This window comes from Glycine soja, chromosome 17, assembly GCF_004193775.1.
Source record: "Glycine soja cultivar W05 chromosome 17, ASM419377v2, whole genome shotgun sequence".
NCBI lineage: Eukaryota > Viridiplantae > Streptophyta > Magnoliopsida > Fabales > Fabaceae > Glycine > Glycine soja.
In genome coordinates, this window is record NC_041018.1 from 21,152,198 (window position 1) to 21,224,286 (window position 72,089).

Below are 72,089 nucleotides of genomic sequence, written 5' to 3' on the forward strand. Positions count from 1 at the left end.
TTCTATGGACACCTCTGCTATGGTCAATTCTAAGATTTTTCCGTAAGTCTTACGGAAGGATTGCATTTGGAGGGGTTCCATCAACCGCCCTAATTCCTTGATGCTGGTGGTATCTGGGCTTTTGACCTTGACTTGGTAGAACCTCTTGCCGGTTTGATTTGTTCCCATGCTTACTAAAGTGAGATAAAAGCTGGTGCAAATCAAAACTCCGATATCTCATGGGTGGAATGGATGAATGCATGATGGAATGCATATGACACAGATGCAATCTAGGAATGCGGGGGTCCGGGGAATTTGTCCCCTTCTTAGATACGACGTCTAGGGGTAGCGAAATGCCCCAACGCACGTTTTTAAGAAGGCGACACGGACCCTCCGTTGGTTTGTTTACAGTAGGGATCAAGACAGAACCCATATGCAATGCCTATGCAAAAGACACAATGCGGGAATGTGCACAGTATGACAATATTTACCGAACATAAGCAAAAGGGTATATGATACTCATGCATGGCAGTGTGAAAAATGGCACGCAGCGTGTTTGCTTCGTGCCCCTATTTAAGGGACCTATAAGGGAGAGAACTAACTAGGCTTTTAGTAATAATCCCCAAGGTAGTTATATCTCTCTTGATGGTTTCTAGAGGTATCATCCCCTTTGAAGAACATATTGTAGCAGTAGGGACTACTAGCAACAATAGGTTTTCAAAGAGAAAAGCTCTAGATGAGGGTTCACTGTAATCAAGCAAGTCGGAGACCTAGCATGATCACAGATTCACCTCCACTCCTTATGCTCCCATGAACCCGGGTATAGGGCCCTTTTTCACTCACAGTGTGTGCAAATAGTGTTGGTGTTTGTGTGCATCAAATGAATAAATATTTACTTCATGCATACATTTAAAACGCACTAAAAGCAACAAAGAGTTTATATACACAAGAACATAATGAAAGGAAACCGACAAAGGGGTAAGTCACGGCAAAACATTGCACAAGATTAAATGGCCTAACTCTCTAAAAACAGTCCCCAGTGGAGTCGCCAACTGTCGCAACCTACCCTTCGGCGGGAGGGCGACGCGTGACTCGCGGGATGCGTGTTCCACGAAAGGAATACGCGCGGAGTCGCCACCAACGTTTATTTGAGGAAAACGTCGGAAAAACCGGAAAAGACGCGATCTACGAACTTTTTAGTGAAAGGTTCGGGAGTTGTATTTACGCACGGGGAAGGTATTAGCACCCCACACGTCCGTCCCAAGGGACGGCAGCCTTTAATCGAATGTGCAAACATGACTTTGATTTTTATGTTCCCTTTTATGTTCTTTATATCCTTTATACCCTTTTTATATTTTTTTCTTTTTTGTGGTCGACAAGGGTGTTTCCCTTTGCTCCTACGTATTCCTCAATTTGTGATGAGGAAATCAGACCTACGTAGTTCTTTCGGAACAAAGTGTTTGGTTAAGTTGTTTTTGTCTTTTTTGCAAAATATGTTTTTATTGAACAAAAGGTCATTTAAGGTGTTGAACCATTAAACGGTCTTTTGATTTTGAAAGGGGAGAAACGTTAAGGCGTTGGACCATTAACGATCTCTTGTTTTTGAAAGGAGAGAAACGTTAAGGCATTTGGACCATTAACGATCTCTTGGGGTGGTCGACAAAAGCGGAGCTTTTGCTCCTACGTATCCTCAATGAGGAACTCAGACCTACGTAGTTCTTTCTTATCAAGTGATTCTTTTTTACTTTAAGAGGTGATCATTTTAAGGCGTTGGACCTTAAAAATGATCCATTTTACTTAGTGAGAAATGAAATGACGAACTTCAAAAGCCTATTTTTGTGGACGAGCTTGACTAGGCGAGTTGATTTTAGCCTTAATTTCACTTTAGTTATTAATCAATTCGATTAAGAATGAGAATTCCCAAAGAGAAAATGTCCGATTGATGTTCCGCTTTATTTTACTAAAAGATGTCTTTTTGATTATTATATTATTTTTTACCTCTTTTTGATTTCCAACGTGGTTATGGCACGACCGAACGGTCGGAATTGATTTTAACCGAAATTAACGGATAATGCAATTCAAATGTTCGGTGGAAATTTATTTTATTTTTAAGTTAAGCGAGAAATGACTTAAGTAAAATGGCTTAAGCACGTCAACAGGGGGTATAAAAAGTAAACAAAACGAGAATCAAAATGCACGAAACACAATGTGGACCACTACGGGTACATAGAATGAATCGAAAAGCTTGGTTCGAGGTACTTACCCGTTGAAGATCGAAGAACGATGAAGAACGAATGAAGAACGTCGAAGAACGGTTCAAACCTTTGCGAGATTCCTCACGGAAAACGTTACGGAAACGTTTCGGAAGCGCCTCGGCTTAGACTTTCTTCACGGAAACAATTTTTCCAAGCAAATTCCAAAGAGAGAGAAGTGCCTAAAGGGCTGGGATCCTTTTCTTCTTCATTTTCTCCCCTATTTATAGCAAAATAGGGGAGATGCTTGCCGCCCAGCTCGCCCAGGCGAGCAGGGTTGCTTCCTCCAGAAGCAACCGCCTTCTGGAGGAACCTTCTGGAGGGCCCAAATGGGCCTGGGTGCTATTTGCACCCCCATTTTTACTAAGTTCACCCCCTCTGCTGTTTTTTTGGTAATTCTTTTTTCGTAAAGTTACGGAAACTTACGAATTTCGTAACGATACTTGTTTTCTTTCCGTAATTGTTACGGAACCTTGCGGATTACATAATCATCCCCTTTTTAACTTACGGAATGTTACGGAACCTCACTTAATTATGCAACGACGCTTCCTTTTGATTTCCGGTGTGTCACGGAAACTTACGGATTGTGCATCAATATTTTTTTGGTTTTTTTTGGGCATGTCCTGGAATTTCACAAATTGCCTAATGATGGGTGCCAAGCACCTCACGAGGACCAAAGAATGGTCGCACGTTATCAAGCAAAGGTCCCCGGACGAAATTAGGGTATGACAGATTTGATTTGGATAACATATTAGACTTGATTTGGATAGCAGATTGGATTTGATTTGGATAACAGATTAGACTTGATTTGGATAGCAGATTTGATTTGATTTGGATAACAGATTAGATTTGATTTAGATAGCAGATTTGATTTGGATAACAGATCTGATTTGGATAACAAATTTGATTTGATTTGATTTGATTTGATTTGGATAACAAATAGAATAAACAAGGAAGATAACAAATAAGATAATAGATAAGATAACAGATAGAGTAAAAAAGATTAAAATAATTGACTTGCCAAAAAAAATGCCTCTAACTGCCTCAAGTTCGTGTTCAAAGATCAAACACCCATTTTCTTTCTTTTTTTTCTTTCTTCTTTTCTTCTCTTTTTTATTTTTTTTCAAAATTTCTGCAACTTTTTTTTTAAACTTGAAACAGAGTTCAAACAATTTTTTTTTTTTGACACAAAGTCTAAAAGAAACAAGAAACAAGAACAAGAACAAAAACGTGACAAGAACAAGAACAATAAGAAAACAAAGACACAAACAAGAATGCAACAAGACGCAAACAAGAAAACAAATAACTGAACAAGGACAAAACACGAACCTAGAAAAATTACAAAGAAAAAAAAAGAATTGGATAGGATAGAACCTGTATCAAGAGTCGAAACTCTGATACCAGATGATGTGATCCTGACTAGGAGCGGATCGCTTGATACTGTTGGATCGAGTGGCCTTAGAATAATTAAGAAGGGGGGGTTGAATTAATTATTCCTAAACCTTTACTAATTAAAAATTTACTCTTCTAAGGCTTTTAATAAGTTGTTAAGAGAATAAGGAGTAGAAGAGAAACTTAACAGAAAGTAAAAGCGAAAATTAAAATGCACAGCGGAAAGTAAAAGAGTAGGGAAGAAGGAGACAAACACACAAGAGTTTTTATACTGGTTCGACAACAACCCGTGCCTACATCTAGTCCCCAAGCAACCTGCGGTCCTTGAGATTTCTTTCAACCTTTTAAAAATCCATTTACAAGCAAAGATCCACAAGGGATGTACCCTCCCTTGTTCTCTTTGAAACCCTAGTGGATGTACCCTCCACTAGAACTGATCCACAAGAGATGTACCCTCTCTTGTTCTCAGTCAAACCCAAGTAGATGTACCCTCTACTTATACCACAAAGGATGTACCCTCCAGTGTGTTAAGACAAAGATCTCACGCGATTAAACCTTTGATACTTTGTGAATGGGGATACAAAAGAATTCTCTGGCGGTTAGTCCTTTGAACACTTTTGTATAAGGGAATGGGAAGAATCAAAAGAATTCTCAGACTGTGTCGTTTTGAATTCTTTGACAAGGGAGAAGGGAGACACAAAAGAATTCAGGCGGTTAGTCCTTCATTCTTTTGGAAAAGGAAGAAGAGAGACATAAAAAGAATTCAGGCGGTTAGTCCTTGGCGAATTCTTTTTGGCAAAGGGAGAAAAGATGAAAAGAATGAATAGCACAAGTTTTCAAGATTTAGAAAACCAAAAAACCTTGGAAAGCTTTTGGCACAAAGAAGGAGAAGAAGTTCAAAGAGATTCAAGGCTTGTAAAGGATTGTATATGATTGATTGGAAAAGTGTATTGAAAAGCAAATCAAAGCCTTGCTTTTATAGACTCTTCATGTCTGGCCAAGAGGACCATTTAGAAGAGTTATAACTTTTAGAAAAACTTAAAACCAATTTGTAAAAGTCAAAAAACCATTTGAAGAGTTACATCTTTTGATTTATTCAGAAACAATCACTGGTAATCGATTACCAAATCAGTGTAATCGATTACACAAGGCTTTTATGTGAAAGGATGTGACTCTTCACATTTGAATTTGAATTTCAACGTTCAAAGGCACTGGTAATCGATTACCAAAACATTGTAATCGATTACAGCTTTTTGAAATTAATTGGAACGTTGTAAATTCAATTTGAAAACTTTTTCAAAAACATTTTGCTACTGGTAATCGATTACAGCAATCTGGTAATCGATTACCAGAGAGTAAAAAATCTTTGGTAAACATGTTTTGTGAAAAATCCATGTGCTACTCAGTTTTTTGAAAAATCCTTTTCATACTTATCTTGATTAAGTCTTCTCTTGATTCTTGAATCTTGAATCTTGATCTTGATTCTTGAAGCTTGATCCTTGAATCTTGATTCTTGAATTCAACTTTACTCTTGAATCTTGAATTGTTCTTCAACTTTTCCTCTTGAGTCTTGAATTGTTCTTGATTCCATCTTGAAAATTTTGAACTCATTCTTTGATTGACCTTTGAGCTTTTTGTCATCACCTTTGTCATCATCTTTTGTTATCATCTTTGTTATCATCAAAACATCTTTGAATCACTCTTAATTCATCATGAAGCTTTGCTTCTACAGATACAGGCTACAGAGATTTGGATGACGCCGCTTCCAGTGAAGGAAGATAAGTCAGGGTAGACGCCACAAGGATTACCTTGATAAGTCTGAGATTGGTTCAACAAGGAACCCAGAGAGAAGCTCTCACCAAATTTTATGAAAATACCAAAAGTTCTTTTATTGAAAACAAAAACCAATACTTATAGTGTATGTGAACAAAAAGATAAAAATAGACATGGACCTTCAAAATAGTTTGGGCCAAACAAATTATAAATAAAAAATAGAACATATTTATTATGGGCCTTCAAATTAATCTGGGCCTTCAGCAACAATTAATAGTCTTGATAGTGTCTCTGCCTCTGGGCCTTCATCCTTCTCCACTTGTGCCTTCATCCTTCTCCACTCGGGGGCTTTGTCCTTCTCCACTTGGGCATTCGTCCTTCTCCACTTGGGCCTTTAGCCTGTATTTGGCCAGTTTCAGGATTCTCATCAAGACACCTATTCACTGAATATAACTTTACCAAGTAACACAAGTTCCCCGATAGTTTAATACTCGGTTCTTACCATTTTATACTACTTGCACGATTCGGTGCACTTGTCGGGTTCGACCAAGTTTTTGTCTCCATTGCCGGGGAACTTCTTTCTATTTGGGAAGTTAGTTCAGTCCTAGGTCTCGATTCTTTATTCTTTGCTTAACTGTGAATATTTGCTTTCAATTCATATTTGTTTTCTTCTTGAACTGGATAACCGTTGTTTCTGTTAGTGTTTTATATGCATAGATCTCCCACAGGCAATTTAGTTCGTTTAGACTTGGAGATTGAGGCTATGTTAAGAAGGAACAGAGCTGAGAGGAGAAGAAAATTACTGCAAGACAGGACAATAGCTTCCATTCTAGAGGAAGAAGCTCATTTTTCTGATTCTACATCATCTGACTCACCATCATCAAAGGAATCCGTGACATATTTACCAGAAGCCACTATCATGGCTGATAAACACCAGCAAAGGGTTACCCTTGAGGACTACTCAAGCAGTTTAGTACCATAATTCTTTACCAGCATCGCACATCCGGAAGTCCAAGCTCACAACATAAACTACCCTCATTCTTTAATTCATTTAATACAGGGGAACTTATTCCAAGGATTACCAAATGAGAACCCATATGCACATTTGGCAACATTCATTGAAATCTGTAACACTGTAAAGATTGCAGGCGTGCCAGATGAAGCCATCAGACTCAGCCTATTTTCTTTTTCCTTGGCAGGAGAAGCCAAGAGGTGGCTCCATTCATTTAAGGGTAACAGTCTAAAGACCTGGGAAGAAGTTGTTGAGAAATTTCTGAAGAAATACTTCCCTGAGTCAAAGACTGCAGAAGGGAAAGCCGTAATTTCATCATTTCATCAGTTCCCTGATGAATCCCTAAGTGAAGCATTGGAGAGGTTTAGAGGTTTGTTAAGAAAGATCCCCACCCATGGACTCTCTGAGCCAACTCAGCTTAACATATTCATAGATGGGCTGAGGCCGCAATCTAAGCAGCTGTTAGATGCTTTTGCAGGGGGGAAAATAAAACTGAAAACCCCTGAAGAAGCAACGAAGTTGATTGAAAACATGTATGCTAGTGATCACGCCATTCTACATGATAGAGTGCATCAACCCACTAAGAAGAGTTTACTGGAGTTATCATCACAAGATGTTGTGTTGGCACAAAATAAGTTGCTCTCTAGGCAACTTGAGATCTTGACAGAAACCCTGAGTAAGTTTCCAACTAACTTGTCTAATGGTCAACCTTTACAGCCTTATGTTTTGCAGGTTACAGGTTGTACCATATGTGGTGGTACTCATGAATCCGGTCTTTGCATTCCTTTTGAAGAGCAAACGTAAGAGGTTAGCAACATGGGAAATCAACAAAGGCAAGGATACAATCAAGGTGGATTCTCAGGTTTCCAGTATGGTCCTTACAACCAATAAGGACATTGGAGATCACACCCTGGTAATCAATTCAACAAAGACCAGGGTAGACATTCCAACAGGCCGCCTCAACAAGGGCCTAACATTTTTCAGAGGACAACCAAGCTGGAGGAGACTCTGACTCAATTCATGCAGGTAACCATGTCAAATCACAAAAGCACTGAGTCAACATTGAAGAACCTTGAGATCTAGGTGGGCCAACTAGCCCAACAATTAGCTTAAAAGTCATCCAATAGCTTTGGGGCAAACACAGAAAAGAATCCCAAAGAGGAATGTAATGCTGTGATGACAGGAAACAAGAAGAGTTTGGTAGTTGAGGATGAGGATAGGGTGGCTTTGGAGAAACAAATTGTTGTAAAGGATGGCACTGAGAAAAAGAAAGAGGAGGTAACAGATGTGACAAGTCAGGAGAGTGAAAAACTAATAATGGTCGAGGAGAAAGAAATAAACGACCAAGAAAAAGAAATAGAGGTAGAAAAAGAAAAAGAAAAAGAAGGGAAAGAAAAGAGTAGAAGTGAGAAAGAAAGAGAGAAGAAGAATGAAAAAGCTTCAAATGAGGATACGGAAGTACCATATCCTGTGGTACCTTCCAAGAAGGATAAGGACCGCCATCTGGCGAGATTCCTCGATATTTTCAGGAAACTGGAAATAATTGTGCCTTTTGGGGAAGCTTTGCAAAAAATGCCACTCTACTCGAAATTTTTGAAAGATATGTTGACAAGGAAAAACAGATACATCCACCAGGAGAATATTGTTGCGGAAGGCAACTGCAGTGCTGTAATACAGAGAATTCTTCCACCAAAACATAAAGACCCTGGAAGTGTTACTATTCCTTGTTCAATCGGTGAAGTCACTGTGGGAAAGGCTCTCATTGATTTGGGAGCAAGTATCAACCTAATGCCGCTCTCCATGTGCAGAAGGTTGGGAGAGTTGGAAATCATGCCCACACGAATGACTTTACTACTTGCTGACCGATCCATCACAAGACCTCACGGGGTAATTAAGGATGTTCTGATAAGAGTGAAACTACGGTCTTTCCAGCTGATTTTGTGGTCATGGATGTGGAGGAAGACCATGAGGTTCTAGTCATTTTGGGACATCCCTTTATGTCAACGGCAAGCTGCATAATCAATATGGGAAGAAATACACTGGAGATGGGTTTTGAAGATCAGAAGATCAATTTTGATCTTTTTGAAGAAAACAAGTCGATGCCAGAGCATAATGTTTGCTTGCAGGTGATGGAGGTTGAAGAAGAAGTCTTGAAGGTGAGGACCAATATTTGATCACCCATTGAGGTAAAAGCATCAAGCTAATGACGTTGAAGAAGCGCTTCCTTGGAGGTAACCCAGTTCTAATTTCTACTATTTTGTTTTGTTTATGCATTGTATAATGTGGAACTTGCTTCATAATCATTACATTGGGGTATATCAGCTTGTTTTTGAATGATAGATATAAGGGTTTCAAATTCTTGAGAAAAGGACTAAAATAAAACTTAGAAAATTTTTTTCTAAAAATTAGTCCTTTCGCTAAGCGCAAGCCTCGCACTAAGCGCATCTTTTGTCATGCCCTAAGCGGAGAGTCTCTAGCGCTTAATGCTCAACCCTTGCATCTCAAGCTGATTTGGTCCGCTAAGCCGGTCAAGGCTGAGCTAAGCCCATTTCAATTCGATCTGAATTCGGCTAAGCGATGGCCTACTCGCTAAGTGCATTGTACTCACTGGTTAAGCGTGAGATGTCGCCGCTAAGCCCATTTCAATGCGACCTAAATTGGCGTTCATTGAGCTAAGCGCTACTCATGCCAGCTAACCCCAATTCCTTGCGGCCATAGCAGCGCTGAGCGGTGTACCATTCGCTAAGCGCCTACCCCCTGGTATTCAAGATGCATTATAGTAGCTAAGCCGGCCCAAAGTTAGGCTTAGCGAGAGTTGCAAGTTTTATGACCTGCAGAATTCGCTAAGCGCCCCTTTTGTGCGCTAAGCCCAGCTTTATGAAAAAAAAAATTCAGATTTTGAATTTCAAACTTGGGCTAAGTGCCCAGTTCCGCTAAGCGAACCTATTTGAGAAACCAAAAGTCTCTCTGGCTTACTTAGCTCTGTGGCTCGCTAAGCGAGAGGCTCGAAATTTGCTTAAGTGAGTGTAACATCAGTTACACTCAACTTTGCCAAAATTCTCAGAGCATTTCCTACATTTTCTCTCTCTCTCAAATCTGTGCAACCTGCATTCTTTCTTTCTTTTTGCATCTTCTATGTATCTTCAGAATCAACAATTCAAGTAAGTTCCTCATTCCCTTTACTCTTTTACTTTGGTGAACCTTAGGGTAGAAAACCATAGAATTTAGCTTTTAATTTTTAGGGTTTTAATGATATTAGATTAGTTAAAAATTAGGACATTGTGAATGATTGTACTATGTAGATAGCTTTGACTGGTTTGCATGTTTGTTATGCCTTTGAGAGGCTCAAAAAAGAGAAGAAAACAAACTTCGTTTTCTGAGTTTTTCTGGAAAATGCGATGCATTCGCTTAGCGCGCATGCTGTGCTAAGCAAGTTCAGCAATATTGCTTGAACATATGCTTTTACTTTTAGGGAAGAACATTCATCTTCCTGATGAGGTACCTGTGGCTAAGCAGGGCTGATTCGCTAAGCACAGGTAACTTAGTCATTTTTTTTGTTGAAAGCCGCACGCTAAGTCGAGCCTATCTGGTGTTGGATCAAGTGGCCTCGGAATAATTAAGAAGGGGGGTTGAATTAATTATTAATTTGCCTTGACTAATTAAAAAAACTTATCCTTCTTAATGTGACTAGATTTAATTAGGCTTTTACTACTAAGTTAAGAAAGTAAGGAACAGAAACAGAAACTTAACCAAAAGTAAAAGCAAGAATTAAAAGTACACAACGGAAATTAAAGAGTGCAGGGAAGAAGAAGAGAAACACAAGATTTATATTGGTTCATCCACAACCTGTGCCTAAGTCCAGTTCCTAAGGAACCAACCGGTTCTTGAGATTTCTTTAAACCTTGTAAAATCCTTTACAAGCCAAAGATCCACAAGGGATGTACCCTCCCTCCCTTGTTCTCTTTGAAAAACCAAGTGGATATACCTTCCACTTGAACTAATCCACAAGAGATGTACCCTCTCTTATTCTCAGTATAACAACCCCCAAGTAGATGTACCCTCTACTTGTACCACAAAGGATGTACCCTCCAATGTGTTGGGACAAAGAATTCTCAGGCGGTTAGTCCTTTGAATCTTTGTAAGGGGAAACAAAAGATATCTTAGGCGGTTAGTCCTTTGAAATCTTTTGCTTAAGGGAAAGGGAAGAATCAAAAGAATTCTCAGGTGGTTAGTCCTTTGAATTCTCTTGGAAGAGAGAAGGTAGACACAAAAGAATTCAGGCGGTTAGTACTTCTATTCTTTTGGAAATCACAAGTTTTTTATCAAAGAACTTTTCTTGAAAGAGAAAGGATTGAATAAAAACTTTTAGAAAGATGAAGAGAAATGGATCAAAAAGTTCTGTAAAAAACTTGTTATGAAACTTGTTGAAAGATTGTTAGATTGTTTTCAAATTCATGCCATGGTCACATATTTATAATCTCTTGATGACTCAAGTTATAGTTTGTGACACTTGGCAATTTCTTTAAAACTAGTCACTTTTTAAAAATTGTGACTCTTTTGAAAACTAGTCACTTAGAAAGTTGTGACTTTTGAAAAATTCTTCAAAAACAAGTCACTTTAAGAATTGTGACTTTTGGAAATTTATTTTTCGAAATTAGTCACTGGTAATCGATTACCATTAAGGTGTAATCGATTACACATCAACAGATGTGACTTTTCATGTTTAAATTTGAAAATCAAAATGTTTAGAAACACTGGTAATCGATTACAAGTATTGTGTAATCGATTACACAAGTTAAAAATGATTTGAAAATTTTTTATCACTGGTTGTGACTGTTGAAGTTTGAATTCTAACGTTTTAAAACATTGGTAATCGATTACATGCTCATGGTAATCGATTACAGCTTTGTAAATCAGTTTTGAAAACAATGCTAGCTACTGGTAATCGATTACCAGAGAGTAAAACTCTTTGGTAATGATTTTGTGAAAACTTCTTGTGCTACTCAATGTTTTGAAAAACATTTTTAGTACTTATCTTGATTGAGTCTTCTCTTGAGTTTTGAATATTGATCTTGATTGTTCTTGATTCTTGATTCTTGAAACTTGATTCTTGAATCTTTGGAATTTGCTTAACTCTTGATTCTTTGGCATCATCAAAATAATCTTGGAAGGCATTGCTTCCACATCTGGGTACTGCAGGTTACGCACAGACCACAGAGAGATTGAGGCTGCTCTTTGCATACCAGGGAGGGGGTTCATTTTGAATGTTGAGGGCCATCCAGGGAGGATTCTCAGGAAGGATTTGACTACCTTGGCCCAGGTGTCGAGTGTTCTTTCTTACTCCAACCTGGCCCCTACATCTCATACATCAGATCTTACTGTGGACAGAGCCAGCTTGATCTTTGGTCTAGTCTCTCATATGGACATGAACTTCGATGCTCTCATATCAAGACAAATGACTTCCATTGCCCAGTCTAACTCTTGCAAACTTGGGTTTCCTGCTTTGATCATCGCTTTATGCCGAGCCCGAGTAGTTGTCTCTTACAGCCTCACATTTGAGTGCCTGAGCCCGGCCATTAACTTGGCCTACATCAGGAAGAACTTTTGGAACATTGATGATCTAACAGTTGCTTTCCGGGGGGCTAGGAGGGCGAGGGCGAGGCCAGCTGATATTCCATCTTCTTTTTCAGCTTCAGCACCTACTCCAACATCTACTTCTACAGCTCCTTCAGTTCCAGCTCATGTTGACTCATAGCGCTTTGAAGCCATGCTTCAAAGTATCCATCAGGGTCAGATTCTATTGTTGCAGAGTCTACAGGTGGTAGCTCCTCCAGGATCCATCTTATCAGTGGAGCAGTTCTTAGAGAGGGTAGCCTGGCTTGGGGCCCAACCTTCTCTTGATAGGGAAGGTGAAGGTCCCACAACCCAGGTACCCCAACAGGTACAGGATGCTTCCTCCGAGACCACCATCCCAGAGCCATTCACTCTTCATCCTGAGGCAGGGGAAGAACAAGCAAGACCAGAGACTGTTGCAACTCCTGAGAGATCCCTTGAGGGCACATCAGAGCCTCCTACTCCAGTGGCAGACCTCTCCTCATCACAGCTTGCAGTTGACCCTTCCACTCCTTTACTTGACATACCAGAGGACCAGACCACACCAGTCCTGGCACTGAGCACCTCTCCTCCAGTTACTCTAGTACTTCATGTTGGATCAAGTGGCCTCGGAATAATTAAGAAGGGGGGGTTATTAACGAACCTTTACTAATTAAAAATCTATCCTTCTTAATGTTACCAAAAGTAAAAGCAATAATTAAAGTGCATAGTGGAAAATAAAGAGTGTAGGGAAGAAGAAGACAAACACAAGAGTTTTATACTGGTTCGGCAACAACCCGTGCCTACATCCAGTCCCCAAGCGACCTGCGGTCCTTGAGATTTCTTTTCAACCTTTTAAAAACCTTTACAAGCAAAGATCCACAAGGGATATACCCTCCCTTGTTCTCTTTGAACAACCTAGTAGATGTACCCTCCACTAGAACTGATCCACAAGAGATGTACCCTCTCTTGTTCTCAGTCACAACAACCCAAGTAGATGTACCCTCTACTTGTACCACAAAGGATGTACCCTCCAATGTGTTAAGACAAAGTTCTCAAGCGGTTAGTCCTTCGAAACTTTGTGAAGGGGGAAACAAAAGAATTCTCAGGCGGTTAGTCCTTTGAAATCTTTTGTTTATGGGAAAGGGAAGAATCAAAAGAATTATCAGACTGTGTCATTTTGAATTCTTTGACTAGGGAGAAGGGAGACACAAAAGAATTCAGGCGGTTAGTCCTTCCTTCTTTTGGAAAAGGGAGAAGAGAGACACAAAAAGAATCCAGGCGGTTAGTCCTTATCGAATTCTTTTTAGCAAAGGGAGAAGAGAGACACAAAAGAATTCAGGCGGTTAGTCCTTCGTTCTTTTGGAAAAGGGAGAAGAGAAACAAAAGAAGAATTCAGGCGGTTAGTCCTTGGCAAATTCTATTTGGCAAAGGGAGAAGAGAATGAAAAAGATGAATAGCATAAGTTTTTGAACAAAGAACTTTTCTTGGAAGAGAAAGTTTTGAACAAAAACTTTTAGAAAGATGAAGAGAAAAAGAATCAGAAAAATTTTGTAGAAAGAAATGAAAGAAGATGTTGAAATATAGATTGAAAGATAGAATGATTGAAAGAGATGATGGATCAATGAATAATGTTTCATGCGAAGGTCACATATTTATAATTTCTTGATGACTCAAGTCAAAACTTGTAACTCTTGGCAATTCCTTTAAAACTAATTACTTAAAAAGTTATGACTTTTGAAAGAATCATCATAAACAAGTCACTTGAAGAATTGTAACCTTTGGAAATGAATTTTTCGAAAACAGTCACTGGTAATCAATTACCATTAAGGTGTAATCGATTACACATCAACATATGTGACTCTTCAATTTGAATTTTGAAAATCTTAACATTTTAAAAATACTGGTAATCGATTACTGCATTCTGGTAATCGATTACCAGAGAGTAAAACTCTTTGGTAATGATTTTGTGAAAACTTCTTGTGCTACTTAATGTTTGAGAAACTTTTTAATACTTATCTTGATTAAGTCTTCTCTTGATTCTTGAATCTTTGAGTCTTGAATCTTGAATCTTGAATTTAATCTTGAAATCATTCTTTGGGCTTTTTGTCATCATCTTTGTCATCATCAAAACTACTTGAATCAATTTGATTCATCATCATGAAGCTTGCTTCTACACTTCACTTAAATTATAAGGAGGATGCTCAGACTCAGGACACCCAGGATCTATCTCAGGACTTTTGAATTCCTGATGATTTTGCTTTTTGGATAATTATCGTAACTATTATATTTCAGTACATTGTTTTTAGTGATTTTGATTTACGTTTCTTTATATACTTGTGTTTTTTGTGAATAGATAGTATGCATGTTTTGAAGCATACATAACAGTTTTACTTGATCATGATGATTATGCAGTGACATACGTTTATCTTTTTGTGGAATGGGTGTGATAATCTGATTTTGGATTGAATGCATGATTATGATGAAGATTGTGTTTCTTTTCATACGTTTAAGCAAGTGTGTATGTCAGACAAAGAAAGAACAAGAATGTGAACTTGCAATTAGAATTGTTAGTTAGTAGACAGGTTGATTGAGAAAGAAAAGCTTGAACCATAACCGATGAGAGTGTGATCTTAAACTATGAGTGAACGACTAGCTTTGAATAATAGTCTTTGCATCAATCTTTGAATTTTAGAATGAAATGTATGAATGAGGACATGATGAAGGCCATGATTGTATATACAAGCCAATTGACCAAAAAGCTTACCTTGAATTATAATTGTATCTTTTACACCCTTTGTGAGCTAAATTACATTTTCAAAATTGAACCCTGAACTTGAATTAATATCTCCTGATTCCTTGCTTAGATTCTAGGAGAGGAGATGGTTCAAGGCAATTTGCCCCAAATTTGGGGGAGTTAACCAGGATGTAAAGTGAAGGGTAAAGCACATCAGCACACACAACAAATAAGTTGTGTTAAAAAAAAGAGAGAGAAAAAGCAATCAAAGAAAGTGTGTGCTATTGTAATAAGGTCAAATACAAGTTAAAGTGAAAGGCTAGTGAATAAGCTAATTGTATTAAAAAGGCTACTCGGATAAGTCTAGGATTTATGCTTTCTTAGAATCTAAGCCTTTGAATCCTAGAAAAACCAATTATTTTTGCAGCCAAGCCTCACTACAAGCCTGTGAAAGTCCTTCTAATTCTGTTTATGCATTTCTGACTTTATGGCTTGAGATGAAGTTCAAAGATTGGACCTCTTGCTAGTTGTTGTTGATAAATAACTTAAACACTTGTGCATGAGTGAAATAGTAGCCATGAGACTGTGGTTTAAGCTACCTTCCATGATATCTGTCTTATGCCTAACTTCAATTAATTGTGGACATACATCATGTTCTTCTCTTTGAATAACTACATGCTTTGTAAAAGACAAGTGATGAGGGCATTTTGCTTCATTCTGTTATCATGCAATCAATAGTTTTTTTTGTAGCATACACCTTTGTAAATAGTCATTGCATATTCTTGTCACTTGGGGACCAGTGAGTCGTTCTTTATTTGCTTGAGGACAAGCAAAACTGTAAATTTGGGGGGGGTTGTTAGTCGATGAATATGACTAACTTTTGTGTAAGAAATCTGTGAAATTTGTATCTGACTCCTCCCATTTATGGTTATTTTGTAGTGTTGTAATTAATTTCTGTTAAATATAGGTAATAAGTACTTCGGACTCCCATTTTGTGTATTTAATAATCATTTCCTTTCAATTTCAGGTTAATTAGGCAAGTTTATGAAGTGTTGATTTTTAGCTTCTCGCTAAACCAATATGTCGGCTTAGTGAGCCATCCGCTAAGCACACCACTCTTGCGGCTGAGCGCGAGGAAGAATCTAGAAGAAGGATGAGCTGGACACACGCGTTAAGCGAGAGCTCATCCTGCTAAGCGCACCGCTTGCATGCATCCGCTAAGCGAGAAGTCGGGCGCTAAGCCGAAATTCACTTATGCACGCTAAGCGAGCCAGAGTTTGGAAGAGGAGTTTGGGCAATTCTCAAAGATTTTGCATGTTTAGAGATTTCTAGAGAGAGAAAGGTCCAAGTTCCAGAGAGTTTTGAGAGCTTTTGCTGTGCGAAGACTAGCAGAGGACTGAGCTTGAAGAGGAAGCTATCTGGAGAGCATGAGATGAGTCTGTGAGTGATTGTGAGGTTCTAGAGGTGGAGGAGACATCCCCACTACTTGTATTTCTTCAATCCTTCATTTTTCTCTTCTCTTTGTTATAAAGGAAGCTTCCCAGATATGGAGAGCTATCCTTTGTTGGTTCTTCCTTGTAGGTACTTGATGTAAATACCTGTATATCTATTTAATGATATTTTATGTGTTCTCTGTGTTATCAGTACATCATTTCAGTGTGCTTTTGCCTTGATCATGCAGATGCATGCTTTGTTAGGATCATTCAATAGTGGAAACTAGTCTGATTCTTAGAACTTGATAGGACAGGGCTAGTTTATCGTATTATCACAAGGGATCGGGGTACGGTAACCTAGTTGTTTGTATGTTTGTCTTAATGCAGTTCTGGTCGAGTTTAGTCCAACAAGAGGAATCTGAGGATGATGCTTGATCAGGATTAGGCTAGACTATCATGAGGGATCAGGGTTTAGCATTTCAGGAGACACCATAGAACACACGAGCATTGTTAAGTAGAGAATATCCTTATAACACCAGGAACCTAATAGGAAGACCAACACGTTGTCGACTTATCTTTACACATCATCTCTCACGTGATTTTCCTTTTTAATAGTTAGTTTACATACTTGTTCATAGTCAACACATATCTTTTCATACTAGACACCTATTCACTGAATATAGTTTTACCAAGTAACACAAGTTTCCCAAGAGTTCGATACTCGGTTCTTACCGTTTTATACTACTTGTGCGATCTGGTGCACTTGCCAAGTTCGACCAGATTGTTGTTAAAGTAAGTCATTTAAACAATATGCTTCTACTTATATTTTAGTACTGTGTAGACTAATTTGTACTTAACATTGAATATCTAAATTTCATAATGTATTTAGTGTAATAGACAAAAAGGAAGCACTGAGTGTGGGTATTACGTCATGCACTGGATGCCAACTATAATCTTAGGAAATTTCAAGAATAATTGGGAAATGGTAATTTTTAATTCACCAAATTTCATTTTTTTATGATTGCTATTATGTTATTAACTTATGTTTTATTTTATCATGCAATATTTCACTGATGCTAGACCATTGGAACCAGAGAGATTGAAGGAACTTTTCATCCAGTGGCCAAAGTATTATTTGAAAGTTAAAAATGAAACTTAGGATGTTTAGGCAATTTTGTAATTGTAGTTTACTTACTTTACATTTTTTACAATTCATGTCTCCTTAACATTAAATATTCTTTTAATTCATAGTAATTAATAAATTTCTCATGGAATTTATGGTAAAAGTTGTTTCAAAACAGAATGAAAATTATATGTTGTGTGGTCTGGTTTTAAATTTTGCAGGTTAATTTTGGGTTCATTGAAAAAACAAATAGCATATTAAAAAAAGTTCTAAAACAACATCGGTTTTTTAAAAAACCGATGTTGATATATAGATTTATAACTTTCTTTTTTCATAATTCTTATTATATAACATCGGCTATTTAAATAACCAATGGTGTACTTATTAGTTAACATTGATTTTGAAAAACCGATGTTAACGATATTACTTTCAACATCGGTTAATAAACGATGTTGAAAGTCTTAAATAACTGATGTAAAAATCTTATTTTCTAGTGGTGCATGGTAGAAAACTCTTATTATTCACCAAAAATAAATAGAAAACTAACTTTTTCCTACAATGTTTCATTTGTTATTTTTTTCTCTTGGTTGAGCATGTATTTTTGCATTTATTTTTGTATTTGATTCTTATGTTATTTGCGTTCTAGGCTGCTAATTTTTATTGTTTCCTGGATCAAATTGTTATCTTAATTAAACATTTGAAACTGACGCAATTCTCAAGTTAGTTGTATACTATGGTGATGTGAAAATTGTTGCAATTTCTACTTGTTCTGATTTGCAATTTCTACTTGTTCTGATTTGCAAATCCAATCATTCTCAAAATGACATTTGAAGATGTAAATGATGTTGATGATAAGCCCTCAAAACTTCTTAAATATCGTGCTTTTTATGTGAAGATGATGAAAATGTGTTATCTTTAACCTTTCAAGAGTCACAAAGGAAACCTACACCTTAATCGAAAAACATTGATGCATGGGTTCCTTATGAAGGGAAAATATTTAAGAGTGATGAAAATGCTTATAACTTCTACTCTTTATTTGCAAAGAAAAATTGTTTTTCAGTCAAACGTGATCTCGCGTCTACGAATGTAGTAAAAGTAAGGGTGAGGAGAATCGTTAGAAGTCTATAGAAGAGGGAGTTTGTTTGCCCTCGTGCTGGTAATGTTAAACCTTAGAAAGTCATTGAATTGGAAAGAAAAAGGAACAAAAAAAGCTCAAGATGTAATTGTAGTGCAAAATTGGGGATTGCTAAAAGAGAAATTGGCTTTAAAGAACAATGGGTAGTTACATGTTTTGATAATACCCATAACCATAAGTTGTTGGATGATAAAGAGGTCCATCACATATTATTGTTGTCAAAAGTTGGTTGCCCTATAAGTCTCATAATAAGAGTTATTGAGTTAGAGAAAGGAATGGATACAAGTCATCTACCCTTTTTGAAAAAGGATATTAGGAATTTTATTCAATCTCAAAGTGGTATTGGTAGAGAGAAAGATGCTTCTAAGGTTCTCAAATTATGCAAAAGTTTGAAAGACATAGATGACGCCTTCCATTATTATTTCACAATAGATGAAAGTGGCAAATTGGAGCATACTATCTGGGTATTTGGAGATTCAATTCGTGCATATAAAGTTTTTGGAGATGTGGTTGCCTTTGATACCACATATAGAATAAGTCGTTAAGATATGCCCCTTGGACTATGGGTTGGAGTTGATAATCATGGAAATTCAATTTTCTTTGGTTGTGTTCTTCTGCGAGATGAGAAAATTCACTACTTCACATGGGCTTAAAAGGTAAATTCCAATTCTTCTTCTTCTTCTTCTTCTTCTTTTTCTTCTTCTTCTTCTTCTTCTTCTTATTATTATTATTATTATTATTACTACTATTATAATTCTAACTTTGGGATTTTAATAAATTTATAATTTGTTTTATTTTAGAGTTTTGTGTCTTTTGTAAAGGGAAAGTATTCGCAAACAATTCTTATTGATTAAGATCTTGCACTTAAAGAAGCTATTTCTATGGAATTGCCAAATACAAAATGCATTTTGCATATGACATATTGTGGCAAAGTTATCAACTTGGTTTTTTTCCCTTAGGTTCACGATACAATGATTTCAAATCTGAGTTTTATTGGTTATACCATTTAGAATGTGCAGATGATTTTGAGCAACAATGGATGTAGAAGCAAAGCTTCATGATGAATCAAGATTGATTCAGAGATGTTTTGATGATAACAAAGATGATGACAAAGGTGATGACAAAAAGCTCAAAGGTCAATCAAAGAATGAGTTCAAGATGTTCAAGATAGAATCAAGAACAACACTTCAAGATTCAAGAGGAAAGGTGAAGAACACTTCAAGATTCAAGAGGAAAGTTGATTTCAAGAATCAAGAATCAAGATTCAAGGTTCAAGCTTCCAAGAATCAAGATCAAGATTCAAGACTCAAGATTCAAGAATCAAGAGAAGACTTAATCAAGATAAGTATGAAAAGGATTTTTCAAAAACTGAGTAGCACATGGATTTTTCACAAAACATGTTTACCAAAGAGTTTTTACTCTCTGGTAATCGATTACCAGATTGTTGTAATCGATTACCAGTAGCAAAATGTTTTTGAAAAAGTTTTCAAATGAATTTACAACGTTCCAATTGATTTCAAAAAGCTGTAATCGATTACAATGTTTTGGTAATCGATTACCAGTGCCTTTGAACGTTGAAATTCAAATTCAAATGTGACGAGTCACATCCTTTCACATAAAAGCTTTGTGTAATCGATTACACTGATTTGGTAATCGATTACCAGGGATTGTTTCTAAATAAATCAAAAGATGTAACTCTTCAAATGGTTTTTGACTTTTTCAAATTAGTTTTTAAGTTTTTCTAAAAGTCATTACTCTTCTAATGGTTGTCTTGACCAGACATGAAGAGTCTATAAAAGCAAGGCTTTATTTTGCATTTCAAGTATCTTGAAAAACCTTTACAATACAATCCTTTTAAATCTTTGAATCTCTTTGAACTTCTTCTTCTTCTTTGTGGCAAAAGCTTTCCAAAGTTTTCTGGTTTTCTAAACCTTGAAAACTTGTGTTATTCATTCTTTTCATCTCATCTCCCTTTGCCAAAAAGAATTTGCCAAGGACTAATCGCCTGAATTCTTTTTGTGTCTCTCTTCTCCCTTTTCCAAAAGAACAAAAGACTAACCACCTGAATTCTTTTGTGTCTCCCTTCTCCCTTGTCAAAGAATTCAAAATGACACAGTCTGAGAATTCTTTTGATTCTTCCCTTTCCCTTATACAAAAGTTTTCAAAGGACTAACTGCCTAAGAATTCTTTTGTATCCCCATTCACAAAGTATCAAAGGTTTAACCGCCTGAGATCTTTGTCTTAACACATTGGAGGATACATCCTTTGTGGTACAAGTAGAGGGTACATCTACTTGGGTTGTTGACTGAGAACAAGAGAGGGTACGTCTCTTGTGGATCAGTTCTAGTGGAGGGTACAACCACTAGGTTCAAAGAGAACAAGGGAGGGTACATCCCTTGTGGATCTTTACTTGTAAAAGGATTTTTACAAGGTTGAAAGAAATCTCAAGGACCGCAGGTCACTTGGGGACTGGATGTAGGCACGGGTTGTTGCCGAGCCAATATAAAAACTCTTGTGTGTTTGTCTCCTTCTTCCCTACTCTTTTACTTTCCGCTGTGCATTTTAATTTTCGCTTTTACTTTTGGTTAAGTTTCTCTTCTACTCCTTATTCTCTTAACAACATAGTAAAAGCCTTAGAAGAGTAATTTTTTAATTAGCAAAGGTTTAGGAATAATTAATTCAACCCCCCCTTCTTAATTATTTGAGTCCACTTGATCCAACAATGGAAGTTGATGGTTGCACAATTTGATCTAAGTATGGATAGACATGTTGACTTACTTTATTTTCATCGTTAATCTTGGGCTTTAGCCTATTTGAGAGACTTTTTTCTCGCTGAGATGACGACATCTAGAGGCTCAGAATCTATAAATTCATATATAAAAAGATTCTTAGATGTTAAAACAAGTTTGGTAGATTTTGAAAATCAAGTATGAACTACCTCATATGTGTTGTTTTGGACATTTTATTCCTTGAATTATTGGACCAGCGGCCTCAATAACTTAAGAGGGATAGGCTCAAAATGCAGAAGAAGCAGCACTCAATTTAATAATGTTCTTTAAACATGAAAGACAAAATTGATTGCAACAAAATAAATGAGATAAGGGAAGAGAGAATGCAAACACAGATTTTATATTGGTTCAGCAAAGTCCGTGCCTACATCCAGTACTCAAGCAACCTACTTGAGATTTTCCACTCCCTTTGTAAAAATCCGTTTACAAAGTCTGAACCACACAGGGACAACCCATCCCTTGTGTTTAGGAATCCTTACAACTTAAGAGACCCTCAGTCCCTTAAATAATCTCTTTGAATGAGAAGAAAGAAAGAAGAATTCTCTCTTAAAGAGAAGGATATTACAATTGAAGTCCATGGAGAAACTCTTAATGGATTTGCAAGTGTTTGCCCAAGAGTTTCTTTTGAGAGAGCATTTGGCAATGAATTTCTCTTGGAATATCTCTCATTTCCTTTTGAGAGGATAAGACATTTTGAACAAGCAAAACTCTCTCTTCAAAATTCGTGCCCAAGTCACCTATTTATAGGACTTTGATGGCTATTCACAAATCCAATCAAAAGATGTGATTGTTGGCAGATTTTCTGAAAACTCTCCACTGGTAATTGATTACAATGTTTGTGTAATCGATTACACAGTTATAATTTGAAGGGTCATGAATTTTGAATTTGAATTTTAGGAGTTTCGTTGCTGGTAATCGATTATAGACATATGGTAATCAATTACATGTTCAAAATTCAAATTCAAAACCTTTTTCGACAACTCTTTTTCATTCTTCCCTTCTGGTAATCGATTACACTTCCTGGTAATCGATTACCAGAGCCTTGCATGACTTTGAAACCCTTTTGTTTTGAGGCAAGGCTTGATCTTTAGTGAATCTTGAAACAAGGCTTTGTTTGTTGAAGCATTCTTGAATTAAACTTGAAGCAAATGCTTATCCTTTGAAGCGGCCTTGTTTGATTCTTCTTTGACATCATCAAAATTCATGTATTCATACATTCACATGAATCAGTTAGCTTATAAGTTTAGTATAATTAATTTGCTTTTGTGTAGGTTGGTGTTGTCGTCAATATTAGAAATCAAGCTGGAGAAGAGCCAATAATGCAACAAAAATACCATAATCCTTCAATTAGAATAGGTTTTCCCATTGAGGAACATGCTGTAACTATACTTACATCTTATGCCTTTGAGTTGCTCCAAGATGAGATTGAACTATCTACATAATATGCAGCAGCTAAAATTGGTAATGACTCTTACCTAGTGCAACATCATACCAAACTTGATGGAGGTCGCTTCATATGTTTGATAGAAAAAGAATCAATAAAATGTTCTTGTAAAGGATTAGAATTCTCTAAGAATATTATGTAGACATGCTATTAGAGTGTTATTGAAGAATGATTATTTTCATCTCCCAACAAAATATTTTCCTTTTTGATGGAGACGAGAAAGTTCATTAATCCCAAAATCCGGTCACTTGATTAATTGGAATGATAATTCCTATGTTGAGATTTGATCTTTAGTTCAATGTCTTGATGTTGAGTGTTTAAAGATAGAACATCAAGTTAAAGTTGATACTAAGGAATTAGAGAGAGTTATTGAGTTGGTAAAAGGCACGGCTGAAGTTCAAGAACATTCAATTGTGTTGGAACACAATGTTTCAAATAACAATGAGTATGATGTTGAAAATCCAATGGTATCTAAAGTGAAAGGTTGACCAAGAGGATCAATGCCAAAAGGAGGAGTTGAAGTTGCAAAAAAGCCTTGTCGTTGTCATTTTCCTAATTACGATGGGACCAATCATATTTCGTGAAATTGTCCAAATAAAAAGAAAAATGTTGAAGTTTTGGATTATCAATCTCCTAATAAGTAAGTTATAAGCATTATTTAACTTGTTTAGTTGATGCTTGGACGTATGGGTGCTAATCTTTATATGTAGCATATTTTTTATTTTTATATTTTTGTGTAATTTAATTGGATGGCAAAGGGTTGGTGAAATTTGTCTTAAGAGTCAAAATAATTGTTATTGAATGTTCCATTTTAATTATATTAGCAAAGTACATAGTGTTTGACTTGCTTATGGTTGGTGGTAGGCATTACTACCTTTGTTGGAGTGTTTATTTTTATCTTTAAATTGTAAGCATGGTCGTTTTAACTCGTTGATTCATATCCTTAAGTAGGATTATTCAAAATGGAGGTGTGAAGAGTTTTGCTTTGAGATAATGGTGTTTTGAATACATGACTCTCCTATCACAGGAAGACTTCAGTAGTAATTTTTTATTTTTTTAACCTATTATTAGAATTTTGTTGCTATTGAAATGTCATCATGACTATACAAATGTACTTCAATTTAGGAAGAAAACGAATTTGAAGCAGTGCCCATCATGTTTATTTTTCATTTTTCTCGTATTAGTTTTAATTAACCTTGATAAAAATTAATTGCTAAATATGATAAAATGTAAGTAATAATTAGTAGCTATGAGTAAATAGGAGGATATTATGCAGTTTACGAATTAAAATGTTTAACTTTGTTTTCGGAACTAAACATTATTCAAGACATGTCTTAAATGACCGAACTTGAATGAATCCAAAGTAGATAACGAAAATGACTCATAATTCTACAATTTTTTTCATTATATGTGCTAAAGAAAGAAGTTAATTCATCTTGGCTCGTACCATCCCAATTCAGCTACAAGGAATAGGAATGATAACAAAACAAAGCACAATTCCACTCATCAGAATAGCCTAAGGCACCACATTCCAAAGGATATAAATATGCTTAACGTAACGGGTGCAGTACCACTGAACAAAGCACAACACCTATCCACAAGAAATATGTTGATATGGAAATATAAAGGTTAATGTAGGCATAACATAGACATAGAATTCCAATCATAGAATGAGCAAGAAAAATTGTTGCTTTTTCCCTTTAAGCCAATTCTAAGATCTTAAAGTAACAAAGACAACAAATATAACCAACAGCTCAAAACTCATGTATAGGATAACAATCAATTTTATTTATCAACAAAATATAAAAATTCACTAAGAGCTTTAATTGAGCATAAGGATTTCTCTAATTCAAGATAGGAAATTGTTCAACCTATACATACCTATAAGGCTACAATAAATGGATTTACCCCCATTTCCTCTTTCAGTACTCCATAATCTAGGTCAACACATCGAAACATCTCTATATTCCCCTAAGCTCCTCCCACCATCTCTCCAACCACTATTTGCAATAATGATTTCTGATAGCGGCGTATAAGTTTTTCTCCATTCTTTCTTCACCACTTCAAACCTCTCATCCCTCCTCTCCAATGCCACCCAAACTTATTCCAACGCATTCTCCACCAAAGAAGTTGCGATGGGGAGTGCCGACTGTTGGATCAAGTGGCCTCAAAATAATTAAGAAAGGAGGGTTGAATTAATTATGAATGTGTCTTGACTAATTAAAAATTTATCCTTCTTAATGTTACTAGATTTCATTAGGCTTTACTACTAAGTTATGACAAAGTAAAGAATAGAGTGTAGGGAAGAAAAAGACAAACACAAGATTTATACTGGTTCGGCAACAACCCGTGCCTACATCCAGTCCCCAAGCAACTTGAGATTTCCAAAAACCTTGTAAAATCCTTTACAAGCAAAGATCCACAAGGGATGTACCCTCCCTTGTTCTCTTTGAACAACCAAGTGGATGTATGCTCCACTTGAACTGATCCACAAGAGATGTACCCTCTCTTGTTCTCAGTATCACAATCCAAGTAGATGTACGCTCTACTTGTACCATAAAGGATGTACACTCCAATGTGTTAAGACAAATAATTCTTAGGCGGTTAGTCCCTTGAATCTTTGTAAGGGGAAACAAAAGAATTCTCATGCGGTTAGTCCTTTGAATCTTTTGTCAAGAGGGGGAAGGGAGAATCAAAAGAATTCTCAGGCGGTTAGTCCATTGAATCTTTTGGCAAGAGGGAGAAGGGATGAAAAGATAGCACACTTTTGTTTTCTACAGAATTTCCACTTGCAGAAAAACAAAATTTTGAAAATAAAGTTTAGAAAGTTTTTTGGCAAAGAGAAAGCAATGGACAATGGTTAGAGAAAGATTGTAAAAAAGAATTGTTTGGAAGAATATCATATATATGTTTTTTTTAATGTGTGCCAAAGTCATGTTTTTATAGACTCTTCATGTCTGGTCAAAGAAACCATTGGAAAAGTTGTGACTTTAGAGAAAACCATGTTAAGAGTTATAACTCTTAACTTTTTCTTCAAAACTGTTCATTGGTAATCGATTACCACAAAGGTGTAATCGATTGAACAATTCATTTTATGAAAAGTTGTGACTCTTCACAATTGGATTTGAATTCCAACGTTCAGATTCACTTGTAATCGATTACTAATATAGTGTAATCGATTACACTATTTGAAAATCATTTTGGAACATTGTAAATCATTTGAAAACATTTTGAAAACCAAACTGGTCACTGGTAATCAATTACTGTCAACTGGTAATCGATTACCAAAGAGTAATCACTCTGGTAACTTAGAAAATTTGAGAAAATTCTTTTGTAAAACAAAACTGTGCTATTCGGTTTTTGAAAAAATATTTTAATACTTATCCTATATGAAGTCTTGACTTGTTGCTTCTTAATTTCTTCTCTTGAATCTTGAATCTTGGATTGGATTCTTGATGCTTGATCTTGAAGTCTTGAATCAATTACTTGAGCTTTTGGCATCATCAAAATTGCTTGGTTCATCATCATGAAGCTTGCTTCTACACCGACAATAGAAGTAGTGTTTGCGCCAGAAGCCTCCCCAAAACGCGGTTCGTCCTCTGTTGTAGTAGGGTCTTCTGCACAACTCCATCATACCTTGCCTCTTGAAAATCTCCTCCAATGGCAGCGAAACACATTGCTGGAGGGTAGGTGTGTGTGGGGTTGATGGTGTAAAAATATTGTCCCTGATGTGGTGATAAGATTGTGTCCATGATGTAGCATGAAAAGGGGTTGGGGAGGAAGCAAAAGGACTTTCAAATACAAACTCAAAGATGGAGAAGAGAAAATGTATTTTTTTAATTAAATATCTGACATGACTATAATGTCCAAAAAATTTGACTAAAATAAAAGAGATTATGAACATATTTATCCTAAAATATTGGTGTATGGTGCTAAGATACTCTAAGATGTATGTTAGTAAACCCATACATATGTATAAAGTATGTTCGACCAAGTGTTAATATTTTAAATGTCACATGTTAGCATTTCATTTTTTCTGTTTCATGTCGTGTCATCATTTCATATGCTTTTAATTTTTTTTAACTTTCTTTTATCTTTCTCTTACTTCTTTTTTAGTTTTATTGGCTTTTTTTTTCCTTTTCTCTTTCTTTTGTCTTCTTACATTTTATTTTATTTTCTTGTTTTTACGTCATTTTTAAAGTTTTTTTCTTTTATGCTTTTTAAGACCAAATTAATTTTATTAAAATGTAAAGATCATTTTGAGGAAAATAAATAAGATAAAAAGACTAAAATGATCATTTATCCATAAATATATTTAAAAAATGGAGATTTAAATTTCTACTAAATATTTTATATAGTGTCTATATGTTCACACTTTAAAGACTAATTCTTAAGTTATTCACAATGGTCATCTAAGAGATATTTTTAGCATTTAAAGTCACATTTCACTTTCATTGTAATTGGGGTAGATAATATAAATAAAATAATAAAGATATAATATTTTATTAAAAATTTGCATTTTAAGAAATATTTTAAATTTAAACACATTTTATGAAAAACATTACTTTTTTCTTTTTCCTCTCCCATTTTTTAATTTATTTTTATTTACATACAAATTTTTATTATAATTAATATTTTCTTTTATTTGTATTATATCATTGATTTACGGTTTTTTTTATCTATTATCTATTACATCTTTTATTAATAGGGATGATAAAAGAATTCATACCCACAAATAAAGTTTACAATGAATAGTAAACAAGTATCTGGAATATGTATGTAAAAATAAAGAATACATATATTTTCACTAAACAAGAGCCAATATTATAATATTGACACGTGTCCGATTTCATTATCATTCCTAATTACATATTAAAGTTCTTTCCCTACCCACGAGTAATGGAATCAAAATAACATGATTAATATTTAATCAAATACAAATTGTTCTGATCATATATAATTATTTAAAATTATTATATTAAATTATGATTGTGCATTGTATTGATAAATTTAATATGTAGAAATTATATATATATATATATATATATATATATATATATATATATATATATATATATATTATCAACTTATTAATATGTATATACGTGAAAATCAATGCAACGGGTACCATGATTGTTTTGTAATAAATTTAAGTTGTTTAGAAAAAATCAAACTTTGGAATTTTGTGTTTCTAAGCTAAAACTAGTTGTATCTAAACTAAGACTCTCGTGGTGTTAATAGTGTGCAGGAACCAATTACCCAAATTGGTCGGATCAATTACAAGTCAGTTGCAATTTTGTTATTACCATTATTACTTAATTTTTATTATTTTATAAATTTTATCATTTAAAGTTTTATTTTTTAAATTTTATCATTAAACTTAATAAAAAATTAACTTTTCAGTTAAGTTTCAACAATAACAATTTCAATTATAAAAAATCACTTTTGCATGTCGACTAAAACTATCATCAATGTAAAAAAATTAAAAAAAAATTATATTTTTACATTATTTTATTATTAAGAAAATGATAAATGTATAAAAATTGAAATTTAAATGATAAAAAATTTATAAAATGTTATAAGTTAAATGATAAAATTCCTAAAATAGAGACCTGAGTGGTATAATTTCAATTTGTGAAATTATGAAAATCAAAAGATAAAATACACAAAAATAAAATTTAAATGAAAAAAAATCGTAAAACAATAAAGTTCGGTGATAAAATTAAAACAAAATTGAAAAAGTGTCGAGAGGATGTTCCCACTTCACATTCCTAACGAACGGCAATGGCAGCCTCATCCTCCTTCTCCACCCTCTTCTCCTTCCTCCTCCCTCCAAAGCCACACCCTCCTCCCATCACTCGCTTCCCACTCCAGAAGCTACGCGCCCAGCAGCAGGACGGCCAGGGCCACCACCACCACTCGTTGGCGGAGGTGTCCGCCGTGGCAAACCCGTCCCACGCGCACGCGAAGACGCTGTTCTTCCGGTCGGCGTACAACGTGCAGGTGGTGGTGGAAGAGAACGAGCCGGAGGAGAGGCTGCTCAACCGCTTCCGGAGAGAGGTCATGAGAGCCGGAGTCATTCAGGAGTGCAAGAGGAGACGGTTCTTCGAGAACAAGCAGGAGGAGAAGAAGCGCAAGACCCGCGAAGCTGCCAAGCGTAAAAGCAGAAGCAGGTTCGTTCCGCACACTCTCTTTGCTCTTTTTATTTTTTTTTCTTCTTTTTTTAATGGCATCTAAATTTTCGAGTAAATTGTCATTTTAATACTGAGAAGTATGAAACTGTATAATAGTGTTGGTAATTGTTATAATATTAATCTTTCAAATTAAGGAAATTCCAAATAAGTCTGCAATCCGTCAGTCAATTCGACGTATTGGGCTTGAATTTGATAAGTAAGGTTTGGAGTTTGAGACGAAGTAAATAAACTCAGGAGGAGAAACCATAATAGTCAATCAGATTTTTCAGCAGAAATTAGTTATTACTCATTAGCAAAGCCCATGAATAACTATGAAATAAGCTCTCTAACACAAACACTAGACACTACACGAACACTTTGACACGACTAATTTCTAAAATATAAGACACGTGACATGAGGACATCACATACAAACACAATCATAAAGATTCTAATGAAATATAAGTAACATGAAACAAAATATCTAAATTGATGGTATATTCATCTTTTTAAACCAATCTTTTATTTTTTTTCCTAGTGTATTAGTTGTGTAAAGGTGATGACATAAGTTCAAGCCAACAAAACAAGTTTTAAATTGGACTCCAAATAAGAAGTGTCAAACAAATGTCAAGTGTGCCGATGTAGGAAACATGTCTGACATAGCGGCATTTCGAACATGAGAGGTGCCCGTGCTCCTTACATGAATTAAGTAGGATTTAGCTCAGTAAGTTAAATGGTTTCAGGGAAACATCACTAATCATTCTTATTATGTTTCCTAGAGTTGAAAAACAAGATTATTTAAGTAAGGCTGGGGCATAGTTTTGGTCTAGAATCCGATTCAGTGCAGTCATTTTTGCATGCAATCATGCATTCAACACATTTGTAATTGTTGGATGAAGATCAGGCTCAGATTTTGAATTGTTTTTAAAGTTGATTGACCAAGATGAAATATTAGCTTTCTGATCTTCATTTGATGGTTCTAAATTGATAAATATGTAAGGAGACGATAAGCTCAAAAAGAAAGCTGGGTCAAATGGTACTGAGTGTGAAAATCACCTCCTGTTTTGAGTTGTGACTTGTGAGGGTAGTTGTACTACTTTATTTTCACAAGGGCAGTGTAGATAAGATAGTAGTAATGGACCCATGGTTGCTATTACAATCTTAGGATGTTGTCATAAAAGTTTCCCATTTCCCCCACCACATCTTACAACTTTTAACTTATAATGACAATGATTTTGTATGTGTATGTGTTTTATTGGGGGAGCGAAATTATTATAAGGTCTAGGACTACCATGTGCCCATGGTCCCGGTCATTCTCCACGTGACACATGTAATTGATTTTTATTAATTCTTTATCGTTAATTGCAAAATTTGACTGCTTGTGACAGAGATTGGTCAAAACCATAGACATGTGGTGATCCTTTGAGAAAGTTCCCTTGAGAAAGATTATTTATATTTGTCAAATTTGGCTCTGTCCTTTCTGGTTTGATAGTTCCCTTGAGAAAGATTATTAATATTTGTCTTTCTTGCATCATTTTCAGGCGCTTTCAATCGAAATTTCAACCACAAAACAAGCCGGATGTTGCAGCAACCAAGAAGGAAGAGGATGATGATAACTGGGATCTTCCAGAAGTAGATGCTCCATATATTTCAACCGCATGACCACTCAGATTCTGTATGATTCTTCACATTTTATCGTGAGAGGCTTTTTTATGCATGTTAGTTCTGTTATGTAAAATTAATTCCTTGGACGCAGTTAGTGTAATGTTCAATTCACATTTCATTATGCTATTTATTCAATATGCATCTAAATTTTGTTCTGCCCTTGATTTTCTGAAATCTGGACGCAGTCTGTTTTTTTTCTTTCTTCCCTCTTGCATCAATTTAGAATCCCTTTATGATGTTGAATTTACCAGTCACGTAAAAGTTACTTGTCTTGTTATGTAAGAAAAATATGTGCATGATGTGTTAAGAGAAAATGTCTATTCACTGGACACTGAAATATTTTTGGTATTGAATTCCCTAGCTTAATATCTTCAAAATGAGAGAGATTGAGCTAGTTAGAAAAGCCAATTATACTATAGTCTGCTATTGTTTGGACTATCCATCCCATACCTGTAACTGCCAATGCTCTTTGTTGCAGTAGTGTTTAACTTCTCAGCCTTTTCTGTTTTCCCCCCTTAATGTCTATGGTCTTTGTCATGCTTGGTTTTTCATCAATTTGAGCTGGAGATGTATTTAAGTTATCGAGGAACAGGCTTAACTGATCATACTACCATTGAACACTGACCCATTGGGAAGTTAGGTTTCTTCTCCAATGAGGTTACTGAAATCCTTGGTCTCATTGGAACAAGATTGAATAAAGGTTAGATACAGGGTATTCAAGCTTAGACTGAAAAACTTAGTCATGAAGAAGCAATGCAGGTGGTGTTAAAATATGGTTGTGTTTTTAGAGAAAATAATGTGCTCTTTGCTTGGAAAGTAAGCAACTTGTCTTATTCGTGGTTTGGGTCAATTATTAGAAGTTTAACTGATTTGTAAAGAAAAATTGGAAAGAAATAGGTTCACTAGTTCTGAAATAACCTCAAATCAAGACTTCCTGAGAGTAGATCAATTAAGCATTTAAGTGGGACTGCGGGTGATTTTATCACTTCTATCACTAAAATGCAAAAGAAAATGGTCTAAAAGAAAATATTACTGATAAATGTTTTAACAAGTGTAATATTTTCCTTTCCCCAACTCATCCACTACAAAGTACCAAAGCAGATGTTCCCTAAAGTAGTATCTAACTCATATTTTTGGAGTTCTCCTTAAAGGTAGAAGTTCATCTACTTAACTTTTCTTTTGGACTATATTTTTTTGTCTAAACCACAGGTGTCTTACATTTGTAGACTTTTGTTCATTAAAAGAACTTATTTTTATTTGAAGAGTTTTTTCTAAAATAGAAGCCAAAAAAAAGAAAAACTGATTCAACGCTCCCTAAGACATTGACATTTAAAGTTGACTGAAAGAGTAACATATCAATTCAGCTATGAGGGGGAGGGAGAGATCTGAAAGTTGCTTTTTACAACATTAACTCTTTCTAAACACTTTAGAACTGTGTATAGTTCTAAGTATAATTTCTTGTGGAGCACTTCAGTGGCCACCTCAAATCCATTTTGTCCAAAGCATTGACCCCTGATGCATGATTTCTGAATCGGATCCAATCACCAAGAACAATCCTCAGGTCATGAACTTTGCTTTCTAGATCATCACAACAGTTAGCTTGAATGGTATAAGCCTCCCTTAACATGTTCTTACTTGGCTGACAAAACCCACCAAAATAGCTTGTATTTACAAGCTGAGCACGAAAGCCATACAAGTCAGCTGCATCTTGCCTTGCTTTTATTGTGTTACACAAGGACTCTTCTGCGGGATCGTTTGGAAACATAAACTTAGTCAATTTCCAATACTTGAAGAACTCAAGGGAAATGGCATTTGCTTTCAAGAAGAATATTCCCCCACCGTGTAGGTAACTTCCACTTTGTCCATCACTTAAGACATTACATGAAATTGTGAGTTCATTACTTGGATTTAACTTTATAAGTGGACTTCTAAGCCACAGTACATCTGCTTCCTGTAAAATTAAAGTCACGTGCAATTCAAGTTAATTAATAAACCATTCATCCACCATTTTATATGTCAATCTTGAAAAATGTTAACATACTCTTCTTATGGCTGGAATTTATTGAGACTCATGAAATGTGAATCTTGCTCCTACTCATAATTCGTGGGTCTCAATAAATTTCACTTAATAATAACTTGTTAGAAAATAGTGTGTCTCAACAAGCTTATACGGAACCATACCGTGAAAATTATGCTGTAACCCAATTGAATCACTTCAAACAAAACATCATTTCTTGTCCAAGTGAATAAATTTTGATCAGGGGTTGTTATTATGGATCCTCTTTTGGTGACAAAATGATGTGGAAATATGGAGGGGTGGATGCAATAGGGGTGCAAGGACCTACAGTACTCAAAAGCATGAGGGTCCATGGTTATGATCACCATGTGATTCAGCAATCTTTGTGTCCCATCACCTGATTTGAAGCTTTGGAGTAAAATGTCAAGGATAGATCCAGGACTTGCCATTGATTTATTTACCATGGTTAGGATAACTGATCTGTCTGGCATGATAGCTCTCCTCAGCACATCATCCAATTCTTGATTTTTTGAGTAATACTGATAGGGAAGTAATTGTAAATAAACTGAGTAGAACTCAATCATTTAGAAAAATTAGTAAATACTCTCTCTCTGGTCTCATATAAGAAAAAAAAATATATATTTTACTTAGTCTCAACTATAACAAAATTCCAACTAACTTTACTTTATTTAATGCTATTATCTCTAAAATATTCTTCAGTTAGTTTCAATGACTCTTATTGTTGATATCAAGTTTCAACAAAAGATAAGAAAAAAAAATACTTTTTAATTAAAATTGATGTAATTTAATATGGTCAACTAATTTTCTTGATTAGGGTACATATTTTTTTCCTCTTATATTTGACACCAGAGAAAATATATGCTCTCGTTCAACATGCCAGCAGTCAATTTTGACCAGCCATAAAGTCCATTTAATTTCATGTCCTTACATTATTAAAAAAAGATTGACTTCAATACAAACTCTTTAATAATGTAATAATAAAATACACGATAATTTTAAAAAAGAAAAAACAATACACACACCTATAAAAGATTTGAATCCCAATAAAATGATAATGAAAAAATAGAATTGCATACATACACTCTATATAAAATTTTTGAATCCTCTTGACTGAAAGCAAAATAACTTTATATATTTTTTTCCATATTATAAGTTTTACTTATTTTATAAAATGTATATAAGTTTTTGAATTCAATTAAGTCAATATTTCATTTAATTATCTATTAATTGCAAACAATATTTTAATGTATTTAAATGTATATCAGTTTTTGAATTCAATTAAGTCAATGTATTTCAGTTAATTATTTATTAATTGCAAACAATATTTAAATTTATTTAATTAACATTTAAATTTATTCAATTAATAAACAAATGTAAGGTAGTTTTCTATCAGTAAAATTATTTTTAATTTGTATGTTTACACACACTGACACATTTTTAACAAGAGTCTTATTTGAGTTTGTAATACATAAAGACTAGCAAGTCAAACAAATCATATCGCAGGACATACAATCAGATTCTCTAACAACAAAAGGATAGCCTTATTGTTTCTTTTGGTAATTCTGCGGGTTCATACAACAACAATAAATTGACATTTTCCCTCAAACATGTTGTACCACTGTTAATAACACCCCAACACTTGACTTAAACAGAAGACAAAATATATTTTTTGTTCTTATTCAGTTTTTTTAAAACTGCTCTCAAATATATGCATTTTTTATATATAAATTAATAATTTATATACGTTTAAAAAGATAGATGGTAAAGACCGTAAAAGTTACATATACCTGAATATAACTCCTACTGTTTCACCTTAAAATATCATTTCTCAATATTTGTGTCCTAATCAAATAAAGGTTCAACTTTTCAGTCTAAATAACAAGTATAACATGGTAAAATTAGCACTCCCAGGAAACAAATTTTCATACACAATTCAAATCCGAATCTTATTTTTAAAAAAGTAGACATCAATCACCTAAACCAATCACCAATTGGTACCAAATAAAACTCTAATGCCTCAAATAATTGAGGGAGAAGCTGTGGAATTCATATATATGCAATGATGCTAATTAACAGAAACCGGATTAAGAGAATATAAAGAATGCTTACAGTTGATTTATGCCTGAGCAGAACCCCCTTAGTGACACCCCTTTCAAGCGATCTAGGGTAGTGATATAGAAGGAAGCATACCAGCACGATCAAGAAAGCTAAGAGAGGAAGATACACATAATTCCTCAATCTCAATGCTCTCATCCTTCCAAATGAAAATGATGGTTTAATGGCCTTTAGGCCTAACATAATCTCCGCCTGAAAGTTAGGTCTTATATGTTTATTTAAGTGATACTAAAAAAGAAGCCAATGTATTGAGAGAAAACCCCTTTTGCATTAAAGCCAGAATCAGAGAGATTTGAGAAAAAATCATAAATATAGAATTCATATATATTCAAATGGATTGATATATAAAGCAGGTTGAATGAATTCAATAGGGAACAATAAAGGAAAAAGGTTTAATGCTCATATATATACCATCCAATTAAACACTCTCACTATTGCAAGCCTACATGCGAAATCTGATATGCTTTTGAAGATTGGCTTTATTGTGGTAACTTTTGTTGACTAGGTGACCCCACGGGAATGTAATGGATGTGATTCCTATGGTTTTTTCCCCATATACACCACCTCCCTCTAATTATTTCTCGATCTACACTACGTAAAATTTTATTTTCCAACATATACCTGTTTTTTATTTATTATTTATTATTTTTTTATTTTTTTAAGGTAAGAAGTTGTGTTTGACCAACCCGACTTCCCAATTAGTGTTTTTTTAATTTTCTTTTAAAAATTATTTTTAATTTTTTTAAATATAAATTTTTTAAAATAATGAGAATATTTTTGGTTTAATAATTTATTAATAGTCTTAAAATAAAAAAAGCAAAGTGATTAAAAAAATAGATTGATTAAAAACACATTAATATATAGTTACAACATCTCATCTATGTTATATGAAGAAATTAGAACACTCAAATAACGAAAAATATTAACAATTAGAGAGACAAAAATAATAAATGGAACATAATAAAATGAAAATAATGGGATGTACTAACAATAATAATTGAAACACGAAAATGAAGAAACTTATAATAGTTTGAAAGATGTGCAACAGACATGTCTTCTTCCATTTAAATCATTTAGCGAGTTGTTCATCATGCGCAACATTTACATTAGTTATTGTAACATGTTGATAGGTTATTGGGCATGGTTGGGTTACTAGTTTGTTAAAAAAAATTAAAATTTCTATTAGACAAAAATGTTTGCAGTAGTTGAATTCTGCTAACACCTTTAACATGTCTTCATCGTTTTTGAACTATGTTTTTTTATACTCGATTAATTTTTTTGAATATTTTGTATGGCTTGGTTCTCGAAAGAACAATTGTCTGACCACTTATGATTCATGAATTCCATAAGGGGAAACCCCTAGAGGCGCAACTTGCTTGATGACATCCTTGAGTGTTTGGATGTTTCATCTTGAAAGAATTTCAAATCTTATTGGATTTTTTCCAGTGAAGGAGTAACTAAAAAAAACCATCCTGTCACTTGCCATTTTAATACAACATTGCATCATGAGTAAGAGTGATGGTTGATCGAATTAGGTTGAGTATACCATTGAGTGTTCTATTGATGGTACATAATAATTCTAAAGGATCACCACATGGGTATTGCTCATTGCACATTAACATTGCGCAAACATCATCATCATTTTTCAATTACAGAGAGTGAAAAAAAGATTGTTGACTTGCATCTATGGAAGGTTTCTGGTAGTAGATTTCATGCACAAATTGGTCATTGGTTAGCCGAAGGGTGTTGTGCATTCTACTCTTTAGTGTCTTGAAACAAAACTCATTAGGAACCCAGTTTGGTTGTGTTTGATTGACCCATTCAAAAAAAATGAATGCTAATTTCGAGTTAGCAATGGTTTGAGTGCTTGTTTCTCCCAAGAATGCCATAATATTGAGATTGAATTTTGTTTGTGAAGGTATATTGTGTGGAAGTGTGTGACTGTATTGAGGGTGTTTGGTGTTATTTATAGTTGTTTGAATATTTGCCCCATTGATGTGTATTGGATTCTCATAAGGTTAGAATTGTCTTTTTGGTAGAGGCTTGTTTGGAATCCAATGTTGATTGAGACATGTCATTATTCCAATTTCACTTTTATCGATATAGTGCATAGTATTATCAATTTCGACTGTGATTTTACCCTGTTACTTGGTGTAGTAGTCCATTATTGTTTCCAAACTTTAAATTTAAATTGTGAGTTGTCAATTCAATATCAATTTTGTTGGTGAAACACCTATTGGTTTTTTAGAGACTTGGGTAAATTGTAAATTGTTGTCAATTTTGAATGTCATTTTACTCTGATACATGGTGCACAAAATATCCATTATTAGTTTCACACTTAAATTTAAATTGAGTTGATAATTCAATGCCAGCTTTCTATAAATAATAGAGACTTGATTAATTTGCACAAATTTATAAATTTCAAGTGTCTGTGTTTTAGGGAGTTGTCATTTTTTGTTATTTTCGTTGTTAACATAAACTGAAACAAATTATTTATTTCATTACGTAAAGTAAATACTACAAACAACAACAATGGAACGAAGTAGGCAATGAAAACTCACAATGACATAAAGCAATGAACACCGACATAGCACACCACAGGAAAACCTCAAAGCAGAAACAACTAACACATGGATCATCCCTAGATCACCTACTTCATTTGAATATTGGTTCGTGGGAAGGAGACATGTTACTATCACTATCAATATCACTACCATGGTCTTTGACCCAGCATCTGCATTGCTCTCGTATTCATCTAATAGGTTCTCAAGATTGGAGGTTGAGTCATGTTGTTAGAAAATAAAATAAAATAAATAAATGAGAAGAAGATGCAAAATCTTAAACTAAATAAAAGAACAAAAGTTGCAATACAACTTCATATTATGACAAAAAAATGGGTTAGCAATGCAATATAACATACAATAAGAATAAAGAAAATAATTTTAAAGGAGAAATTTTAAATAGCATGGGTTGAAGCACGCAAATGCTATCCATAGAGAGAAAATGCCCTCACTGCATTGGTAGAAGAATCTAATTGTGCTCCTCTCCCAAGATACGACAACCCGTTGTTTCCGATCGTGTGCAGCAAAAGGATCCCCGAACCTTCTGAATACCAATGCTCTTTCTCTCAAAAAAGTATTTTTTTATAAGAACAAGTAGAGAAGAACTTTAGAGGAAAATGCAAAAATATTTTTCTACTTGTGTTTTTGGCTAAAGAAGGAGAAAGATATATATAGGCATAGATCCCCTTATGCAGCAACACAAAAAACTCAAAGTAAAACTATCACACCTAGTGAATGTTGGAAACCAATGTGTAGACAAAAAAAAAAAAAACAAACAAACGTAACAAATCAAAATGACCCACTAAAAGCAAAATCCTAAAAGATAGGAATTCTAGTTTTAGGTAACAAATTATAAAACAAATATTTTATTTTATAAAAAAAATTAATATAAGTAATATATTTTTATAAATTTGAAATTATAAAACAAATATTTACTAACATTCCCCCACATAATTTAAAATTTTAAAATGTTTTAAGAAAACACAATTTGTTTAGAAACATAAAACAAAGAGCATGTGATATTGTATTTCAGTATAAGGAACCTTTCGGGTTTGAGCCTTATACCTAGTGTTTATGAACTTCCATCCGTGAAAAATGTAGAGACTTAATTGTCTTGAATTACACCTTCTTTAACCAAGCTTTAGTACATATCCCCTACAATATTGGTGTTCATTAGTTTCTAATTAGTGGTTGCGTGTTACACAGCCTTGCGCATATATCTTGTTTTATGAGTGTTACTTAGAGATTAACCCATATCTCACAGTGGCGGCCCCACCACCTCACTTACTAGGTGAATTCTCAAAGAGTGGTTTGTGACCCCCACCCCTACAATAATTGTCATCGGATCCACTAAGAGGTATTTTTTTAGACAAAAAAAATACACATATGTAAATACCTTGACTTTAATATTGCCACAATTTATAATACACCTTGTCATAGGAATGAGAAACAAAATAAATCTGCAAAATTTTATTTTAGTGCACTTTAGTTAACAAACAATTTCGTTGTTATCTGTTGAATTTCATTCTTGGGATCACCAATCACATAGAGACAGGGTGCCCATTGTTATGGATAAATAATTAACTTTAGTCTCATTCCCCTTGATGACTCAAGTACTTGTTGGGGCATTAATCCTTTTGTAAGCGGATTCACAATATTTTTTTATGACCATAAGTTTTAGTGCCATCTTTAAGTAGAAAATAATATAATTTAGAACCAAAATCCTTAGTTTTTTTTTTTGGAACTTCTCCTTTGCAGGACACCCCCACACTTTAAGATATTTCAGATACACTTCAATTCATGAACGCAAGACTAAGATGAACTCATATTTCCCAAACTGTAAATTCATACATAGTAAGATGGAGTTAAGGGACATTGAAGCAATATATGAACCATTGCAAGACAAAAATCCAATGATAGATATGATAAATGATGCATTTGGGAACAATGTGTGGAAGCAATTCCTTCCAAGGTTATTTTGATGATGCCAAAGAATCAAGAGTCAAGCAAATTTCAAAGATTCAAGAATGAAGTTTTCAGGAATCAAGTTTCAAGAATAATCAAGATCAAGATTCAAAACTCAAGATTCAAGAATCAAGAGAAGAATCAATCAAGATAAGTATTAAAAAAGTTTTTCAAAACATTGAGTAGCACAAGAAGTTTTCACAAAATCATTACCAAAGAGTTTTACTCTCTGGTAATCGATTACCAGATTGTAGTAATCGATTACCAGTGTTTTAAAACGTTAAGATTTTCAAAATTCAAAATAAAGGGTCACATCGGTTAATGTGTAATCGATTACACCTTTATGGTAATCGATTACTAGTGACTGTTTTCAAAAAACTCATTTCCAAAAGTCACAATTCTTCAAGTGGCTTGTTTATGAAGATTCTTTCAAAAGTCATAACTTTTTAAGTAATTAGTTTTAAAGGAATTACCAAGAGTTACAAGTTTTGATTTGAGTCATCAAGAAATTATAAATATGTGACCTTGGCATGAAACATTAATTCAATGATCCATCATTTCTTTCAATCATTCTATCTTTCAACATCTTCTTTCATTTCTTTCAACAGAACTTTCTGGTTTCATTTCTCTTCATCCTTCTAAAAGTTTTTTTTTCAAAACTTTCTCTTCCAAGAAAAGTTCTTTGTTCAAAAACTTGTTCTATTCATTTTTTTCATTCCCTTCTCCCTTTGCCAAAAAGAATTCGCCAAGGACTAACCGCCTGAATTCTTTTTGTGTCTCTCTTCTCCCTTTTCCAAAAGAACAAAGGACTAACCGCTTGAATTCTTTTGTGTCTCCCTTCTCCCTTGTCAAAGAATTCAAAACGACACAGTCTGAGAATTCTTTTGATTCTTCCCTTTCCCATAAACAAAAGATTTCAAAGGACTAACCGCCTGAGAATTCTTTTATTTCCCCATTCACAAAGTTTCGAAGGACTAACCGCCTGAGAACTTTGTCTTAACACATTGGAGGGTACTTCCTTTGTTGTGACTGAGAACAAGAGAGGGTACATCTGGTTGGGGAGATTCGAGGGGTACACTTGTGGACTACGAGCCACCACATAAGGAGACTTGACACCACACTCTAACCCAAAACCTTAAGGCTCGGGTTTATGGGTCTTTTCCTCACTTATATGGTGCTCAACCTTTCCACTTCTACTCGATGTGGGACTTCACCTCACACTTGTAACCCAACACATCTCCCCCCCAAGTGTGAGTCTCTTCCATATGGTAGCCTCTCCCTCTAGCGGAAGTCTTTATCATCCACAAGTATAGCCATGGCCACCTGCGGTACTTGCCCTGCCCGCTAGCCATTCTGGCCACCCCGCTCCACCTGCGGGGCACGCTGTGCCGCTAGCCATTTTGGCCACCTGCAGTACTTGCATACTCGTCTGAGCCGGTCACCAACTTGAACCATCAGCTCAGATACCAATTGTTGGGGAGATTCGAGGGGTACACCTGTGGACCACGAGCCACCACATAAGGAGATCTGACATCACACTCTAACCCAAAACCTTAAGGCTCAGATTTATGGGTCTTCTCCTCACTTATATGGTGCTCAACCTTTCCACTTCTACTCGATGTGGGACTCAACAGATTTCAGGAGAATCTGTTACTGCAGTTAGTAGTTCTACAAGGGAAAACACATTAAAGCTTAGTGACATCCGTGACTTGATCTTAAGTGAAGATGTTTGCAAGAGAGATTCAGGAGAATCTTCCAGTCATGTTTCCAATTCAGCATTGAATACTGAAGGCAGGGGAAAGACTACCCAGAAGGGTCAGAATGGTCGAGGCAAATCAAAGTCAAGAGGGAAAGGTCAGAGAAAATTTCAAAGTGACGTTACTTGCTGGAATTGTGACAAGAGAGGTCACTTTAGCAATTAGTGCAAGGCACCAAAGAAGAACAAGTTGCACAAAAACAAAAAGCGCGATGATGATGAATCCGCAAATGCAGCAACTGATGAACTTGATGATGCATTAATTTGCAGTTTGGATAGTCCTGTTGATTCATGGATCATGGACTCAGGTGCGTCGTTCCACACTACTCCCTCTAAATATTTATTGTCTAACTATATTTCTGGAAGATTTGGAAAAGTTTACCTTGCAGATGGAAAATCTCTTGACATTGTCGAAAGAGGTGATATCAACATCAAGACCTCTAGTGGATCCCTATGGACATTGCACAATGTCAGACATATTCCTGCCTTAAAGAGAAATTTAATATCTATAGGGCAGTTGGATGATGAGAGACATCACACCACTTTTGGAGATGGAGCTTGGAAGGTAACAAAAGGAAATCTCATTGTGGCTCGTGGAAAGAAGTGAGGATCTCTTTACATGATTGCAGATGAGGATATGGTAGCAGTTACTGAGGCTGTCAATAATTCAACCATGTGGCATCAAAGACTTGGACACATGAGTGAAAAAGGAATGAAGCTTATGGCGGCAAAGCGTAAGCTATCAAGCCTCAAGCATGTTGATGTTGGTGCTTGTGAACATTGTATCCTTGGAAAGCAGAAAAAGGTCAGCTTCTCAAGGGCATGGAAGACTCTTAAAGTTGAAAAGCTAGAATTGGTGCACACAGATGTTTGGGGGCCAGCCCCAGTGAAATCTGTTGGAAACTCACGCTATTATGTCACCTTTATCGATGACTCTACCAGAAAGGTATGGGTTTATTTTCTTAAAAATAAATCTGATGTGTTTTCTGTGTTTAAAAGGTGGAAAACAGAAGTTGAAAATCAGACAGGTCTAAAGGTTAAAAGTCTGAAATCTAACAATGGCGGGGAGTATGATAGTCAGGAGTTTAATGACTTCTATTCAGAACATGAGATCAGAATGATCAAGACAATGCCAGGAACACCTGAGCAAAACGGTGTTGCAGAAAGGATGAATAGAACCTTGAACGAGAGAGCAAGGTGTATGCGGATCCAATCTGGCTTGCCTAAAGCATTTTGGGCAGAAGCAATAAACACAGTAGCATATCTCATCAATAGAGGACCATCAGTTCCTTTGAATTATCAATTGCCCGAAGATGTATGGTCTGGAAAGGAGGTAAAACTTTCACATTTGAGAAATTTTTGGTTGTATTTCATATATACTGACAGACTCTAATAGTAGAGATAAATTGGATCCGAAGGCGAGGAAGTGTTATTTTATTAGTTATGGATCTGACATGTATGGCTACAGGTTTTGGGATGACCAAACCAAGAAAGTTATCAGAAGCAGAAATGTTACTTTTAATGAGAACTTATTTTATAAGGACAAATTTTCTGTAGAATCTACATGTGCAGGTAAACTGTCAGAAATTTCTGAGAAAACAACACTTGAAGAAATTTCAGAAAGTGATGTAGCCAACAGAAACCAGAGTACAAGCATAAAGGTTGAGTAAGAACCAGAACCATCAACTCCTCCAAGAAAATCTAGCAGAATTTCAGTACCACCAGATAGGTATTCCCCTTCATTGCATTATTTGTTGTTAACTGATGCTGGTGAGCCAGAATGTTTCAGTGAGGCTACACAGGGGAATGACACTATTGAGTGGGAGCTAGCGATGAAAGATGAGATGACATCCCTTCAGAAGAATAAGACGTGGTCTTTAACTAAATTACCAGAAGGAAAGAAAGCGTTACAGAATAGGTGGGTCTATAGGCTAAAGGAAGAATCTGACGGTAGAAGAAGATACAAGGTGAGACTTGTGGTGAAAGGGTTTCAGCAGAAACAAGGAAATGATTTTGTCGCAACGTGCCCTTTTGCGGGCAAGCGAGGCGAGGCTCACGGGTGCGCTTTCCAAAGAAGGAAAGATGCGCGGAGTCGCCACCAACGTTTATTTGTGGAAAACGTCGGAAAAACCGATGGAAACCGGTCGAAATGAAAATTCTAAGTTTGGGAGTTGTATTTACGTTTGAGGAAAGTATTAGCACCTCTCACGTTTGTCTCAAAGGACAACAACCTATTTTTTAGAATTGTGAAATTGTGTTATCTTAACTTTTATTTCCTTTTTATTTTTGAGGTCGACAAAAGCGGGGCTCTTGCTCCTACGTACCCTCCATCAAAGAGGAAATCAGACCTATGTAGTTCTTTCTTAAGCGTGAATCAAGCGATTCTTTTTACTTAAAAGGTGATCATTTTAAGGCGTTGGACCTTAAAAATGATCCATTTTACTTGGTAAGAAACTGAAATGATAAACTTTCAAAACCCTATTTTTTGTGGACGAGCTTGACTAGGCGAGTTGATTTTAGCCTTAGTTTCGCTTTAGTTATTAGTCAATTCAATTAAGAATGAGAAATCCCAAAGAGAAAACGTCCGATTGATTTTTCGCTTTATTTTACTAAAAAGGTATTTTTTGATTATTATATTATTATTTTACCTCTTTTTTGATTTCCAACGTAGTTACGGCACGACCGAACGGTCGGAATTCATTTTAACCGAAATTAATGGATGATACAATTCAAACGATCGGTGGAAATCTATTTTATTTTTAGATTAGGCGAGAAATGACTTAAATAAATGACTTAAGCACGTCAAGAGGGGGCATAAAAAGCGAATGAAAACGAGAATAAAAATACATGAAACAAAATGTGCACCACCACGGGTACATAGAATGAATTGAAAAGCTCGGTTTGAGGTACTTACCCGTTGAAGACTGAAGAAAACGAAGAACGAACGATGAATGTTGAAGAACGGTCGAGAATCTTCGCGTAATTACTCACGGAAACGTTACGGAAGCGCCTCGGCTTGGATTTTCTTCACGGAAATAATTTTCCTCAGCAATTTCGAGAGAATGAGAAGTGCCAAGAAGGCTGAACCCTTTTCTTCTTCACTCCTCCCCCTATTTATAGCAAAATAGGGGAGGAGCTTGCCACCCAGCTCGCCCAGGCGAGCAAGGTTGCTTCCTCCAGAAGCAACAGCCTTCTGGAGGAAGGATCTGGAAGGCCCAAGTGGGCCAGATTGCTATTTGTACCCCCCTTTTTACTAAATGCACCCCCTTCTATTTTTTTTGGTAATTCTTTTTCCGTAACGTTACGAAACTTTACGAATTTTGTAACGATACTTATTTTCCTTCCGCAAGGTTACGAATCCTTACGAATTATGTATTTACTCTTTTTTAGCTTTCGAAGAAGTTACAGAAACTCACGGATCGCGCAAAAACACATCTTTTCGATTTCCGCCACATCACGGAATTTCACGGATCGCGCAAGCCTGCTTCCTTTTGATTTCTGACACGTCTCGGGACTTCATTTATTGTGCAACAAAGGACGGCAAGTATCTCAAAGCGGCTAACCAAAGGTTGCATGTCATCAAGTAATAATCCCCGGACGAAATTAGGGTATGACAGTTGCCCCTCTTTACTTACCTCTCATCGGAGATAAGAGGAAAGCAAAGATAGGACACTGATTTCGTCCGTCCTGCCCTTTCCGTGATGACGACTCTCGTCTCTACTCCTTCTTTTTTCTTCTAGACAAAACAAAATACAAACAACAACAAGAACAACGAATATAATATACATATACACATATACACATATTTGGCAAAGAAACCGATCTGGAAAACAACAGAAGAACATATTCCCCAGTCACCAGAGGTTCCGCGCTTGATAATGGAGGACACATGAACAGTGCCAGGCAATGACATTCATGGGGCTCCAAAAAAAAGGGGAGAATGGAGGATTGCCTTGAGGGTTCGCACTTAGGCAATCATGAAACACAACTCCAAACTCGAAGGTGGAGGACACATGAACAGCGCTAGGCAATAACATTCATGGGGCTCCGAAAAAGGGGGAGAATGGAGGATTGCCTTGAGGGTCCGCACTTAGGCAATCATGAAGCACAACTCCAAACTCGAAAGTGGAGGACACATGAACAAAAACGCAATTCATGGAGCTCCGAAAAAGGGGGGAGAATAGAGGATTGCCTTGAGGGTCCGCACTTAGGCAATCATGAAACACAGCTCCAAACTCGAAAGTGGAGGACACATGAACGAAAACGCAATTCATGGAGCTCCGAAAAAAAGGGGAGAATGGAGGATTGCCTTGAGGGTCCGCACTTAGGCAATCATGAAACACAACTCCAAACTCGAAAGTGGAGGACACATGAACGCAAACGCAATTCATGGAGCTCCGAAAAAGGGGGGAGAATGGTGGATTGCCTTGAGGGTCCGCACTTAGGCAATCATGAAACACAGCTCCAAACTCGAAAGTGGAGGACACATGAACTAAAACACAATTCATGGAGCTCCGAAAAAAGGGGGAGAATGGAGGATTGCCTTGAGGGTCCGCACTTAGGCAATCATGAAACACAACTCCAAACTCGAAAGTGGAGGAGACATGAACGAAAACGCAATTCATGGAGCTTCGAAAAAAAGAGGAGAATGGAGGATTGCCTTGAGGGTCCGCACTTAGGCAATCATGAAACGCAGCTCCAAACTCGAAAGTGGAGGACACATGAACAGCGCTAGGCAATAACATTCATGGGGCTCCAAAAAAAAGGGGAGAATGGAGGATTGCCTTGAGGGTCCGCACTTAGGCAATCATGAAACACAACTCCAAACTCGAAAGTGGAGGACACATGAACGAAAACGCAATTCATGGAGTTCCAAAAAAGGGGGAGAATGGAGGATTGCCTTGAGGGTCCGCACTTAGGCAATCATGAAACATAGCTCCAAACTCGAAAGTGGAGGACACATGAACAGCGCTAGGCAATAACATTCATGGGGTTCCAAAAAAGGGGGAGAATGGAGGATTGCCTTGAGGGTCCGCACTTAGGCAATCATGAAACACAACTCCAAACTCGAAAGTGGAGGACACATGAACTAAAACACAATTCATGGAGCTCCGAAAAAAGGGGGAGAATGGAGGATTGCCTTGAGGGTCCGCACTTAGGCAATCATGAAACACAGCTCCAAACTCGAAAGTGGAGGAGACATGAACGAAAACGCAATTCATGGAGCTTCGAAAAAAAGAGGAGAATGGAGGATTGCCTTGAGGGTCCGCACTTAGGCAATCATGAAACGCAGCTCCAAACTCGAAAGTGGAGGACACATGAACAGCGCTAGGCAATAACATTCATGGGGCTCCAAAAAAAAGGGGAGAATGGAGGATTGCCTTGAGGGTCCGCACTTAGGCAATCATGAAACACAACTCCAAACTCGAAAGTGGAGGACACATGAACGAAAACGCAATTCATGGAGTTCCAAAAAAGGGGGAGAATGGAGGATTGCCTTGAGGGTCCGCACTTAGGCGATCATGAAACATAGCTCCAAACTCGAAAGTGGAGGACACATGAACAGCGCTAGGCAATAACATTCATGGGGTTCCAAAAAAGGGGGAGAATGGAGGATTGCCTTGAGGGTCCGCACTTAGGCAATCATGAAACACAACTCCAAACTCGAGGGTGGAGGACACATGAACAGCGCTAGGCAATATCATTTATGGGGCTCCGAAAAAAAGGGGAGAATGGAGGATTGCCTTGAGGGTCCGCATTTAGGAAATCATGAAACACAACTCCAAACTCGAAAGTGGAGGACACATGAACAGCGCTAGGCAATAACATTCATGGGGCTCCGAAAAAAAGAGGAGAATGGAGGATTGCCTTGAGGGTCCGCACTTAGGCAATCATGAAACACAGCTCCAAACTCGAAAGTGGAGGACACATGAACAGCGCTAGGCAATAACATTCATGGGGCTCCGAAAAAAAGAGGAGAATGGAGGATTGCCTTGAGGGTCCGCATTTAGGAAATCATGAAACACAGCTCTAAACTCGAAAGTGGAGGACACATGAACGAAAACGCAATTCATGGAGCTCCAAAAAAAAGGGGAGAATGGAGGATTGCCTTGAGGGTCCGCACTTAGGCAATCATGAAACACAGCTCCAAACTCGAAAGTGGAGGACACATGAACAGTGCTAGGAAATAACATTCATGGGGCTCCGAAAAAAAGAGGAGAATGGAGGATTGCCTTGAGGGTCCGCATTTAGGAAATCATGAAACACAGCTCCAAACTCGAAAGTGGAGGACACATGAACGAAAACGCAATTCATGGAGCTCCAAAAAAGGGGGAGAATGGAGGATTGCCTTGAGGGTCCGCACTTAGGCAATCATAAAACATAGCTCCAAACTCGAAGGTGGAGGACACATGAATAGCGCTAGGCAATAACATTCATGGGGCTCCGGAAAAGGGGGAGAATGGAGGATTTCCTTGAGGGTCCGCACTTAGGCAATCATGAAACACAGCTCCAAACTCGAAGGTGGAGGACACATGAACGAAAACACAATTCATGGACTCCGAAAAAGATTTGCAGGACCGAACGGTCCACCGGGTTTTTCCACCTAAAAGGATAACATGCTTTTTGCAAAGAAAAATAAATCATTTGTGAGAGCACCACATCTTAGAGAATCAATATACTTGTGCCAAGGGTAATCTTCCTTGTAACCGAGAATGAAGGGTAGGATGCCAACTTTTAGCTTTCAAATGAACATGCAGGGGAAACATCGGGCTAAGCTGAAAATAAATCACTCATAGTGTATAAAACTCACAAGGCAAGTGTTTTATCCTATTCCCCAAACCATAACTGCACCATGACTCTATTTTGCACGCGACTTCCTATCGAATCAAAGATCAAACGTACGATCACGGACCAATAGGATTTTCTCGAGGTTAGTGTTTTTGGAGAGGAAGCTGGGTGTTTCGGTCTTTTCCTCTTTGTTCATGTGGGGTGGGATATTGCCAGTCGAGAATGATTTTGAGTGGCAATCTGGCTTGAAGAATTCCTGTCCTCTTTCTTTCATTGATCGAGAATTGCTTCTTTTCCCTCTTCACTTCTTTTTGATCTTTGACCGGGAATCCTTCTTTCCTTTCTTCTGTTCTTTTCTTTATTTTCATCTCTTTTTTTTTATTTTTTCTTTCTTTCCATTTCTTCCTTTTCTTTCTTTTCACTTTTCCTTCCCCATCCCTTTCTTTGGGAAATCGGGTTTTAGCATTCTATTTGCTCTCCCTTGAGGAGATTCCGCTGTCCTTTGCTTCGGGGGAAAGGATGAGGATTCCTTTTTCATAGGCCAAGGTTCAAAGAGGTCTAAGGTTGTGTCTCAATGGGATCTTTTATCGTGGGAACCCCAATCTTGATATCTGGGGCGAGACAAATTTGAGTGTCAAGGCGTCGATTTCGGGCCGAACTTCCACATTATTCCATAAGGCACGCGTGACAATGATGATTTGAAAACAACATGCAAAATTAGTCATGGCTACAGCCAGGTGGGCCCTCAAGCATCCCGTTTATGGCATTGTGACACTACGGTTGGGAATTTACCCAGACAGACCCAACGTTTCCAAGTTATATTCTTTCATCAGTTCAATGAATTCATCCATTCTTATCTCGGTTTATTCCGGAAGATAAACTCTTAGCATCAGTTCCTTGTTTCCAGAAGATACGTTTGCTCTTTACGAATGATTTATACTTCTTAACTATAACATGTCGACCTTCGCGGTCTTTCCTTCTTTTTCCTTTTCGTTTCATTTTTATATATGTTCACTAAAATTATACACCTATGGTCCTTTATGAGGAAAACCTTTCTGTGTACATCTATATTTTTATACATGACAAACTTTTTCTGTACACGCATTGGAACTCTTTCTCTTTACGTCACATGGTCTATATACAAGCCCTATTTACGTTCAAAGATTTTTTCATTTTTCCCAACACACCCTTATGGTTCACACACAAAAGTTTCTTCATATACACTCGTTGCTCACACACACTTATGGTTCCTTTCCACGCATCATTTACACACAAAAAAAACCTTTTATACACACATTCCTTTTTCTTTGCATACGCAGACATTTTATTCACAACGCTTCTTTCTTTTTATTAGGATTTTTGGTTCATTTTATTTTTTAGGACGACGTTCCTAAATGAAAAACTCTACACGGTCCCAGAATTTCAATAAACATTATTGACAACAATGAAACAAGTACCGACGTAACAACTCAAACGATATGTATGTACAAAACAAAAGTCAATCAAAATGAAACAAACGTTAGTCCCTCAGTTAAACAAAAGATAGCATACAAATGATAAATGATGGAACATACGAATTTGGGGATCCCACGGTCATGTGGCTCCGCATGCCACCGGGCTCTTGGGTCACGGTAACAAAAAGTGGGGTGGTCGACAAAAGCAGGGCTTTTGCTCCTACGTATCCTCAATTTGTGATGAGGAACTTAGACCTACGTAGTTCTTGACAACTGTGAGACTAAAAATAGTCTCGGTGTTTTCTTCACCAAAATGCGAACATGCTTTAGTAAAGAGACAAAACTTCCAACTGATCAGAGCAACATATGCTTTTTGGATGAAAAACAATGTGTCTATCGGGGAAGGAGAGTATGCTGATGAAATTTTCTCATAACCGTAAATGAGATTTTGGATGTTTAGCATTTCATTTCTAAATGACCATTTAGAGGAAACAATGGGTCCAACAAAGATAGGAGAAAATCACTCAAAGTGTATCAATCTCACACAGGTAAGTGTTTTATCCTAATTCCGAACCATAGATATGTCATGACTTGATTTTGCAAATCATTTCCTATCAAATCAACGATTACATGCGTGATCATGGATCAATAGGACTTATTTTGGGAATGGTTTTTAGGTGGGGAATTTGGCTTTGAGTGTTTTTGCCTTTTCCTTTTCTGTTTTTGTTTAGTGCGTGGCGAGAAAGTCGCTAGCGCACAAGATTTTGTCGGCAATCAAAGGGAGAGGACCACTTTAGGTCGTGGTTTCCTTTTTCTTGTTTACTTGGTGACAATTCTGTACTGTTCAGATATTGTCTGGTCCAAAGACCTTTCTGGATGTTTCTTCTGTTTTCTTCCGATCCTTGATCGGGAATTTTCTTTCCTTTTTTTTTTTTGCTTTCTCCCACTCTTTTATTGGGAATTTTCTTTCTTCTCTTTTTTTTTTCTCCTCCCTTTCTTGGTTTGGGAATATTCTTTTCTTTTTGTGTCTTCTCCCTTTCTTGGATTGGGAATTTTCCTTCTCTTTGCGTTTTCTTCCGAGGGCAAGGATTGACATTCTCACCCTGGGTCAAGGTTTATGGTAAGTTGGGATTTTGGCTCAAGGCTTGTAGAACGGCTAGTCATGATATATGTCAGGGTTTGGCCAGCGGTTCGGGGATAAAGGGGATGTCCTACATTATTTCCATGATACACATGCAACAATGATGATTAGGAAATTTTATGCAAAACTGGTCACGCATGCACCCATGTGGACACTCAAACATCAAGTTTTTATGGTCATGTGACACTAGGGCTCATGATTCATTTTCCCTATTTTAAGTCAACCCAGTGTTTCCAAAATATGTTCTTCTATCAATTTGTGCATTCATCCGAGTCTATCTTGGGTGTTCGAAAAACTTTTCACAGCATTTACCCTTCAAATGTGTACACACATTTTTTTTTCAAAAAACTGGTTAAGATCAGTAAAATTTTTCAAAGAAAAGTTGGAAATTATCTCTTTTCACAAGCATGCTGTTTTTTAGCTAGACAACCTTTATTATTTTTTATTTTCTATTTTTTTTCTTCCTTTTTATTCTTTTCTTGCTCGCTTTCTTTTTGCTCTCTCTTTTTTCATGAGGTATTTTGCTACCTAAACATATGTATAATATTTTTGCTATATACATGCATATCCAAGGTATCTTGCTACCTAAACATACATATATATGTTTTGTAAGATATTTTTGCTATATACATGCATATCCAAGGTATCTTTCTACCTAAACATACATATATACATATATTTTTTGTGAGGTATGACTGCCTTCCGAGCTTGTGCTTGTTCTATTTAAATTCCTAGGATCAAGAGCAACTAGGTGTGTCCTACCATTACCTGAGAAACAAAGGTGATCAAATAACAAGTAGAGATTTAAAAGTTACTTGGTTGCCTCCTAGTAGCGCTTCTTTAACGTCTTGAGCTGGACGCCTTATGACTTGTCGGTCACGGACCTAGTACTTTGCTTACCTTTGGCTTTGGACTTGGTTGCCTATTGGTCAACCATGTGTCGTAAGCAACGCTCTAACCTTTTTGTGAATGAGCTGAGGTGAACTCTAGAGGTGGTGGCAATGCGTCTGTTGCCCGTTGCCGGCCATCCCCAGGCTGCTGTGGTGTTTCACCCTGCGCCTGCCTGGGGATGCAGTACTTCTTGATGAAAGCTTGATTAGTAGGGGGCATGATGATCTTGCTGGGGGCGACAGGCACTCCGTAGAACTGACAGAGGCCCGTAATTAGAGCTTGACAACTCCAAGACCCTGTTGGACTTCTTCGGGTCCACTGGGTGCCTTACAGACGCGATCCCTGCAAACAATAGATGAAATCAGAAATCAGTTGAGCGAGGTGCATACTTACCTATGATGACGTGACCTTGCCGGGGGGAACAGGCACCCTGTAGGACTACAGAGGCCCGTAACCAGAGCTGGAAACCCCAGGGCCCTGTTGGACTTCTCCGGGTCCACTGGGTGTCTTTGTGGGTGCGATTCCTGCAAACAATAGATGGTATCAGAAATAAGTTGAACCATCTATATACTTACCTATGTCACGATGGCATGACCTCGCTGGGGGAACGGGCACCCTGTAGGACTGACAGAGGCCCGTAACCAGAGCTGGAAACCCCAGGGCCCTGTTGGACTTCTTCGGGCCCGCTGGGCGTCTTGTGGGCGCGATCCCTGCAAACAATAGATGACATCATAAATCAATTGAACCATGTGCATACTTACCTATGTCATGACGGCACAGACCAACCGATACATCTGCAGGGGGAGATTGGCATTGTGGTCGCCGGGCAAAATGTTACTAAATAACAACGTCATCCATATCCATGTAAAAGTGGTCATGTTGGTGCGCATGATCCACACTCGTCTTTTTGCAGCGGCACGGGTGAAATCTTGCCCCGGTATGCATAGTAGATGCGTGACAGCCTCCCTCTCTGGATGTGCTCGCACAGTTGGTCGCCCTCCAATATAAAGGGGGTGGCCCAGAAACTGATAAAAGGAAACTACTGGCCTCTTAACCGGGAGCGCGAGTCTCGGTTAAGCATCTAAGGGCAAAGGACCTTATATTCTTCTAAGGTGTGGATATGGAGCACACTGAAAATGAGGACACGTAGCCCTCTAAAGGCGAGGGCGTGCAGCCCTCTGCAGGCGAGAATGTGCAGTCCTCTGATGGCGAGGACATATGGTCCTCTAAAGGTGATAGGTACTAGTACCCAAGGGTCCACCTTTATGAGAAAACAAGAGGTCAGCCCATCGAGAGGGCCGGTCATCCAACAAGATTGGACGCGAGATGTAGGAAATCTATGCAGTTAACATGATTTTTAGGGATGCAGACGCATGCAACCTTTGTTGTGAAATTTGGTAATGCTGACCTCATATGAAACAATGCAATGCAATGGAAAGTTGTACAATGTTCATGACATTCTTTCCCTATTTTGTGATTTTGATTTTCATTTAATCTTTTTGGAAAACACAGATTGACTGTCCTTTTGAAAAAGGTGATAATTCATGCAACCCTATCCTATCTTTTGCAAATCTCTCCGGGAACTCCCTCAGAGTGTATGTTCTGTTTGATTTAGTCACTTGACCATTTTGGAGTGACGGGAATGAAGCCGTTTGAAGTTTAATCAATCTATTGAAATTCCAGGGCTTGTCTCCCTTTTTTTTTTGTTTAAAAACATCGACGGGTGAGAACTTTTGATCTGCCCCTATGTTCACTTGAGGCTCATGCACGATGCCCCTCATTGCCCCAGTGTAAGGCTTTGAGGTACCAATTGTTATCTTTCGTCATGACCTTGTAGCTGGGAACCTATTCGGTGAGAACTTCTAATCTGCCCCTAGGTTCGCTTGAGGTTTTTACATGGTGCCTTTCGTTGCCCCAGTGTAGGGCTTAGAGGTACCAATTGTTGTCTTGTTTTTCACAACCTCATAGTGAGGAAGAATGAAAGAAGCAGTTGATTCTTGCAAAAAGAATTTTCCAAGGACGAGAAATAGTTGAAGGATTTTTCAGTTGATGGATTAAGTCAAATGACTCCTATGTAGAAGCAAGATGTTTTGATGTCTTGATGATGCTAAAGGATCAAGTGCTTCTAAGTTTTATTCAAGACAAGAATCCAAGAAAATCAAGATATATGATCAAGTTGATCTCTAGAATCTTTACGAAGAAGTTTCCAAATTGAAAAAACAAAAGGTTTGACCAAAGAATTCTATCATTTCAAATTGAGATTTGCCTTCTGGTAATCGATTACCAGCAGTTGAAAATGTTTATAATAGTCACTAGAAATTTGAATTCAAAATTTATAACGTGTAATTGATTACACATGGATGGTAATTGATTACCAGCAGTTTATTGAACGTTTTAATTCAAATTTTTAAAACCTGTAATCGATTACACAAGTCTTGTAATTGATTACCAGAGGGGATTTTCAGAATATAATTTCCAAGAGTCACATCTATTCAAATGGTTTATGAATGGCCATCAAAGGTATATTTATATGTGACTTGGAAACACGAATTTAAAGAGAGTTTTCATTGCCCAAAAAGTTTTATCCTCTCAAAAGATTAAGAGTTTTTCTAAACTGAAATGTCTTTATCCTCTCAAAAAGATTCCTTGGTCAACAACTTGCATATTCAATAAGGAATTTTGATTGATCTTCATTTTACAATCTATCTCTTTTAAGAGAGATTTCTTCTTCTCTTCTTCTTATTTCTGAAAAGGGATTAAGAGACCGTGGGTCTCTTGTTGTAAAGGATTCCTGAACACAAGGGAAGGGTTGTCCCTGTGTGCATCGTTAATCCGAAAAGAGAGTGAAAGTTTAATTGGGGAATAATCTTCATATCTTAATTCAACCCCCCTTTTTCTTAAGGTAACTAAGGCCATTTATCCAACATCCTATCCTTGATAACTCACTTCTCTCTAAAAAGACAAACTTTCCGGAATGATAAAATGAGGTCACATGAACGTCTTGAAAACACAGTCAATCAAATGTTTCTTTTTTTTCTTTTTGAACTCTTTTTTTTTATTTTGGAACTTATTTATTCTGAACTTTACTCGTTGTTTTACGGCACCCCCACCAACGTGCAAGACGAGTAATCTCTGATTGAACGGTCTTGGAAGTCCAAACTCAGGAGCACAGGTTGCTTGAGCAAACAGACCAATGGCTTGCACCCAATTCTGGTGAAAGTTGAAAATCCTGATGATTCATTAGAGACATCTAACAACAGCTTTCAAAATTGCCCCACGTGTGGCATCTCTTATCAATGTCAGGATTTACATGCGATTCTTCTCAAATTTCCGTTAGCCCGCATCAATTAGACCTTGCACCTTACGCTTCAGGCCCCTACAATGCTCAATGGAATGCCCCGGGGCTTCTCCATGACAAGCACACGTTGCGTTCGAGTCGTATTCTCGGAGAAATGGAGGTTGATGAACCTTGGTTAGGGTTATGGCTACCATTGAATTATCAAGTAGATATGGGAGCAAGTCAGCATAGGACATTGGAATTGGGGTGAATTCTACAGGCTTTCTCGCTGCAAAATTCATTTCTTGGTTGGTGTTTTGGTTTATGCTAAAGGTGGTGTTTGTCATTGGAAGTGCGGTAGGTAGGCTTTGGGGTTGTTTTTAGGGACGGCCTTTGTGGATGACTGGGTGGTGGGTAATGAGAAGGGTTGTTATTGGCCGAGTAATGACATTGTTGGGTTGGTGGGAAACTTGGTCGTATAAGAATGACAGTCACAGCACGGGCTTCTCCTTCATCCTCACCCTCTTCATTTGCCCTATTTTTTTTGGCATTTATCAAAGCATGATGATCAGATTTGCCTCTTTTTAGACCCACTTTGATCCTTTCATCGGTGAATACCATATCATCAAAGCTTGAAGGTGTGTAGCCCACCATCTTTTCATAGTAGAATACTGGTAATGTGTCTACTATTATTGTCATCATTTTTTTCTCCATCATTGAGGTGCCACTTGAGCTGCCAGGTCTCTCCACCTTTGGGCGTATTCTTTTGAAGAATTCGTGTCCCCTTTTTGCACATGTTTTGTAGTTGCATCCTATCCGAAGCCATTATACCGACACTGCCTAACGAAGGCAACCATTAGGTCCTCCCAGGAATGGACTCGGGAAGGTTCCAAGTTAGTGTACCAGGTAACAACTACCCCAGTAAGACTTTCTTGGAAGGAATGTATCATCAATTCCTCATCTTTTGCGTATGCCCCCATCTTCCAACAATACATCTTTAGATGGTTCTTGGGGCAAGTAGTCCCCTTGTACTTGTCAAAGTCCAACACCTTGAACTTGAGAGGGGTGATGATATTGGGTATTGGGAACAACTCTTCTAGGTTAGCAAAGGAATAATCTTCACCTCCTTCAATGGCCCTGAGCCTTTCCTCTAGATGATCCAGCTTTCCCATTTCTGCCATAGCATGTGGGTTTTTACTTGTCGTGGAATGCAAGAGGTGTAGTTGTGGGTGATACTGAGGGCCCTCCAAAGGGTTTTGTAGGGGTATACCACCAACTACTTGCCCTTCAGTGGCATATCCGAGCCAAGGCTCGAAGTTGGCTAGATTGTGATGGGGAATTTCATGTGTCTCCCCCACGGTTTAAGAGACATGTGCATGATCAGTTTGGGGTTGCTAGCTCTCAATGGGTATAGGAGTGGAGTTATTGACATTCTTATTGGGAGTGTACGCCATATTGGGTGGCGTATAGTTGAGAGGCATGCCATATGGCGGGAAGGCGTGCTCGTTTTGAATTTGCACATCATGGGGGCCGCCCATACTTCCCAAATCTTTGCCTACCATATCTGAGGTTGGATGATTCATTGATGCCGGATGGGGACGTCGGGTTCACCTTAGCAACAACGCTGGTAGCGGCAATTGCAACCGTATTGGCTTCCATTATCTTCTTTACGCTTATCATGGCCTCCATCATTGTGGCCATTTTCTCTTTAATGGCCTCCATGTCGGCCTCTATCTTCTCTTGTATCTCCTCTACTTCACCCATTACTCTAGCTCTAGCACAAGTTCGGTGAGGGCACCGTAAAGCATGTTTTTTTTTTTCTTTTTTATAACAATGATTAAGTTCTTTTTTTTTCAAGGAAAGAATGCAATGAGCAATGCAACCAATGAACAACATGGATGTATGCGAATGATGCACAGTTGAAGTATTGCGAATTTTTACGCAAGACATGGGGTTGAATCAATTTAGATTTTCAACATGGTCCATGACATCTTTGTCAAGGTGAAGCTGGAAGTAACAAGGATATCAACAATCCTAAACGTGTTTGGCAGTAGATGAAGCAATGATGTAACACGATCTTTTGCCCCAATTTTTTTCAAGATGGTTACTTCCATACTTCAACTTGACTCGATGAACCTTTTCGTAAAAGCACGAGCTTGGTTCAACCCCATAACCCAGGGAATGGCAATTTTGATCGCCAATACTTCATCAACAATTCATAGGGATGAAAGACTCGGGAACATGCATGCTATGCATGGAAAATGTAATTATGAGATCGAGATGCCCGAAGAAACATCCTTTCTTAATTAACCACGCATTAGGTACCATGCTCAATCATTTTGTTTTGTTGTTTGTGTGTTTTTTTTTAATTTTAGAAATGGGTTTATGATCCCAACATGGTCGGCTCATGGTACCTAACACATGCAACTAAGAATGCATCATGAATTTTCATGCTTCCCTTTTTTTGTTTTTGTTTTGTAGAGGAAAATACAAGGATCATGTATGAGCAAACATGTAGAACAAAAAGTATGTTGAACGCATATGCATGATGATGCAATGACTCATGCAAAATGGGAATGTGATAACGGACAAATGCAGGAACGATATGTTCATTATGATGCTGAAGAGATGTTTATGCGGTGCATGATATGAATGCATTTACGGACACGAGAGCCCGAAAAATTATCTCTCCTTATTGCGCATTTGGGGGGCGCAGTGCCCCATGTGTGCAGTTAAGAAGACGATATGGATCTTCCGGCTTCCCATGACAAAAGACGAGACCCACATGCAACGCATGTGTGACGGTATGATGCAGATGCGCATGCATGAAACGGAAAGAAAACAACACAAAGGGGTAATTCACACATACGAGACTGCAAATATCCAACTTTAATGCTACGTTTTGGGCATGATGGCGCCTCAACGTAGTATTAAAAAGGTTACGTATTACTCTAAAGAAACCAAACATCACTAGCAAAACTATAAACTAGTGCTATTTACCAAAAAATGCATGAGAACGAATGGCACGGAGCGTGTTTGCTCTTTGCCCCTATTTGGGAACCTATAGGACAATATCTAGGGGTCTCTAATAACTACTCCCCAACAATTCATAACTCACACGGCTGTTTTCTAGAGGTATCATTACTCAAGATAATAATATTGTGGCGGTATGGAATACCAGCGACAACACATTATAAAGAGAGAAAGCTCTAGACGAGGTTTCACTATTATCAAGCAAGTCGGAGACCTAGCATGATGATAGATTCACCTCCACTCCTTAAATTCCCATGAACCCGGGTATAGGGCCCCTTTTTTTTACTCAAACCCGTGGGTGCTTAGAATGCAGTGTAAAGAATGCGAAATAGACAACAGTTATTTACATTTTACACAGTTCAACAAATGCACACACGAAGTTTCACAAATCCACAATTCCTTAGAATAGGCCTAACTCACAAAAAGGTCAGTGGAGTCGCCAACTGTCGCAACGTGCCCTTTTGCGGGCAAGCGAGGCGAGGCTCACGGGTGCGCTTTCCAAAGGAGGAAAGATGCGCGGAGTCGCCACCAACGTTTATTTGTGGAAAACGTCGGAAAAACCGAAGGAAACCGGTCGAAACGAAAATTCTAAGTTCGGGAGTTGTATTTACGTTTGAGGAAGGTATTAGACCCTCTCACGTTTGTCTCAAAGAACAACAACCTATTTTTTAGAATTGTGAAATTGTGTTATCTTAACTTTTATTTCCTTTTTATTTTTGAGGTCGACAAAAGCGGGGCTCTTGCTCCTACGTACCCTCCATCAAAGAGGAAATCAGACCTACGTAGTTCTTTCTTAAGCGTGAATCAAGCGATTCTTTTTACTTGAAAGGTATTTTAAGGCGTTGGACCTTAAAAATGATCCATTTTACTTGGTAAGAAACTGAAATGATAAACTTTCAAAACCCTATTTTTTGTGGATGAGCTTGACTAGGCGAGTTGATTTTAGCCTTAGTTTCGCTTTAGTTATTAGTCAATTCAATTAAGAATGAGAAATCCCAAAGAGAAAACGTTCGATTGATTTTTCTCTTTATTTTACTAAAAAGGTATTTTTTTATTATTATATTATTATTTTACCTCTTTTTTTATTTCCAACGTGGTTACGGCACGACCGAACGGTCGAAATTCATTTTAACCGAAATTAATGGATGATACAATTCAAACGATCGGTGGAAATATATTTTATTTTTAGATTAGGCGAGAAATGACTTAAATAAATGACTTAAGCACGTCAAAAGGGGGTATAAAAAGCGAATGAAAACGAGAATAAAAATACATGAAACAAAATGTGGACCACCACGGGTACATAGAATGAATTGAAAAGCTCGGTTTGAGGTACTTACCCGTTGAAGACTGAAGAAAACGAAGAATGAACGATGAATGTTGAAGAACGGTCGAGAATCTTCGCGTAATTACTCACGGAAACGTTACGGAAGCGCCTAGGCTTGGATTTTCTTCACGAAAATAATTTTCCTCAACAATTTCGAGAGAATGAGAAGTGCCAAGAAGGCTGAACCCTTTTCTTCTTCACTCCTCCCCCTATTTATAGCAAAATAGGGGAGGAGCTTGCTACCCAGCTCGCCTGCTGGTAATCGATTACAGACATATGATAATCGATTACATGTTGAAAATTCAAATTCAAAACATTTTTCAACAGCTATTTCTCAACCCTGTCTTCTGGTAATCGATTACACTTCCTGGTAATTGATTACCAGAGCCTTGCATGTCTTGAAAGCACTTTGTTTTAAGGCAAGGCTTGGTCTTTAGTGAATCTTGAAACAAGGCTTTGTTTGTTGAAGCAATCTTGAATTATTCTTGAAGCAAATGCTTATCATTTGAAGCATCCTTGTTAGATTCTTCTTTGACATCATCAAAATCATGTATACATACATTCACAGGAAACAATTTTTCCAAGCAAATTCGAAAGAGAGAGAAGTGCCTAAGGGGCTGAACCCTTTTCTTCTTCACTTCCTCCCCTATTTATAGCAAAATAGGGGAGATGCTTGCCGCCCAGCTCGCCCAGGCGAGTAGGGTTGCTTCCTCCAGAAGCAACAGCCTTCTGGAGGAATATTCTGGAGGGCCCAAGTGGGCCTGGTTGCTATTTGCACCCCCATTTTTACTAAGTACACCCCCTGCCTTTTTTTGGTGATTCTTTTTTTCGTAAAGTTACGGAAACTTACGAATTTCGTAACGATACTTGTTTTCTTTCCGTAATGTTACGGAACCTTGTGGATTACATAATCATCCCCTTTTTGACTTACGGAACGTCACGGAACCTCACTTATTTGTGCAACGATGCTTCCATTTGATTTCCGGTGTGTCACGGAACCTTACGGATTGTGCATCAATATTTTCTTTTGTTTTTCGGCATGTCCCGGAATTTCACAAATTGCCTAATGATGGGTGCCAAGCACCTCACAAGGACCAAAGAAAAGTCGCATGTCATCAAGCAAAGGTCCCCGGACGAAATTAGGGTATGACAGTTTGATTCGGGTACGGCCTCGATCAGGCGACCAGAACATCCTGGTCGTGTGCGTGATACTGGAGCCGGTGTGACAATCAAGTAATACTTTGGATCAGTTCCACAGACCTCCCACAATTCTTCCTCCATGGCTCTAGAATAACTAGAGCAGTTGACTCAACAAATCAAGGACTAGCTGGAGGAGTCGATCATAGGAAAAGTGACTCGGCAACTGATGGCATCCTTCAGCTAGATGCAGTCCTAGTTTCAGCAATAGATGCAATCACACGAACTTGCACTGCCTCTGGAGCCTAAGGTTGGTCCCTCAGCTGCTTGTGTCAGCACAAAAGGAAGTTGTGTTGATCCCTCACCAACCGATCCAGAGACGGGTGACTCAGACAAATGCGGGTTGTACATCGAAGAAAATCTATCCCACCTGGTTGCCCAAGGAAGAGTTTATGAGGGATCCACAATAGTTCACAACATCCCTTTGTTGCATGGCCAAGTGATGGTTGGTGTTGAGGAGGTTAAAGATGCAGAGGCTCCTGTTCTTGTACCCACTGACGAGGTTATTTTAGTGGGGCAAGTACTTAACACCTTCCTTGCTTGGCCGACACATCTCGTGAAGCGTTTATCACAACAGGTATTTTACTCTCATTATATGCTTATTTTTTCAATTGAATGGTTCACTGTGATTAAATTATGCTAATTAACTATGTTGGATAAACAAGTAGTTGTGTCTCCAGCAAAACCTACAGATGGGCCGGATGCTCAGGTACATGATCCCCTATATTTGATGAAATTGACCATCCCACAGCTTTTTTTGAAGCCTCTGCAGGTTAAGTGGGATGCTACCATGTTCGGGGTGTTTAATGAACACTTCTCATTGTACATAAAGCACGAAGATCTGTCTAAAATTGCACATGGTGGTCAATGTCTCAACATATCTGTTATACAGTTGTGGATTCTGTAAGTCAATTTAGATTATTGTTGATTACATAGGCTATTGTTTTAAATTCATACATAATTAACTTTGTCTTAACAACATAGGCATCTGACTGAGACAAGTATGTGAGCGGGGAATTCCGATGTGTATGGATTCCTCGAGCCACAATCCATTCAGAGATCTGGGCAATCACAATTTGAATCAGAAAGTTACATGAAGAGTTGGATGCAGAGTTCAAAATGGGATGTCCACCTTGGAGCCTATCTGAATGGGTAAGTAAAACTTAACAACTTAATTTAAATAATGTATAATACTATAATAACCCATATTGGTCTCCTCTGCAACGCACACTGGCAAATAGTCGTCATTTTGCCTAAGGAAAATCTAGTTGTCTAGTTTTGTTCCTTCCATAACAGGCCAGACAACTACCTTAAAGGAATAATTAACAGGTTAGTGTTGTTTTTCAATACGTACATTTGCATTAGCATTAATCAACAACATCAATATTTTAATGTTCCTTGTATTCAATGGTGCTTTGAAAGGACTTGATGATACTCCACAACCTAAATCGAAGGCTGCTGCTGGGTGGATTGTTGTTAAGGTACATGATTTAAATAAAACTTCTACTTATATATATTTTATATGTGAGTACACTAATTGTAGTTAATGTTTAATATCCAAATTTCATTATGTATTTAGTGTAATAGACAAAAAGGAAGCACCGAGTGTGGCTATTACGTCATGCACTTGATGTCCACTATAATCCTAAGAAGTTTCAGGAATAACTAGGAAACGGTAATTGTTTATTTCAAACAAAGTTGATTTTCTTATCATTGGTATTACATTATTAACTTATTTATTCATAGTTATCAATTGATTTTTTACAATTGATATTTTACTATCTAGCTTTCTGCTAAAAACTGTTTGAAAGCAGAATACAAATGATATATGCTGTACTGTGTGGTTTGATTTGAAATTTACAGGTTAAATTTTAGGTTTTTTTGTAAAAATAGAAAGTGTATTAAAAAAATTCCTAATAACAACATCGGTTATTTAAAAAAACCAATGTTAATATACACAAACAACATTAGTTTTTCCAAAAAAAATCGATGTTAATGTATAAGTTAACATCGGTTTTTCAAAAAACCGATGTTGTTTGTGTATATTAACATCAGTTCCGTATAAAAACCGATGTTAATATCCAAAACGTTATCATCAGTTTCTGTAAAAAAACCGATGTTAACTTATAAAATGTTAACATCAGTTTTCTACCAAAATCGATGTTAAGTTTGGAAGTTAACATCGGTTTGTATACACAACCTGATGCAATCCTACCCCGCAAGGGCATTGGGTAGAAGACTCCAAGTAAATTGGGTTAGAGATCCAAGGGAAGGCCCTAGGGTTCTCATGAGCCTTAGGGTAGATTTCGAGCCCATGGGCTAAGTATGAGCCTGCTTATCTTTGTAAATATTAGAATAGGTATTTCCTTCATTTGGGCCTTGTATTTTGGTCATTCTAGTAGTGTAGGGTTTTAGCCTTGTATTTCGGGGCATTTTGAGTAGTTTTTGTAATAAGGACTTTTTTTGGTATTTTTATGTTTTTTGTCATGGGGTGAGCTTAGCTATTATAGGGGGTGTGTAGCTAAGCTCTATCTTCTCATCTCAAGGAGGTGAGCTTAGCTATTAGAGAGGTATGTGTAGCTAAGCTCAAGCTTCTTTAGGAATCTTCTTAAGGAAGCTTCTCAAGGAGGTGAGCTTAGTTATGAGAGGGGTGTGTGTAGCTAAGCTCTAGCTTCTCAAGGAAGTTTTTTCAAAGAAGCTTCTCAAGGAAGTTTTCTCAAGAAAGCTTATCAAGGAAGCTACCTAGTCTATAAATAGAAGCATGTGTAACACTTGTTGTAACTTTGATGAATGAGAGTCTTGTGAGACATACTTCAAAGTTCCACTTCTCTCCCTCTTTTATTCCTTCAATTTCGTGCTCCCCCCCTCTCTCTTTCTCTCCCTCTTTCTTTTCCTCCATTGAAGCATCCTTCCAAGCTTCTTATCTAAGGCTCACTTGGTGGTGAAGCTCATTCTTCCATGGCTTATTCCCTAGTGGATGGCGCCTCCTCTCACCTCTTCTCCTTTGTCTTCCGCTGCATCTCCATGGTGGAAAATCACCATTAAAGGACCTCATTGAAGCTCAAAGATCCAGCCTCCATAGAAGCCCCACAAGCAAGCTTCCATCACAACCGATGTTAACGTATAAGTTAACATCGATTTTTTTTATAGAAAACCGATGTTAATCTATAAGTTAACATCGATTTTGTATAAAAACCGATGTGAACTGTCAACATTCATACATTTATTTTGGTGTAATTCTTATTATATAACATCGGTTATTTAAATAACCAATGTTGTCAATTTTACGATAACATTTGTTTTGAAAAACCGATGTTAACGATAGTACTTTCAACATCGGTTAAAAACCAATGCAGAAAGTTATAAATAACCGATGTAAAAAGCATATTTTCTAATAGTGGTTAGTCATTATGCCCAAAGTCACAGCTAGTAAAGCAACAAAACAAACACCACAGATATTACCCGAGTTCGATCATTGGTGGAAATAATTCTTGGTCAGGGTTTACTTGCCTCATGGTTGAACTCTAGATTAGTTAGGATCTCTTTTTCCTAATAAGCTGGAGGGGTAAGAAAAAAAATATCCATCATGGCCACGATGGTGAACAGGAGTACAAACCCATATTTGCCCCCTAATTTTTTAAATTTCAATGCTATTTTTTTAGTGGAACCAACACTGTTTCAGACAAGGACAAAGCCATATATGATGGAGTTTGTAGCCCTTGGATCTTCTTCATTAATGGACTCCTTTGCTTCTTGAAGATCAATGGCAACAGAATGGAGAAGTAGGAAAGGTGATTGGAGATGCCACTTCAAGTAAAGATAAGTCAAGAACAAGCTCACCACCATAGAAAGCCATGGATAAGAGTTTGAAGGTACGAGAAGATGAGTGGAGGGAGAGGGATAGAAGGGGCACAAAATTTATGCCTCAAATGAGGTTTGAACTTTGAAGTTTCATTTCTCAAATTTTCAAAGTTAAAAAGATGCACACACAAGGCCTCTATTTATAGCCTAAGTGTCACACAAAATTGGAGGGAAATTTGAATTTGAATTTGAATTTGTGGAGCCCAAATTTCACTAATTATGATTAGTGAATTTCAACTATGGTTCAGCCCACTAATCCAAGATCAAGTCCAAGATTCTCCACTAAGTGTGCTTAGGTGTCATGAGGCATGTAAAGCATGAAGGACATGAACAAAGTGTGACTATATGATGTGGCAATGGGGTGTAACAAGTAAATGCTCACCTCCCCCATAGGCTAGACCAAAATTTAATTGGATTGGGGTTCTCCCGATTCAATTAAATTTCTCTCTCAGCATACACATCAAATAGTGCACTTAATGCATGTGAAATTACAAAACTACCCCTAATACAAAAACTGGTATAGGTGCCCTAAAATACAAGGGCTGAAAAATCCTACGTTACTAGGGTAACCTCCCTACACTATGGAGCACTAAATACATGGAAAAAAAATAATGAAATCCTAATCTAATATGTAGAAAGATATGTGGGTTCATACTTAGTCTATGGGCCCAAAATCTACCCTAAGGCTCATGAGAATCCTAGGGCCTTTTGCATCATTTCCTCCCCCTTGAAAAGGATTTGACCTCAAATCCAAAGGTCCTTGAAACTCCGGGCTTCTTTCCTCAACACCTGTAAAAAGAATAAAAACATATATATTAGTGGTGTTTGGTATGTTGGAGTAAGGTAAGGTCTGAAAACCCATTTCCTGGGCATCTTCCTATGAGGGAACATGGTTCCTCACCAACTCAATGAGTGGTGCTACAAGTATAGAAAAATATGGGACAAACCTTTTGTAAAAGTTGGTTAACTCATGGAAGCCCCAAATTTTTCTTATACTTGGTATAGTGGGCCACTCAGAAATGACCTTTATTCTCTTAGGGTTCATAGGAACCCCTTGATCACTATTTAAAAAATTAAGAAAAGTAATGCAATAAAACATACCTTTTTCTGTATTTTCATGTTTATTATTCCTACCAAAAAGAATGACAAACCTAAGGTGTCCCATATGAGTACCTAAGTTTGTATTGAAACTAAAAATAAGAACAAACCTACCTAATGAGTCCCTATGTACACAAATCATGATGATGTTGGGTGCACGAGTGATTTTACAAAAGAGGGTTGCACCACTCAAAAACATTCATCATACCACCTATTTTAGGGATTTGGTGCATAATAATACCTATTTTGGGCACCAACAAAGCACAAGGATTTAAGTTCTTGCGAACCAAACCCTCATCCAACAACTCCTTTACTTGAGGAATAAACTTAAGCCTAAGAGGTGTGGCAATGCTAACAAGTGTCTTTTTACAAAGGAGAAAATGTGGAGGTTGTCTAAGAGGGGAAATTTCTTTAATATTTGTCTTTATTTCAAAATGCCTTTCCTTCTTAGCTAATCTCTTAGAGGAGACACTTACCTCCTTACACTCCTCCTTAACCATTAAAGGTTGTCCTTCTTCTTGGGGGTAGATCTCTTCACTAGATTCTTCCCCTTTTGCTTCTTCACTTTCACTAGAGGAAGGTGAAGTAGTAGCCTCATCTTGGCTACTATAAATGTCTTGACCCCTCATAATCATGGTTTTCTTGGTGGGGCATTGAGAAGTAATGTCTCCTCTTCCAAGACATTTAAAGCACTTTATGGAGCTAGTCTTCTCTTGCATACTAACCTTAAGGGGCTGCTTTTCTATTGTCTTCCCATTATCATCTTTGGGCTTAGAAGGTGTCACCCCTAAGATGCCTTGACCTTGGTATTTCTTTGGATAAGAGTGAGAGCCATAAGATTTTGAAGTAGACTTCCTTTTAAGTTGTTGCTCTACCTTTATTTCCCAATCTAAGTTAGCCTCTACATTGTCCTTCCCATGGATGTATGGGAGGTTAATGTTAGCCTCTTAAGGCTTTATTTCCTTTTCTCTCCTATGGGAGTGAGGTCTAAGATGTGACCTATGGCTTCCTTCATAATAGTCACGAAGTTCTTCACTTAGGCTCTTGCAAGTGTTATGACTACTATAGGAGGCATGTTTTTCTTTTCTTAACTCTTTTAGTATTTTACTTTTTTCTTCTTCCCTTATTTGTTCCCTCTCATCTTGATTTATTTTTTACCATTTCTTTTCCTTTTTCTTTCCATAACTTGATGGAACTCAACTCATCTAAGATTCTAGATAGAGGGTCCTTATGACTAGTACCCTCGCCATTAACACTAGATGAATGATGACTCATGTTGGTTCCTAAGTTGTGGTTTTTTCTTGTTGGGAGTTTGAAAAAAAGGTAAAAGCTAAGGTTCCAAAAGAACTCAAGATAAGAGTGATAAGCAAGAAGAAAGTATTATGCAATAATAAGATAAGCTATGTGTGACTAGTATAGAAAATAAGCTATGAAAGTAAGCAACAAATTAAAGTGAAAGAAATGTAAAGTAGGCGGTTCCTAAGAGTGTTTGGATGACCTCATTTAAGGTTCCCAACAAAACACTCGCTATCATAAGGAAAATTTGCCTAAAATTATTAAACACAAATGGAAGTAGGGTGACCTATTGGAGGCTCCCAACTTACTTCCAATCAAAGGCCTTTTTGTTACAAAATTTGAAAGCAATGAAAGTAAGCAATTGTCCAATACAAAATTATAAAAAGGTCCTCAATTTTGGTGGTTGTTCTCTCTTTGGTGATTCACTCAATTTGGAGTGTTTCTTAGTCCAATAGCTCTTAAGGTGGTTTTCCCTTGCTTCTTGACTCAAATTCTTCAAGGGATAGCACCAATCCTCATTTCCAATTCCCTATATGGCAACTCACAAACAAGGAAACAAAGAGACAAGCAATAACCAAAGACAAAAAAATGAAATGAAAGCTAAACCAATATAGTTTTAACAAGACAAATTTTCAAGGATGATTCAACAATTAAAGCAATGAAAAGCACAAAAAAAAGCTAGGACTCAAAGAGAAACCTAGAATGGCTCTAGAGTAAAGTAAAAATAAACTAAAAAAAAGACTCAAGAAACCTCTAGTTTTGGAAATTTTTTCACACTAATTTTCAATGGAAATTTCAGAACTAAGATTGTATAAAATAGGCACCAATTATAGAAAAAATTTCGAGCCAAAACAACAAACACATTTCCCTTTCACTTTTTTTTCCTGGACACTGATTTTTATGGCAACTTGTGTGATTTTTATTATTTTTTCCTTCAATCAAAATAGCTTGGTTCATGTTTTATAATTTTATTCCAGATGTCTAGAAAAATTCAGTAAAAATTTCAGCTCAAAATTCGTAGTGACCAATTCCCAATAATTTATACAAGTTCATATGTTCAAGCTGCCAGCACCAACGATTTCAACCTAGAAATCAAGAGTGGTGTTTATGTTTCTTAAGGCTTGGATAGTTACAATTTGTGTTTGCTTATGCTAAATTATCTTGAAGAAAACAATTCAAGAGAGCTTAAGACTTATTTTGATTCATAAATCCAGCCACAACTCAGCACCACAACTCAACTTCATCATAGGCATCATGTAGGAAACTTAGAAAACAAAAAAAAAAGTTCAACAACAAGACTACTTCTAGGAATTGATTTAGAACATGTTATGAACTAAATAACATTCATGAATTAGACTCAAAATTAAAAAGATAGGCTAAGAATGACAAGGATGCATGAACAAATTTATCTAGAATTCAATCAACAAAATAAAAATTCAACACAAACTTAGAACATAATGTGACAATTATTATGACTAAACATAACTCTAAGACAACATGGATTAAGTGATTTACACTTAGATTTTTGTGTTTTTTTTCTAATCAATATTTTGGAAGAAAATTTAGATCTAAAGGTTTAGCACAAGAAGATTATGACTGAAAAATGATAGAACCTAAAATCAACACAAAAACATGATTCAAGAGTAGATCTATAAAATTTGAACCATAGAAATGCAAGAACAAGTGTAGATCTAAGATTTAATCGGTTTATTTTTTTGAATCTACTCTAAAAAAAACCAAACCACAAGACAATGGAGGATATACATGGGGAATAAGATGAAGAACAAAGAATTAAAGTGAATTGACCGAACAAAAAGATAGAGGAAGCAAAAGAACATCACCTAGATGAAGATGCTTTTGATACCACATTATGTAACTCCATTGGAGCTTGTAGGCCTTGGATCTTCCTCATCAATGAAGTCCTTTGCTTCTTGAATTTTAATGGCAGAGGAATGGAGAAGAAGAAGAGTTCAGAGGAGACACCACTTCAAGGAGAAGATGAGTCTAGAAGAAGCTCACCACCATAGGAAGCCATGGATAAGAGCTTGAAGGTAGGAGAAGTGAATGGAGGGAGAGGGAGAGAAGGAGCACGAAATTTTGTGCCTCAAAAGAGGTCTGAACTTTGAAGTTTAATTCTCAAATGATCAAAGTTGAAATAATGCACACACCAGGCCTCTATTTATAGCCTAAGTGTCACACAAAATTGGAGGGAAATTTGAACTTCTATTCAAATTTCACTTGAATTTTAAATTGAATTTGTGGAGCCAAAATTTCACTAATTATGATTAGTGAATTTTAACTATGGTTCAGCCCACTAATCCAAGATCAAGTCCAAGATTCTCCGCTAAGTATGCTTAGGTGGCATGAGGCATGTAAAGCATGAAGGACATGCACAAAGTATGACTATATGATGCGGCAATGGGGTGTAACAAGCAAATGCTCACCTCTCCCTCTAAAATTTAATTGGATTGGGCTTCTCCCAATTCAATTAAATTTATTTTCCAACACACACATCAAATATTCACTTAAATGCATGTGAAATTACAAAACTACCCCTAATACAAAAACTAGTCTAGGTACCCTAAAATACAAGGGCTGAAAAAAATGAAACCTTAATCTAATATGTACAAAGATAAGTGAGCTCATACTTAGCCCATGGGCCTGAAATCTACCCTAAGGCTCATGAGAACCCTAGGGCCTTCTCTTGTATCTCTGGCCCAATCTTCTTGGAGTCTTTTATTGAATGCCCTTTGGGGGTTGGATTGCATCACTACAAGAGTTGCTTGATTCGTTATTGCTGCTATTGTCATTGTAGAAGCACTTTCTCACCAATTATGCCATTACAATGTTTCTAAAGGTAGCCATATAATGCTGCATTTTGCTATTGATACTTGTTTTTATTATATTGACTTGTGATGTTTACATTTAAATGGACGTTTTGTTCCTAATTTAGCATTATTGTTATGATAATAACTATACTTCTCTTGTTTGTGTCTTTATTTCCATCCGTTTTTACAAAAGGAAATCAGATAAGCTTAGTTCCAACATCTTAGAAGATAAATTATACAAGCCAACTACTTTCAAAACCCCAAGATGAAGTTAAAAAAAAATCTTGAAGATGCCAACATTAATTTTGGATCAAAAGGATAAAATGTTTTCAATGTTCAATTCTAGTAATGAGCTGGTTGAAGATCCGTTGGCCGTTGAGACAGAAGGACCTATGATTAACCATTGGACATTAGAGGAGAGAAAGATTTTCTTCGAGAAATTTTCAGCCTTTGAAAAAGATTTCCAAAAAATTACATCTTTCCTTGACCACAAGACAACTGTTGACTGTGTTGAATTCTACAACAAAGATCATAAGACCAATTGTTTAGAGAAAGATAAGAAGAAAAAGAAGAAGAAGATGGGTTGTAAAAGTCAAAATTTGAAAACATCCAAAACTACCGTGAAGGGATTGGGTAAAAAAATATAATTGTAAAGCAAATGTTGATTCACAGAAGAAATTGATTGAAGCTCTAGCGATGGTGCACGATGCTGTAGTTAACCAAAGAATGTGTTCAGGAAGACTCCACTTTTGGAGGAAATCCGATGAAAGTGAAAGGGTTGCAGTTGATGCATTGATTGATATGTGTGATTCTCTTTCACCTGAGGCTACAAGGCTGCATGCCAACAACCTGTGACACCTAACATTACTCGTCAGGATATTGATGATGGAGATTGTGAGTGGACAAATATGGAGAAGGCAGCCTTTCTTCAGGCTGTATCGTCTTTCGATGAGGATTTTAGAATGATTGCACGACATGTAGGAGCAAAGTCCAAAGATCAGTGCAAGAAATTTTTCATCAAGGGTCAGAAATCCCATAGGTTGGATCTCATGCGCCATATACTTGAAAATATTGGATCTCTACTGAATGAAATAAATCTTGGCATGAGTACTGACACTAACGATGCACACATTGTGGAGGCAGATTCAGTCACTGACAATGATAAGTTAGGCACAAAAACAATTGATGACCAACCTTCATTTGTCGTGAACTCGAGCCGTGATAAATCCAAACCTATGGAAGCCAGGAATCTTTCAACTAACTTTAAGGAATTAGTCATTGGCAATGATAAGTCAGGAACCAAAACAAATGATGAGCAGTCTTCATTTGACATGAACTCAAGCCATGATAAATCCAAATCTGTGGAAGCCAAGAATCGGTCAGCTGACTTAAATGAATCGAAGGAAATTAATAGAGAATTTGATCATCAAGATAAAACCATCATTTCTAATAAATATAACGATGAGTCTAAACTGGTGGACACTGATGGTTGTGGGGTTGTCTTGTACAATTATGATAAGTCGAGTTCAGTCAAGGACAAGAAAGCTACAACTATGTCAAATATCATGGAAGTCAGAAAAGATAATGTGGGAGATGCAGTTACAGAATTGGTGTCATCTGCTTCCAAGATAATTGAACCATATCCCTCTCATTTTGTTGTTGAGGATAGACTATCTGTGATGTTGATGTCATTTCCTACATGGCTTGATGATAAAGATGGTAAACATGGAGGTGATATCGATGATGATGTGGTGGAATTGAAAAACCAAAGCCATGATTCAAACACCAAAGCAAATACTTGCTTATCATCTGTGCTAGTTTCTTTCTCAACATTGACTTTTGGTGTTGAAAATCAGCTCAAACTGTTCTTGAAAAAGTCCAATTATTTAGGACCGTCCATGGAGGATCCTATCCCAACTGCAAATTCAATGTTGCAAAATACCATTGGTGTGCTAGGCATGTTGTTCAACAAGAGGAATCAATTACACAAGATGGCCTGTCTTTGAAGGAGCCTATTAAAAAAAAGTGAATATGGATATGAGCTACCTCAGTACAGTAATTGAACCAACTCTTTTGTCTCAAAAGATTCAACAAACTGATGAAATCACAAAACACAGTTATTGTGCTCGTCAAGTTTAGAAAAAACACCTGCAAATCGTATTGTTCTGAAACTGTTTGGGAAGACAGTAATCATTCCTTCATCCACTCAGAGGCAGGATTCAAGTGAAGATGCAAAGCATTTTATCAAGGGAAAAGAGAAAAAGAAAGAAGATGATTAGATGCAAAGAACCCCTCCCCCCCAAGAAGGGTATTTACCCTATATTTACCCTTGTCGTTCCCTATTATTGTATAGCTTTTATTAGATTAAAACTTATTTAAAACCATATAATTATGAGTGAAACTCATTAAATAAGAAGAGAATTATTAAGTGTTATAGTTTCTAACGAATTTCAATCAATAATAAAGACCATTTTTATTTCTGTTTCGGTATATGATATAATAAAGATGGACTATTTGATGGGTTCTTAAAGCCTGATGAAGCAGCAACTTTGATCGAGGCCATACCGGAATCAAATAAACATTAAAAATGCAGTATCTAGGAAGTGATCATAGGTCGTCTCCCAACGAGCAATGGTCAACCAACGTTCATAACAGATAGTGATAAAACAGTAACAAATTGCGGGGGGGGGGGGGGGGGGGTTGTTTGTTTTTGTAATTTAAACAGCAAGAAAATTTAAATTAGAAAATAACAGAATTAAAATGTGTTGTTTCCCCTTGATTCACAAGCAAGTCTCTTATCCTAGGTTATGAGGATTTATCCCTAACCAGTTCAACCACTTAATCCAACCCTAAATTAAATTACTAAGTGAAAATTAACATAAGGCTGTCATTATGTGATTAAGCAACACAAACACCAATTAATCATGAACAAAACTGATCATTAAGCATGAACGTAAATTAAG

The 72,089-nt window shown here is 36.9% G+C and overlaps 2 protein-coding genes and 1 pseudogene across 3 annotated transcripts; 2 read left to right on the forward strand and 1 right to left on the reverse strand.

Annotated features, from left to right (window-relative positions):
* Positions 1-12,175: 12,175 nt before the first annotated feature.
* LOC114391545 lies at positions 12,176-23,305 on the forward strand (annotated as a pseudogene).
* Positions 23,306-28,400: 5,095 nt separating this feature from the next.
* LOC114392154 (30S ribosomal protein S21, chloroplastic-like) lies at positions 28,401-30,697 on the forward strand. Its single transcript, XM_028353196.1, has 2 exons — positions 28,401-28,834; positions 30,376-30,697. Exons 1-2 carry the CDS (start codon positions 28,446-28,448, stop codon positions 30,494-30,496), a joined length of 510 nt encoding a protein of 169 aa, XP_028208997.1. The 5' UTR covers positions 28,401-28,445; the 3' UTR covers positions 30,497-30,697.
* A 1,104-nt stretch (positions 30,698-31,801) lies between these two features.
* Positions 31,802-34,932, reverse strand: LOC114392153 (uncharacterized protein At4g15970-like). 2 transcript variants are annotated; one of them, XM_028353195.1, is made up of 4 exons: positions 34,647-34,932; positions 32,681-33,055; positions 32,339-32,450; positions 31,802-32,242 (listed from the first exon to the last, which is right to left on the reverse strand). In XM_028353195.1, exons 1-4 carry the CDS (start codon positions 34,833-34,835, stop codon positions 31,944-31,946), a joined length of 975 nt encoding a protein of 324 aa, XP_028208996.1. In that variant the 5' UTR covers positions 34,836-34,932; the 3' UTR covers positions 31,802-31,943. The 2 variants fall into 2 exon arrangements, with proteins under 2 accessions (XP_028208996.1, XP_028208995.1); XM_028353194.1 differs by having other exon boundaries at positions 31,802-32,450.
* Between the last annotated feature and the right edge of the window lie 37,157 nt (positions 34,933-72,089).

Excerpts from the sequence above, each read along its gene's own strand:
- LOC114392154 (XM_028353196.1), top strand. The coding sequence starts at position 28,446 with ATGGCAGCCTCATCCTCCTTCTCCACCCTCTTCTCCTTCCTCCTCCCT. Across the intron at positions 28,835-30,375 it reads AAGCGTAAAAGCAGAAGCAG|GCGCTTTCAATCGAAATTTC; the intron begins GTTCGTTCCGCA and ends CATCATTTTCAG.
- LOC114392153 (XM_028353194.1), bottom strand. The coding sequence starts at position 34,835 with ATGTTAGGCCTAAAGGCCATTAAACCATCATTTTCATTTGGAAGGATG. Across the intron at positions 33,056-34,646 it reads TGCTCAGGCATAAATCAACT|TATTACTCAAAAAATCAAGA; the intron begins GTAAGCATTCTT and ends CTTCCCTATCAG. Across the intron at positions 32,451-32,680 it reads GTTACAGCATAATTTTCACG|GAAGCAGATGTACTGTGGCT; the intron begins GTATGGTTCCGT and ends TTAATTTTACAG.